The sequence below is a fragment of the Amblyraja radiata genome, chromosome 33, assembly GCF_010909765.2.
Source record: "Amblyraja radiata isolate CabotCenter1 chromosome 33, sAmbRad1.1.pri, whole genome shotgun sequence".
NCBI classification, from domain to species: Eukaryota; Metazoa; Chordata; class Chondrichthyes; order Rajiformes; family Rajidae; genus Amblyraja; species Amblyraja radiata.
Window position 1 is genome coordinate 9,597,887 of NC_045988.1, and position 58,109 is coordinate 9,655,995.

At 45.1% G+C, this 58,109-nt stretch overlaps 3 protein-coding genes across 3 annotated transcripts; 1 reads left to right on the forward strand and 2 right to left on the reverse strand.

The window, feature by feature from the left end:
- Positions 1-13,156: 13,156 nt before the first annotated feature.
- On the reverse strand, positions 13,157-24,727 carry nkapd1 (NKAP domain containing 1). Its single transcript, XM_033049709.1, has 6 exons — positions 24,680-24,727; positions 22,986-23,067; positions 20,165-20,265; positions 18,047-18,205; positions 16,571-16,624; positions 13,157-14,165 (listed from the first exon to the last, which is right to left on the reverse strand). The coding sequence occupies exons 2-6, from the start codon at positions 23,052-23,054 to the stop codon at positions 13,655-13,657; spliced, it is 894 nt and encodes a 297-aa protein (XP_032905600.1). The 5' UTR covers positions 23,055-23,067; positions 24,680-24,727; the 3' UTR covers positions 13,157-13,654.
- A 283-nt stretch (positions 24,728-25,010) lies between these two features.
- On the forward strand, positions 25,011-31,502 carry pih1d2 (PIH1 domain containing 2). Its single transcript, XM_033049708.1, has 4 exons — positions 25,011-25,322; positions 26,921-27,044; positions 28,511-29,043; positions 29,884-31,502. The coding sequence occupies exons 1-4, from the start codon at positions 25,140-25,142 to the stop codon at positions 30,022-30,024; spliced, it is 981 nt and encodes a 326-aa protein (XP_032905599.1). The 5' UTR covers positions 25,011-25,139; the 3' UTR covers positions 30,025-31,502.
- Positions 31,503-32,428: 926 nt separating this feature from the next.
- Positions 32,429-55,348, reverse strand: dlat (dihydrolipoamide S-acetyltransferase). Its single transcript, XM_033049707.1, has 14 exons — positions 55,036-55,348; positions 52,855-52,956; positions 51,160-51,284; positions 49,803-49,941; positions 49,227-49,353; positions 43,778-43,953; positions 42,775-42,919; positions 41,738-41,805; positions 38,111-38,191; positions 37,903-38,010; positions 36,921-37,039; positions 35,094-35,256; positions 34,634-34,770; positions 32,429-33,896 (listed from the first exon to the last, which is right to left on the reverse strand). Exons 1-14 carry the CDS (start codon positions 55,294-55,296, stop codon positions 33,767-33,769), a joined length of 1,881 nt encoding a protein of 626 aa, XP_032905598.1. The 5' UTR covers positions 55,297-55,348; the 3' UTR covers positions 32,429-33,766.
- Positions 55,349-58,109: the final 2,761 nt, after the last annotated feature.

Consider the following 58,109-nt stretch of genomic DNA (forward strand, 5'->3'; position numbering starts at 1 on the left):
CCGACTCTGCATCTCGACAGTGTCACGCAATCTTGGACAATCACTTGAGAGACAGATTGAGAATTTAAAATCCAATCTAAACGTGTAAAGGATTGCGACTCAAAACGACCTCATTAGTGACCCTCAGACTATCCTTGCTCGGACTTTGCTGGCTTTACCTTGCACTAAATGTTATTCCATTATAATGGTAGACACAAAATTCTGGAGTAACTCAGCAGGACAGGCATCATCTCTGGAGAGAAGGAGTGGGTGATGTTTCGGGTCGAGGCCATTCCTTCTCTCTAGAGATACTGCCTGCCTGCCTGTCCCACTGAGTTACTCCAGCATTTTGTGCCTACCTTCAATTTAAATCAGCATCTGCAGATCTTTCCGACACATTCCCGTATCATGTATCTGTACACTGTGAATGGCCCGATTGTAATTGTGTTTTGTCTTTCCGCTGACTCGGTATATGTGACAATAAACGAAACTGAACTGAAGTTGTCTGTGCATTCCCTCCTGGCCCGCTGAGTGCCTCCGGCACTTGGTCTTAAGGTCGTAAGTAATAGGAGCAGAATTAGGTCATTCGACCCAGCATCTACAGTACTTCAATCATGGCTGATCTAACTCTCCCTCCTAACCCTATCCTCCTGACACCCGTACTAATCACAAATCTATTTTTCTCTGCTTTAAAAATATCCATTGACTTGGCCTCCACAGCATTCCGTGGCAAAGAATTCCATAGATTCCCCACCCTCTGACTAAAGAAATTCCTTTTCATCTCCCTCCTAAATAAATTTACAAAATTCTTACGGGGTTGGACAGGCTAGATGCAGGAAGATTGTTCCCGATGTTGGGGAAGTCCAGAACAAGGGGTCACAGTTTAAGGATAAGGGGGAAATCCTTTAGGAACGAGATGAGAAAAACATTTTTCACACAGAGAGTGGCGAATCTGTGGGATTCTCTGCCACAGAAGGTAGTTGAGACCAGTTCATTGGCTATATTTAAGAGGGAGTTAGATGTGGCCCTTGTGGCTAAAGGAATCAGGGGGTATGGAGAGAAGGCAGGTACAGGATACTGAGTTGGATGATCAGCCATGATCATATTGAATGGCGGTGCAGGCTCGAAGGGCCGAATGGCCTACTCCTGCACCTATTTTCTATGTTTCTATGTTTCTATGAATGTCCTTTAATTCAGAGGCTATGCCCACTAGTCCTAGACTCCCACTAGTGGAAACATCCTCTCCACATCCACTTGTGTTTAGATGAGACCAGTGAGCAGAACACAGGAGATGGGATGGGACAGAGATGGTTTTGCACACAGCTGGATCTGCAGGTTATGAAAGACTCTGATAAGAATTACTCATGCGGTGGAGGAGCAGAGGGGCAAAGTAGGCAACATAATCAGTTAAATCACGCAATTAAAAACAAAATCCACTCAATCGTTGAAATCCCCAGTTATCGAGGGGAGTTAATTAACTGCCATCTTCTACAGTTTGTTAGCACATAATTTAAGCTGAATATAACATTGTCCATAAATTAAAAGTGAACAAGCAATCATTCTGTTTATTATTTTGTTGAGTTGTTTCTATTAAATCGGAATTAAGCTGATGAAACGATGTTGAGTTGGCCACCATTTATAGATAATGCGATTGGGAATTCAGACCCAGCTGAGAATGTAGAGGCTGTTTGCAGTTCGTGTTCAAAATTCAGCAGAGTTCCCTGTGAATCAAACGCTTCTCCTTATTACCGGTTGTTCATAAGCTCATAAGTCATCGGAGCAGAAATAGGCCATTCAGTCCATCGTCCACTCCGCCATTCTATTGACATTGGTATTGGTTTATTATTGTACCCATAGATCGGGTAAATGCACAATGTATTTCGGGGCGCCGCATTGAAGGAGCCTCTGCCTACAGTCTGTCCGTTTTTTTCCATATTTTTTTTATTTTAGTTTGTCTAGACAGTTTGTTTTGGGGATTCTTTAGTTTTTCTATGTGGGGGACGGGGGGGGGGGGGGGGGGGGGGGGTAAGGGGGAAACTGTTTCCTAATCACTTCCTGGCGAGGATGCGATTATTTCTCCATGTCGCGTCCTTGCCCCCCCCCCCCCCCTCCTTGCGGCCTACCAACTGGATTGTGCGGCCTTTCCTACCAGAGACCAGGGACCGGACCAGAGCTTCGGCAGCGGCGGCGCGGCGCTGGATTCACCGCGGAGCGGGCGATACCTACCTGGATCGCTGTTTGAAGCTCCGGTGCGTTGGGCCTGCAACATCGACATCGCGGGGCTGTGATATGTGGAGCTCCCAGCGCGGGCGGCGCTGACTGACATCGCGGAGTCCCTGGGGCCGAGGGCCGCCAGCGTGAATCTCCGCCCGGCGCGGCCTGGGGACTTCAGGAGCCGTGGACTCCGGTGGGAAGCGGCCGATTTGGAGGTCCACGCCGCTGAGGTTGGCCTCCCGTTCCGACGGCCGCCCTTAGCGGCGACTGCGGAGGGCTCCTGAGGCCCCGACCTCGGGTGAACATCAGGGGAAGATGATTGACTTTGGTGCCTTCCCTCACAATGGGAAACTTTTGATTCTGCTGTGTGGGGATGTTTTATGTTGAACTCTATCGTGTGTTGTGTTCTTTATTTTTCTTGTATGGCTGTATGGTGATCACACATTTCACTGTGCCAACTGTGTTGAGGTAGGTACTATCGCAACGATTAATAAAACATTTTGACAGGTACATGGATAGGACAGATTTAGAGGGATACGGACCAAGCGCAGGCAGGTGGGACCAGTGTAGATGGGACATGTTAGCCAGTGTGGGCAAGTTTGGCCGAAGGGCCTGTTTCCATGCTGTATGAATCTATGACACTATGACTCTATGTACCGAGATACAGTACAAAACCTAATTTGCCTGCTATCCAGTCAGATCACATTAGAAAATAAGTACTATCATGGGGCCAGAATGAGGCCATTCAGCCCATCGAGTCTACTCCACCATTCAATCATGGCTGATCTATGTTCTGCATCCTTCTCCCCATACCCCTTGGCGTTATTAATCAAGAATCTGTCAATCTCCCCCTTACAAATACCCATTGATTTGACCTCCACCACAATCTGTGGCAATGAATTGCACAGATTCACCACCCTCTGGTTAGAGAAATTCCTCATCTCCATTCTAAAGGTACGTCCTTTCAGTCTGTGACAATCCATACATAAGTACAACAGATAGTGAAAAGAGACTCTGTATGAGTCTGTAACTGGTCTATATCCTGCTGTAACCTTTGGTAATCCTTCTCTCTTTCCGCAGCTCCCCCTATTTTTATATTGCCTGCAAACCTAGTAATCAGCCCCCCTGCATTTTCATCTAAATCATTTATATTTAGTTGTGCAGAATCTCCTGTGCTTTCCGTGCTGGGATAGTCGAACGCAGACTGTGTACCTTCTGTATTGCAAACCTGTGCTGCCACTCTTTGAATTGCCGGTCATCACCTGTGGGTGGCTCTGCCGAGCTGGTGCTGGACCATGCCAGTGGCACCCCCAGCTGGCAGCTCTCGGTACAGCAGGCCTGATTCAGAATAAACGACAAAGTGTAAATTTCATTTCTGTAGCTCCTGTAACATCCCAAAGTACTTTGCAAGGAAACAAGCTGGCACAAAGGCAGATAATGTGATATTTGGGCATCGTAGAAAAATTCTATCACTGCAGGAGGCCATTCGGCCCTTGAACATTGCTTCAGTCTATCCCACCTGCCTGCACTACGTCAGTGACCACAGCACATGGCTCTTCACGCACCCACATGGCAATAGCATGTAGACGTGACAAGGACTTCTGCCTCTCCCTCTTCAGATGGTGAGGCAGGGTGTTGTTTATTTGTGTAGGAAGGAACTGCAGATGCTGGTTTACCAAAGATAGACACAAAATGCTGGAGTAAGTCAGCAGGACAGGCAGCATCTCTGGAAAGAAGGAATGGGTGATGTTTCAGGTCGGGTCTCAACCCGAAACTTCACCTATTCTTTAGCTGTGTTGGGTAGTCCTCAACATTTAACAGATGTTTGGACAGGTACATGGATAGGAAAGGTTTGGAGGGATCTGGGCCAAATGTGGGTGAATTGGACTGGTTTGAATGGGGCATCATTGGTCAGCATGGACAAGTCGGGGCGAAGGGCCTGTTTCCATGCAGTATGACTCTATGCCTGCCAGTCCCAGACTCCCACATCACCAATCTGGCCACACTCTCACTTCGCTGCGACCATCATAAGGTGGTGCTGAAGTCTGAAACTGTAACGTCCAGATTCAGAAACAGCTTCTTCCCAGAGGTGACCTTATTCAAACACAAGGGTGCTTGATAAGTTGGGATAGGATCACGGAAATGGGCAACACGGTGGCGCAGCGGTAGAGTTGCTGCCTTACAGTGCAAGGCACACGGGTTCAATCCTGAGCATGGGTGCTGTCTGTGCGGAGTTTAACCGTTCTCCCCGTGCCCTGCATATATATTCTCCAGGATCTCCGTTTTCCTCCCACATTCCAAAGACAGACAGGTTTGTAGGTTAATTGGCTTAGAACATTTGTAAATTGCCGTAGTAGTTGGCTCTGTGTGTGGGTGTGTGTGTGTGTGCAGGATAGTGTTATTGTGTGGGTATCACTGGTGGGCGTGGACTCGGGGCCTGTTTCTGTGCTGTATCTCTAAACTAAACTAAACTTCACTCGTGGGAAAGTCACGAAAAACAGGACATAGCTACAAAATAAAACAGCGCCCTGGTGCGCCGCCACCACTGCCGCAACTGCGGCTTTGTCGTCTGGCGCTCCTGCTGCCGCACCTGTCCGCCAAGCCGCTGCAGGTCTGCACGCTGTGTTACGGGCAGCTGGTGGTGGAGGCAAAGGGGCAGGCGGGGGAACCCGGGGCAGGCGGGGAGCGCGGACGGTGCGGGAGCGGGAGAGTCGGGTCAGGACGGGGACGAGGGCGATGACAGGGACGGGGGCCGGGACAGCGATGATGAGAGAGCAGCAACATGGTCCGGGCAGCAACAATTCTTCGCCACAGATCGCTCCTGGCCCTCTTTCCACACGTAGTCACTGTCAGAGACAGTCCATCTACCAAGACAGATGTGTACAGCAATTCGTTCTTCCCCCGCACAATTTAAGCATGGAATAGGGTGATTTCACGAAAGGTCACTGGAGCGTAAATCCCCACTCACGTGACCGAAAATTTTAACTGGGGGACAAGCGTCACTTCCGGTACATGTTAGTGAATGGGAAAGCACGCACTTTCACACCCGTTAAAAACATCGAAAACGGCCAGTTTTTGAGCTGCAATTTACTGTGCCAGTCGGGGTGACCGTGAGGAACAGCTACCTAAATTTACAGTCCAAAAAAAAGATAGAAACTAAGGTAAATACAAGAGGGAGCTGAAGGGGCCAAAAAGGCGGAAGTTGATAGTGGACATTTTTCGTGGAGATTTAAAGATCCAAAATATCGGGAATTATCGCGTTTGCTCGCTGCATTTAATCAAAAGTGGCATTATTGACGTTTTATCTTTATTCATTTGTTAGATGAAAAGTATTAAAAGTTAGAAATCCGTCAGTAAAATTGCAAAATCGCCCATGGTTCTCGGGTGGGTTTTAACATGCAAAATGAACACGCTTCTGAAGCTACATTTACCATTTAAATAATCGTAAACTCTCAATGCGTTTGGAAATCAATTTTACTCAGATGCAAGCTAAGGAATGGGATAATTCTCAGCTGTTGGACAAAATCAGGACAAAATTGCACGTGCATGGCATTCTTGTACACATTGTCTATCCTGCTCATAGTGGGTGCCCAATCAGGATTGTTGACATCATTCCATGCTGCAGGCTTGTCTGTTATTAGATGAAAAATAAATAAGTAGTTTGGGTGATTGTGCAGGCTTTAAACAAGAAACATTGAGAAATATATTCTGGCAAATAATAAAATCTCCTGATTTTGTCCAACAGCTGAGAATTATCCCATTACTTAGCTTGCATCTGAGTAAAATTGATTTCCAAACGCAGTGTTTCCTCGTCTCCGTTCTAGATGGCCGACCCCTTATTCTTGGACTGTGTGTGTGGCCCCTGGTTCTGGACCCCCCCAACATCGGGAACATGTTTCCTGCCTCTAGCGTGTCCAAACCCTTAACAATCTTATATATGTTTCAATGAGAGCACCTCTCATCCTTCTAAACTCCAGAGTGTACAAGCCCAGCCGCTCCACTGTGTGGCCCCTGGTTCTGGACTCCCCCAACATCGGGAACATGTTTCCTGCCTCTAGCCTGTCCAAGCATCTTAACAATCTTATATGTTTCAATGAGATGTTTGTGTTAAAGATTTTTTAATGTGTTTTTGTGTGTTCTTTATCATTGCACGGCTGCTGGCAAATTTATTTCACTTGCACCTTATGTGCAATGTGACGAATAAAACTGATTGTTGTTGGCTGTTGAGATTCCCACTCATCCTTGTGGCGGCGCTGTCTTGCAGCTGCGGCTCCCTGCAGTCCGTTTGTCTTTTCTGTTTTTTTGTTTTCTGTTGTCCCGTTTTTACAGTTTATTTCGGTTTATTTAGTTGTGTATGTGTGGGGGGGGTGGGTGTAACATGTTTTTTGACTTCCTTCGGGGGGGGGTGGGGGGTGCGACCTTTCCTGCCGTATCCCCCCGTCTCCGTGTCCGTCTGCGCTGAGGCCTATCTCGGAGCTGGCGGCCTCCAACTGCGACCGACCTCGAGGCCTGCGGAGGCAGAGCCAGGACTTACCGACGCGAGGCTGGTCGACTTCGGGGCTGTGGTTGCGGTGCGACCCAACTTCCGACCGGACTTTGGAGCCTCGGAGGTTCGGCCGCGGGCCAGTGTACGACATCATCAGTGTACGCCAGGGACGACAGATGGCACAATGGGCTAAGTGTTTGGCTGGCAACCGGAAGGTAGCCGGTTCGAATCCCGCTTGGAGTGCATACTGTCGTTGTGTCCTTGGGCAAGACACTTCACCCACCTTTGCCTGTGTGTGAATGTGTGTGAGTGATTGGTGGTGGTCGGAGGGGCCGTAGGCGCAGATTGGCAGCCACGCTTCCGTCAGTCTGCCCCAGGGCAGCTGTGGCTACAGAAGTAGCTTACCACCACCGAGTGTGACTGAGGAGTGAATGAATAATGCGATGTAAAGCGCCTTGAGTATTAGAAAGGCGCTATATAAATCCCATCCATTATTGAGAGTTTACGATTATTTAAATGGTAAATGGAGCTTCAGGAGCGTGTTCATTTTGCATGTTAAACCCCACCTGAGAACCATGGGCGATTTTGCAATTTTACTGACGGATTTCTAACTTTTAATACTTTTCATCTAACAAATGAATAAAGATAAAACGTCAATAATGCCTTACTTTTGATGAGATGCAGCGAGCAAACGCGATAATTCCCGATATTTTGGATCTTTAAATCTCCACGAAAAATGTCCGCTATCAACTTCCGCCTTTTTGGCCCCTTCAGCTCCCTCTTGTATTTACCTTAGTTTCTATCTTTTTTTTGGACTGTAAATTTAGGTAGCTGTTCCTCACGGTCACCCCGACTGGCACAGTAAATTGCAGCTCAAAAACTGGCCGTTTTCGATGTTTTTAACGGGTGTGAAAGTGCGTGTTTTCCCATTCACTAACATGTACCGGAAGTGACGCTTGTCCCCCAGTTAAAATTTTCGGTCACGTGAGTGGGGATTTACGCTCCAGTGACCTTTCGTGAAATCACCCTACACTCTTCACCGTACCATAGTTACCCAAGCAGATACAACTAAATTTAAGGTAGTTCTTCCCAAAAACCCTTTCTGGCTTAAGTCTTCCCTCCACCAGCTCCAGTTTAAATTCCATTAGGAATATTTTGGAGGACCAAGAAACTAAGAAACCAAGAGGTGCATAAAAAAGGTGCTGGAGTAAGGATGTGGAATGGTTCAGCAGGGAGCCACCTACAACTGTTTAGCCGGATGGACTCGGATGCTGATTTTGCTTTGATTGAACAGAACAGTACAGGAACAGGTCCTTCAACCCAAATGTCTGTGCTAAACAGATGCCAAGATAAAATAATCGTCTCTGCCTGCTTCTGATCCCCATCCCTGCATATCCATGTGCCAAATTAACAGCTCTTAAGCACACTATTATACCTGCCTCCACCACACCCCTAGCAGGCTTTCCACTGCGTAACAAACACCTGTCACACCCATCTCCTTGAAACTCTGCCCCTCTCACCTTAAAGCTATGTCCTCTAGTCTTTGATATTTCTACCTCGGGAAATGGTTTCTCACCGTGCACCAAAGGATCAGTGATGGTGAGGAGACTCCAGGCCAGTCCCTGGGTTGAGGAGGGGATGGACACGCAAAAAACAAAAAACTGAAAGGAGGAAATTGAATCACTCATCAGCCATATTGATCAGAGCAAGGTTGGGGCTGTGACTTCATAAGTTCTAGGAGCAGAATTAGGCCATTCGGCCCAACAAGTCCATTCAACCATTGCTGATCTATTACTACCTCCTAACCCCATTCTCCTGCCTACTCCCCATAACCCTTGACACCTGAACAAATCAAGAATCAATCTATCTCTGCCTTAACTTGGCCCCCACATTGACTTGACCCCCATAAAGTTTGAAGATCTGGGAGACATACAGCGCAGAAACAGGCCCTTCAGTCCACCGAGTCCGCGCCCACCAGCGATCCCAGCCCATTAACGCTGCCCTACACACACTACGGACAATTTACACTTATACCAAGTCAATTAACCTACAAACTCGTGTGGGAGGAAACTGAAGATCTGGGAGAAAACCCATGCAGTCACGGGGAGAAACTCTGTAGAAAGCACCCGTAGTCGGGATCGAACCCGGGTCTCCGGTGCCGCAAGAGCTGAAAGGCAGCGACTGTAAGGTTGTGCCACCGTGCCGTCGTGCGATGTTGTTGCATCAAATGGAGTGTCGGAGAATCAACATGGAATGAAGTCAATCACAGCGGCAGAGAGAACCAAATTTGAAAAATACATGCAGGATTTATTCTGTAATCGTCACAGCACCTGACAAGTGAGCAGTATAGTACATGATTTCAAAACCTGCAACTGCGTTACTAAAAGTTTGCGGATGTGAGCGCTCAGGCAACAACAATCGAAGTGTTAAAATATTTATGCAAAAAAAAAAATCATGCTTTAATATTCTAAAGATCAAATACAAAAAATGGATCTCTTTAAAAAACCTTTCGTCACTTAGCAACATGGGAAAGACAAACCGATATATATTGCAGGCAAGTCTTATATAGACACTTGTATTTATCAAGCAGCGCCTCCAATGGTTCTATTTATAGAACAAAGGCATAAACAACATGAGCTGTACATAAAGCAGTATTGTCACAAAGGCTTCTCTTTCAAGAATAATGCTTACCAGAATGTAAGTTTCAGGACATATTCCTTGACATTTCAGAGCAGAAAATATCTATTGGTAAATAGCATCAGTGAGTAGGAAGATACCATGCATATAACCTGACTGCACACTGTGAAATAGTATATAATACTGTTCAGTTGGTGCATATTCTCAGCTGCTGCGTCAAAAAACATGGCACTAGTTTTTATTTTAAAGGGACAGATTTCCCATTAAATTGATGATCAAAAATCGCCAGATTAATACGTTTTCCATCAAAAGCCGGCAAAGTTTGGGCTGGGTTTTACTCGGCCCACTCACTGCACGAGTCTCATTTCAGAAGAATTAATCAGGAGCATTCACATAGTTAGAGGGCATTGACTTTAATTGATCCGAGATCCGAGACAACCTTACGGCCTACTTGCTATATCAGTGAGTGGCTGGAGTGTTGGGCCTCACCATGACACACCGGGACAGCTCAACATGTTGATGGACACCTTCTGCCCAGATTCACGCAAAGAACAGGCACTGGACAGGTGGATCCTAGGAGCTGCCTGGTGGCAAGAACCACATCCCATTGCGTGCAAGGAAAGGAACAGGTTGTGTGAGCATTTCCAGGGAAGGCTAATGTTAAATTTAAAAAAAAAATTAAACTCAGTTGTTAACGTGTGCTGAGTTGGCTCGTTGTAACTGAACAAACTGTTGGGGAATCAATGCAGCCACGTTCGGCATCTCTCAGCCCGAGGGACTCTCGTACAAGAAACGTACGTTATCAGCCGGCGTGAATCAGGCGGAGCGGACATACGTTGTTATACAGTCTTGCTGTCCGATGCAGAAATTGCCACTTGGACAGGATGTGAACGAGGAAAAATCTGTCAAGTAAAACGCCACCATTTTGTCCTAAATCAAGATAAAATGAATCATCGTGCCTGCAATAATCCAACAAGTATTTTTAAAGTCCCTCCCAACATTGCTAACATTTTCCTTAATAAGTTCCCCCCCCCCCCCCCCCCCCCCCCCCCCATGAAGAATCTTTGGATTGTGTAAAGAATATTTAAAGTTCTATAACAAAAAAGAATAAATAATTAAACTGGGAAGAGAAGTTGAGAATCAATCAACTTAATAGTGATCATTGGACCACATGACAAGGCTAGGATGAAGCATCTAAGGATGGAGGCAACTAATAAATGTGCTGTTACGTGTTTAGCTGAGTTTAGTTCAGAGATACAGCATGGAAACAGGCCTTCGGCCCAACAAATCCATGTCTACCATCGATCACACTAATTCTATGTTATCCCACCCTCTCTTCATCTCCCGACACACTAGCGGCGATTTAGAGGCCAATTAGCCTACGAACCCGCATGTCTTTGAGATGTGTTTACTGATAGGATCGCACGTAATTTAAGAAGGAGCTTTGAGCACTGATTTTGGCACTGGTGACAAGGTCCCCGCTTAGTCAACATAATTTCACATCACCTTTCTCAAGCCAAACAAACTCAGTCCCGCTGCACTGAGAAAATACAAATTCATACAGCTGAGGAGAAACCACCTTCATTATTAACAGCCTGCGCGTCGAGAAAAGAAAGCTACAGCAATGGAAATCTATATCAGATTCAAATAGGAGGCCCTCTTTTGCATTTGCCTGCTTAAAATGATTGAGGTGTTCTAAGAAGCAGAATCTAACACAGGGCGTGTGTCTTACACATACTGAGCATTGGGACCAATGGCAGAACATTTCCACCACAGTGGCACGGTGCATGGCAACAGTGGTGGTGAGAGCCATCTGATACAATGAGCGTGTGATGGCACAGGTCCTCTTCCTCGCTAGAGTTTAGAAGGATGAGGGGATGTCCTCATTTAAACTTACAGAATAGTGAAAGGCCTGGATAGAGTGGATGTTTCCACTAGTGGGAGTCTAGGATCAGAGGCCTCAGAATAAAAGCACGTACCTTTAGAATGGAGATGGAGGAATTTCTTTAGACAGAGGGTGATGAATCTTTGGAATTCATTGCCACAGAAGGATGTGGAGGCCAAGTCAAAGGATATTTTTAAGGTGGAGATTGATAGATTTTTGATTAGTGTATTAGCGGTTATGGGGAGGCAGGAGAATGGGGTTGAGAGGGAAAGATAATGTTGGCGACAAAGACCCATCATTTATTTATTTGCCTCTGTACTCCACAATTTGAGATTTGTAATAGAAAAAAAATCACATGTGGTTAAAGTGCACATTGTCAGATTTTAATAAAGGCCAATTTTATACATTTTGGTTTCACCATGTAGAAATTACAGCTGTGTTTATATATAGTTCCCCCATTTCAGGGCACCATAATGTTTGGTACACATGGCTTCACAGGTGTTTGTAATTGCTCAGGTGTGTTTAATTGCCTCCTTAATGCAGGTATAAGAGAGTTCTCAGCACCTAGTCTTTCCTCCAGTCTTTCCATCACCTTTGGAAACTTTTATTGCTGTTTCTCAACATGAGGACCTAAGTTGTGCCAATGGAAGTCAACAAAGCCATTATGAGACGGAGAAACAAGAATAAAACTGTTAGAGACATCAGCCAAACCTTAGGCTTACCAAAATCAACCCTTTGAAGCAACATTAAGAAGAAAGAGAGCACTGGTGAGCTTACTAATTCCAAAGGGACTGGTAGGCCAAGGAAGACCTCCACAGCTGATGCAGAAGAATTCTCTCTATAATAAAGAAAAATCCCCAAACACCTGTCTGACACATCAGACACACTCTTCACGAGTCAGGTGTGGATTTATCAATGACCACTGTCCACAGAAGACTCATGAACAGAAATACAGAGGCTACACTGCAAGATGCAAACCACTGGTTAGCCGCAAAAATAGAATGGCCAGGTTACAGTTTGCCAAGAAGAACTTAAAAGAGCAACCACCGTTCTGGAAAAAGGTCTTGTGGACTGATGAGACGAAGAATAACTTATCAGAGTGATGGCAAGAGCAAAGTATGGAGGAGAGAAGGAACTGCCCAAGATCCAAAGCATACCAAGTCATCTGTGAAACAGTATTGGGGGTGTTATGGCCTGGGCATGTATGGCTGCTGAAGGTACTGGCTCACTTATCGTCATTGATGATACAACTGCTGATGATAGTAGCGTAATGAATTCTGAAGTGTATAGACACATCCTATCTGCTCAAGTTCAAACAAATGCCTCAAACTCATTGGCTGGTGCTTGATTCAACAGCAAGACAACGATCCCAAACATACTGCTAAAGCAACAAAGGAGTTTTTCAAAGCTAAAAAATTGTCAATTCTTGAGTGGCCAAGTTAATCACCCGATCTGAGCCCAAATGAGCATGCCTTTTTATATGCTGAAGAGAAAACAGAAGGGGACTATCCCCCAAAACAAGCAGAAGCTAAAGATGGCTGCAAAACAGGCCTGGCAGAGCATCACCAGAGAAGACACCCAGCAACTGGTGATGTCCATGAATCGCAGACTTCAAGCAGTCATTGCATGCAAAGGATATGCAACAAAATACTAAACATGACTACTTTCATTTACATGACATTGCTGTGTCCAAAACATTATGGTGCCCTGAAATGGGGGAGACTATGTATAAACACAGATGTAATTTCCACATGGTGAAACCAAAATGTGTAAAATTGGCCTTTATTAAAATCTGGCAATGTGCACTTTAACCACATGTGATTTTTTTCTATTACAAATCTCAAATTGGGGAGGACATAGGTAAATAAATAAATGATGGGTTTTTGTCGCCAACATTATGGAGGGCACTGTTTCTTCCCCTCTCAACCCCATTCTCCTGGCTCCCCATAACCCCTAACACACTAATCAAAAATCTATCAATCTCCACCGTAAACATATCCTTTGACTTGGCAATGAATTCCACAGATTCCTCACCCTCTGTCTAAAGAAATTCCTCCTCATCTCCTTTCTAACTGTACTCTAAAGGAGGGCACTGTTGATCAGCCACGATTGAATGTTGGAGTAGACTTAATGAGCCGAATGGCCTAACTCTACACCTACAACCTATGAACAATCCAATGCAGAGTGTGGATCTGTACTGACCCAGCCCCCAAAGGTTCCTTCACTACACAAGAGACAGGGTGTTACATGGCGTGTAATATTGAGAGAAAGGCAGCAGCAGATTGGGAGCAGCTGCCCCGGACAGTATATCACCATGCAGCCTCTGAGGAAGGCTGGTCTGTCCCCACTTGCAGACTGTGTCAGTAAAGCCAAGTGATGCACTTGGCCCGACCGCAGTGCTGGGTTCACATAGCCCAGGTTCGGGAGAGCACAGGCACCTCCTCAGCACCCCTCTAGTTCAGCTCTTCGTCTCCGCTCTCATCCGAGGAATCGTTGGGTGCAATTTTCCAGTTTTTGCGTTTCTTGCTTCTGATTTCTCGGTCACCCTCTGCCATCGGAATATTCCTCCGCTCTTTCTTTTTCCTTCTCTTCTTGTCTTTCTGCAGCCGAGCGCTGGAACTGCTGCCGTCCTTGCTGCTGGTGTCGGAGAGGCGGCCGTTGGAAGAGCCACCGTCACTGGGCTGGCCGGGCTGTTCCTTCTGCTGCCCCGCTGCCTTCTCCCGCCGTTTCTTTGCTTTCATCCTTTTCCTTCCATTCTCCTCCTCCACCGAGCTCTCGTCGTCGCTCGAAGAGTCGCTGCTCTGCAGGCTTCGCTTCCGCCTCACCTTCTTCCGAGATTTCTTCTTGTGTTTCTTCTTGCTAGTTTTACTGGAGCGCTTGCGCTTGTGTGAAGCCAGTTTCAAGGTCTCTGGGTGCATGGGTTTCTCCCCGTTGGCAGCGTGCCCGTCGCTCTCCTTCTGGTCACTGGGAATGGAAAGTAAAGATGAGTTCGTACACACAGCTGCAATGTCTACAAGCAGAGGTGCACACCAGAACAACCTGCGGCTGCCTGATCGTTGAGTTATTACAGCAGGCAAGGAGGCCATTCAGCCCACCCATCCGTGATCACCCTCTACGCACGGATTCAGTCCCATTCACCAGCTCTAGCCTCATCTTCCTTCAAGTTTATTTCGCTCGAGTGCCTATCCAAATTTTCTTTTCAGGTTTTAAGGGCGGCACAGCGGCACAGCAGTAGATTTGCTGCCTTAGAGCGCCAGAGACACGAGTTCAAACCTGACCACAGGTGTTTCTGTACCGGGTTTGACGTTCACCCTGTGGCTGCGTGGGTTTTCTCCAGGTGCTCTGGTTTCCTCCCACACTCCAAAGACGTGTAGGTTTGCAGTTTCATTGGCTTCTGTAAATTGCCGCTAGTGTGATTGCTGGTCGGCTCGGGCTTAGTGATCCAAAAGGCCTGTTTCTACACTGTATCTCTAAACTAAACCATATCATTGATCGCTTCTGATGTCAGCACCTTTACAGGCTGCCAAGTTCCCGGCTGTTACCACTGGTATGGCCTGGGCCTCTACGTTTACCACACCGCCACCTTTAGAACTTTACACGTCTCACTCTATACTCCAATGTCGAATGTCAAAAAAATGAACACCTCTAGCACGCAGCCTAGGGAAGTGCTGCTCCCACCACCTTCTCTTCAATCAATTTTCCATAAAAGCTTCTCCTGATTTTGTGACCCCTGAAAGGCCTCAGCTTTTTTAACATGCTTTAGTGACACTGTCTAATGCCCTTTTAAAATCCATACAGACACCATTCACCCCACTCCTTTCATCAACCCAGTTAGTGCCCTCCTTAATTGCCTCACACCTCTCCCAGCTCCTCATTATTGTGCCCTACAGAGCACTGATAATAATCGTAGCTGATGGGACACTAATGTGGGAAAATGCAAGATTTCCATCCGGAGTACATTTTAAATAGTGAACGAATGGTTTAGGATTCGTAGGGATCTGGATATCTGCAGATGTCGTTAACATGCAAGCATAGTCATAGAACATGAAAACAGACCCTTCGGCCCAACTTGCCCATGACCACCAACATGCCCCATCTATAATAGATCCACTTGCCCACATTTGGCCCATATCCTTATCCTATCCATGTACCTGACCAAATGTTTTTTTAAACATGCCTCAACTACCTCCTCCGGTAGCTCGTTCCATATACCTGCCACCCTTTGTGTAACAAAGTTGCCCGTCAAGCAATAGGAAAGTAACCAGTATATTGCAAGAGGATTCGAGTACAGGACCATCACTGATTTTCTGGCAACTGGTGGTCCAGCACCTCCTTTAATCTGGACCAAATCATGAGAGCGCACTTGAAATCCCTCCCCCAGAATTCCCCCCAGCGGACCGTTCTAGTACCGCCGCACTCCTCTCGGTGGCCATGACCTCTGTTGGTCTAGCAAAACGGACAATCCAGAAAGGCTCTGGAACCAAGGGTGTCCGAATATCGGTGGTGGACCTATACAAGTGTAGAGATGCTCTCCAATCGAGTAGGGATTATCCTATGGGAGGATTTGTTAGCGACAGAAGGAATGCAGAGATTCTTCACTAGACTGACTCTGCAGGAAGACAGGCTTGTCACGAGGAGAGATTAAACAGTGGGCTACACTTTGGTAGACACATTTGATGACCTCACTCTCACAGGTGGCTGCAGTGAGGTGGCTCTGAACCGGGCTCAATCTAGATAAGAAGGGACAGATCAGGGCAGATTCTGTCGTGGTTTTAAGACTCAACGCCATAATTCCCCCACTTAGTTTTTAGAGATACAGCATGGAAACAGACCCTTCCGCCCATCGAGTTCACATCGACCACTGATCACCCGTTCACACTAGTTCTACGTTATCCCACTTTTGCATCCACTCCCTGCACACTAGAGGCAATTTACAAAGGCCAATTAACCTACAAACCCGCACGTCTTTGGGACGTGGGGGGATACCGACCGGAGAGGCCGGAGTAAACCCGTGGGGCCGCAGGGAGAATGCACAAACTCCACACAGACAGTTTTAAATCCGGATTTCTGGCGCTGTGAGGTAGCGGATTTACCAGCAGCGCCAAAGGGTTGTGGAGATCCAGACATTTCACGTCTAAGACAGATCCACGATTAGAAAATATTGAGAGAATATTGGCTGAAAGGCCCACTCAGGCTGAGATTGCTTTGATTTTTCATGTCCAATCCACTGCCCATTTAACATTGTCCCACCACACACAAATAAAATCAGATTAAGATTGGAAATATGTTATAATATCAATCCCATCCTGACTCAAGATTACGATTACATTACCACCTTTCCAACTATGTTGATATATTTTAAAACTTACCTCTCAGATTCAAATTCTTCTGGGTAAAGTTCCTTGTAGCCACTGTGGCCCCATCTAAACAATCAATTCAGAAAAGACTTTAATTCCTGCATTATTAAAAAAACTAGTGAATTGTTCAACTCAATTTAGGTTATTATAATCAGTGTACAAAGGTACAGTGAAAAGCTTTTATTTGAATGCTGTCCAGTCCAAGAAAAAGCTATACATGATTCATTAGTACAATCAAATAACTGCACATGCTGGTTAATATACAAAAGGGCACAAAGTGAAGTAATTCAGCAGGTCAGGCAGCATTTCTGGAGAACATGGACAGGTGACGCATTAAGTCGGGATCCTTGACCAATGAGTTTTTCATTAGATCCACTTAATAGGCAAGAATAAAGGGTGCAACACATCTGGTGTGGTGCACACCTCTTCTAGCAAGACAATTCAGAGCAGAGTTTCAAAACTTTGGTTGGAAAGCAGTGGTTTTAAAATTGGCCTGACATTTTAATAAAAGCTGCACTTCTGAACAATAAGCCTTGTGTAGTCCAAGTACAGTAACAACATTTTGAGTATAATCCTCAGTTTTCACTGATTCCCGGAGATTTCAAATTTAGGCTTTTTAAAAAATAAAAAGCATAAAGTCTGATTACTTCAAATAAAAATCAAGCATCAAGATTACTGTCGACTCTCTTAATTCGGTCACCTGTTAAGTTAAATGATAATTCAACTTCTTAACAAAAAGAACAAATTTGAACCACGAGGGTTTATTTTTTTTTAAATATAAATGTTCATATAGGATTTTGTATATGCACTGGGCCACAAGACGGAAGCAATGAGTTTGAGTAACTAGTTACGAGGAAAGCTGTGAAGGGATACAGCACAGCATAGATCAGTTTTGAGTTGAGAAATAGCAGGTGAGTTTAATACCAGTAAGTGTGAGAGGACGAATGCAAGGGAAATGTATACAGTTAATGGCATGACCCTTTACAGCATTGATGCAGAGAGAGATCTTGGGTTCCAAGTCAAAGTAGCAGCTCAAATGGACAGAGTGGAAAAGGAAGCATGCCTTCATCAGACTGGGCATTGCGTTTAAGAGTCAGGAAGTCGTGTAGTTGGGACAGTTAGAATCTCTTTCCCAGGATGGAAATGGGAAAGACAAGAAAACATAGCTTTAAGGTCAGAGGGGGAAAGTTTAAAAGAGATGCACGAGGCAAGTGTTTTTTCAAAACCAAGAAGGTGGTGAGTGTGCGTGAAACGGGCTGCCAGGGATGGTGGTGGAGGCAGATACGATAGTGACATTTAAGAGGGTTTTGGTTGGCACACAGATATGCAGGGGATGGAGGAATATGGATTGGGTGGAGGCAGAGGGGATTAGTTTATCTTGGCATCTTGAGCACAATGTGATGGGCCAAAGGGTCTGTTCCTCTTCTCTACATTCTATGGCAAGGAGTTTGACCTTTCCCTAACTACAGACGGCTTCAAGGCTCAGACCTGTTTGGATCTCTTGCTTCAAAGTCGTACAGCTTCTTTGTCCAGATTCGGCTTTCCCGTTCATCCTGTGCCGTGAACATTTTCTCAGCAGCAGCAGCAGCAGCAGTCGCCTTTTGTTCTTCGTCTTCTTCATCGTACCCGTCACACCGCATTCTGTTCCTGGGACAGACACCATACATAATTCAATTACTCTAAAAAAACAACACACGCTGAAAATCTTAAATAAAATGGAAGATACTGAAAACACCCAGCAGGTCAGGCAGAATCTGTGAATAAAAAAGGTCAATGTATCAGGTTTAAGATCTTTCCTCAAAACTGCTACTTTAGTAGTCACTAAGTTCTGATGAAAGGTCTCCGACATGAATCATTAGCTAATCGGTGGATAGAGGTGAGGAGAGTGAATGGCAGATGAATGGAGTAAGTGCTAGACAAAGGCTAGAAAGATAAAAGGTGTCAGATCAGGGGAGTAGACATGTGAAAGCTAAAGCCAGGAGAAGGGATAAAAGAAGGGTCAGGACCCAAAACTTCCTCTCTCAGACTTAAATCCGATTCCCAGATCCTGCCTGACCCGCTGAGTTCCTCCAGCCTTTGGTCAAGTTTCCCGCACCTGCAGTTTTGTGCGTGCCTAAGATAGTTACGGGTCAACATGGATACCCAGGAGACACATCTTGGCTACGCTGGCTAAAGATGGCGGATTTTCTTTTCTGAAGGACATTTCCTTTTCCTACCAAAATGTAACATTTGTCGCATCCAGCCATCCACAGCCTGTCTACATCTCTGTCACTTGCTGTCCTCCTACTTCACCCATCAGCTTACTGTTATCTGCAAAGTACACTGGCGTACTTAGCATCATCAGCTTATTGTGGCATCATCAGCTAATTGTTACCTGCCCTGTACGCTGGTGTACACTATGTTAATATACATCAAGAAAAGCAACAGAGACTAGGAACTGCAGGTGCTGGAATCTTGACCAAAAAACACAATGTGCTTGTGGAACTCAGCGGGCCAGGCAGCATCTGCGGAAAGAATGGACAGGTGACGTTTCAGGTCGGGATCCTTCTTCAGTCAATTGGAGTAGGGGGTAGAAAGCTGAAAAAGAGGTGCCTGTGGAGCAACGCCAGGTGAGTGATAGGTGGATACAGGTAAAGGGGGTGTGATTGGCAGACAGGTGGAGTAACTGACAAAGGCAAGAAGTGAAAAGTGGAGAGAAAAGGTGTTCAATGCAAAAGCAGAAAGGAGGAATGGAAAACAGGGAGGAGGATAAAATGGGAAATTGGGGTTGCAGGGATGGGAAATGAAAGGAGCATGGTGACTGGGGGGGGCGGGAGGGGGGAAGGGACAGGAATGTGCTGGGCGAAATTCTAGCACACCAGGATGGGGGGGGGACAGGGGGGGCACAAGAAAGAAAGTGGGGATTGGGGGAGAATTAATTGGGTTTGGAGAATTCAATATTCATACCATAAGCTAACCAAAGGGGCATATAAGGTGCTATTCCTCCAGTGCAAGTTTATAGGCTAATTGGCCTCTTTAAATTACCCATAATGTGTAGAGGAGTGGATGGGGAAAGTTGGATAACATAGAATTAGTGTCAACAGGTAATCAATGGCCGACATGGTTCTCAGTGGGCCGAAAGGCCAGTTTCCATGCTATATCTATAAACAAAACTATGTTTGCATGTGGCCTCACTTTGACAATGGAGGAGGAGCAGGTCGGAAAGGTGAGTATTGGAATGGGATGAGGAATGTGGTTAGCAACCGGGAGATCCAGCAGGCCTTGGCAGGCCGAGCACAAGTGTTCAGCAAAATGGTTGCCGAGTCTATGCTTGGTCTCGCCGATGTACAGAAGGCCACATCAGGAACACCGGATGCAGTGGATGATGTTAGAGGAGGAGGTGCGTGTAATCCACTATCTCACCAGGAAGGGCTACTGGGGTGTCTAGATCGTTAGGACAGAGGAGGTACAGGGACAGGTATTACATCTCCTGCAGTTGCAGGGGGAAGGGGAGATGTTTGGGACATCTCATGCATGAATCCAAGTGAGCAGGTCTAGCGATGGTATAGCAACAGTAAGGTCAGCTCCACAGGCCTCAGGTATCCGGCTGCAGGATTAAATACTTACCCCGACAAACCCTCAGACTCTCTTTGCTGCTGGAAAAATCTCATCTTGCCGGCTTGCTTCTCTTTTTCCCTGATCTTCCACATTTCTGACTCCTCCTGAATCTGCAGATGGCCAGAAGGAAAGTTTAAAACACTCGATGTATCACAGCCGGGTTTGGCAACAGCTCTGCCCAAGCCGCAAGCAATTGTAGAGTTGTGGACGCAGTCCTGTCCATCACACAGACCAGCCTCCCCCATCGACTCCATCTACACTATCCAGTGTCTCAGGAAAGCAGCCAATGTAATCAAGGGCCACTCACATTCCCACTTCTCCCCCTACTGTCGGGCAGAAGATACAAAAGGTTGAAATGATGTACCTCAAAATTCAGAAACAGCATCCTCCCCACTGATATCGGATTACTGCTGCACGGTCCTTTCATAAGTAGGGTGTAGTCCTGAATTTCCAACCGAGCTCATTGCATCTCTTGAACATTTTTATCTACACTTTCTCTGTAACTGTAACACTATCACACTATATTCTGTACTCTGGTACAGAATATATGAGTGGATTGTACTAGAGTTACAGTGTCGCCCCATTGGAAACAACACCAACTGAAGCTCGCCTCCACATGTGGAAGAACAGACTAGCCACTGTCCCTATTTCCACCAGGATGGGCACATACCAGCAGCAGAGCGCTTACCACCAGGTGCTGATGAACATTGGCTGAACTGGAGATGTGTCATCCGACTGCGAACCGGGGTCGGGCAGTCAAGGGTGACAATGCACAAATGGGGCTACATCGAGGGTACAACAACCTGTGACTGTGGCACACAGACCCAGACAATGCAACATCTACCGCAGTGCCCATTGCTGGATAATCCATGTGCTACTGCAGACCTTGCACTTAACATTCCAATAGCGCAACGATGTGTACAGCAGTGGCGAGCCACCATATAACACAAGGACACAACAGAAGAACAGGGTAGAAACAGACCCTTCGGCCCGACTCGTCTATGCCGCACCCACGCTCGTCCCATTTCCAACATTTGGCCCATATCTCTCTAAACCTTTTCATGTACCTGTCCAAGCATCTTTTAAATGCTTTTACAGTATCTGCCTCAACTACCTCCTCTGCCAGCTCGCTTCTTATACTCATCACCCTCTGAGTGAAATAGTTGCCCACAGATTGCTATTAAATCTTACCGCTCTCACCTTAAACATTTGTTCTCTTGTTTTTGAGTCAGCAACTCGGGCTAAAAGATTATTTGCGTTCATCCTATCCTTCTTTATAAGATCATCCCTCAACCTCCTGTGCTCCCAAATATAGTCCACGTCAGCCCAACCTGTCCCTATAGTTCAGGCCCTCAAGTCCTGGCAACATCCTCATAAATCTTCTCAGCACTCTTTCCAGCGTAACACCATCCTTCCTATGGCAGGGAGACCAAAACTGAACACAGAACTCCAATTATGGCCTCACCAACATCTGTAACATAGCATCTCAACTTCTATAGTCAGCAACCCGACTGATGACGGCCAATGTACAAAAAGCTTTCTTTACCACCCTCTCAACCTTTGATGCAACTTTCTGGGAACTGTGCACCAGTGGTCCTAGATCCATCTGCTCCACCCTTCCCAGTGGCCCTGCCACTCACTGTGAAGGCCCTGCCCAGTTTTGACTTTCTATAATGCAACACCCCACACTTGAATGCATTAAACTCCATTGACTATTTCTCAGCCCACTTGCCCAACTGATGAAGATCTGGCTGCAATTTTTGATAACTATCTTCGCTATCTATATCAACCACTTTAGTGTCATCTGCAAACTTGCTAATCATGATTTTAACCACAAACAGCAACGGGCACAACACTGATCCCCGAGGCACACCTCAGGCCTCGTTCAAAACCCACCCTTCCACCACCACCCTTTGCTTCCTTACACGAACCAAATTTTCTGACCTTCCAGAGCCACCTACCATGCAGAACCTTATCAATGGTTTTGCTAAGGTCTATATAGGCAATTTCTACAGCTTTGCCCATGTCAACATTTTTTGTTAGCTCTTCAAAAAAACTCAAATTCATAAGACATGATCTCCCATGTACAAAACCATGCTGACTATCCCTAAATCAGTTGCTGTCTATCCAAAGATAGACACAGAATATCTGGAGTAACTCAGCGGGACAGGTTGCATCTCTGGAGAGAAGGAATGGGTGACGGTTCAGGTCGAGACCCTTCTTTCCAAATGCATATATATCTTATCCCTCAGAATCCTCACCAGTAACTAACAAGTATTGTATAATTTGATTGGATAGCACACAAACATGGCTTTTCACTGTATCTTGGTACACGCAGCAAGAACAAACGCATACCAAGTGACCAGCCCCTTATGTGTAGTCATGCCCCTGGTTCGCGACCCCTCCCCTGGGCAATGACCTCTGTCTCTGCCAACTGCACCCACACCCTGCGATAAGTCTTTGAAAAGTTGAAGGTCATATCATATCACCAATTCCGCACTGACAGCATCGGCTGAAACTGTAACAGCTGCAGCAGTGACACTGACCAGGCTTTGAACAGCACGTGTGCAGACTTTGACAGCTAGTAACATTTTTGTGTGTTGCCGAGAGAACTGTTCCAGAGAAACATAGAAAAACAGGTGCAGGTGTAGGCCATTCGGCCCTTCGAGCTAGCACTGCCATTCAATATGATCATGGCTGATCATCTAAAATCAGTACCCTGTTCCTGCTTTTCTCCCTTATCCCTTGATTCCTTTTGCCCTAAGAGCTAAATCTAACTCTCCCTTACTGTAGATCTGAGTTTAATAAAACAGAAGGCCGACAAGCTTACCTTGTTGTGGGCATCGGTGTGGCGGATGACATTCCGCAGAAGAACTTTACCCATAGGAATTCGAGCCATCGTGAGCGATATCCTAAAAAATGAGAGACAATGGAGATCTGGGTGCAGCCCCGAACTAACCTTGTAACTGCAGTGACTGCAGCAATGGCTGAAAACAATTAAAACTGCAGATGCTTGAAACTTGGCCTACAAGCAGTATCAATTAATGTTACAGGTCAGGGACTCTTCATCAGTCCTTGGACCAATTATTTATGATTCATTTAATGACCTAGAGGAGGCCGAGTCTAAGTCTGCTGATTCCATGAGTGGCAATGAGGAAATTTGGGCTTTGGAACAGGATGCGTGCAAGCGGAGCGAAAACTTGGCAAATGGAGTTCAATGAGGTATAAAGAGCGAGGTCATGCACTTCAGTATGAGGAATCTTAAGGCAGGTTGCTGTCTAATGGAAGAAAGAGTGCAGATGAACAGAGTATAAATGAACTCCAGAGTCATGAGACAAGATTTTGGAATCTTGAACAAAACACATTTGTGTAGTAACTCAGCAGGTCAGACAGCATCTGTGGAGGGAATGGACAGGTGACATTTTGGGATTGGACCCTTCTTCAGACTGAGGCACAATGTGTTTGTGTACAAATCACAGAAAGTTAGCAGGCAGCTGCAAAAAGTGTTGGAAAGGCAAAAGGCATTTTGACTTTTATTGCACAGGGTTTGAGTTTAGAATAGTCTGAAGGGTCTCGACCCGAAACATCACCCATTCCTTCTCTCCAATGATGCTGCCTGACCCACTGAGTTACTCCAGCATTTTGTGTCTATCTTCAGTTTCAACCAGCATCTGCAGTTCCTTCCTATACGTTTAAGTTTAGAAGAAAGAGAACTACTGTGACAATTGTACTGGACACCGATTAGTCCACAGCTGGAATACTGTGCAGTTTGGGTCCCCTTAATTAAGTCTAGATATACTAGAAACATAGAAAATAGGTGCAGGAGTAGGCCATTCGGCCCTTCGAGCCTGCACCGCCATTCAATATGATAATGGCTGATCAACTCAGTATCCTGTACCTGCCTTCTCTCCATACCCCCTGATCCCTTTAGCCACAAGGGCCACATCTAACTCCCTCTTAAATATAGCCAATGAACTGGACTCAACTACCTTCTGTGGCAGATAATTCCAGTGATACTGTACTGGCATTGAATGCAATTCAAAGGAAATTCACTCAGCTAACGATTGTGACAAAGATATGTCATGTCACAAATTGCCAAAGAAATTACATCTATAACCTTTCGAGAAGAAATTTGTGGATAATCTTATTCAGTCAAGATTGTAAATAGTAGATTTGAGCTATTTCCAATAGTGCGATAATCCAACAGTTGAGACAGAGCTACAAGATATTACAATATTAGAGAGTGATCATTTAAAATTGAAATGTAAATGGTGTTCAGTCTCGAGCTATGTGGGTACATTATTAAGTTCGCCGGGGGGGCGAGGGACCCGCGGCCCGGGGACAGGCTCAGGTCCGGCCAGAGCCGAGCGGCTCAGCCACCGCCGGCCGAGCACAGCCCCGACCCCGACACCCCGGTAATGGGAACACCGACCCCCCTCCTCCTCCTCCCCCGGTCCCGGTCCCTCTCCCTCCCCCTCCCCCTCCCCCGGTCCCTCTCCCTCTCCCTCCCCCGGTCCCCCTTACCTGTCCCCGCTCCCCCCCCGCACCGGGCCGGAAGCGGCGCCTCCGCCTCTCCCTTCCCCCCCCCCCCCCGCGGGGAGCAGCAACAGCGGCGAGCGGGGGTTCCGCCCGCTCTCTAACTTACACTAATTACACGGGCCCGTCTCTAACCACGCTTTTCTCTTCCCCCCCTCACACTCCGCTTCAATACACTAACCGCCTTTCCATTATCATGCGGAATAACTGTAAATACCAAACATCTATAGATCTATAGGATCTTTGGTGATTACTTTGCATGGGGGGGGGGGAAGGAGGGGCTGTTTTGCCGGGACGGTTTCCGGTTGACCAGTCACTTCCGTTGTGGGTCGGGTCGCCATGGCGACGGCGCCTAGCTAATGGTCTTCATCACTGTGTTGAAGGCTGCAGGACTCGCTTGTTATCCAAAGCTGCTTTGTGGAAGACTTGCACCAACAACAGGGAAACTATGGCCACAGGGCGGAGTGAAGATGCGCTTGTGCAGCAGGTGAACCAACTGTGGACTATGTTGGACGAGATGTCTGAGAGCAGCCCTGAAACTTATCACAAATTCATCAGCCAGCAGCTGACCGAGGGCAAGAAGCAGTTCTCTGCCCCAGAGCCCCACGCCTGCATCCAGACCAACATACAGGTACAAACTCTGACACCAACAATGTGTAGGGTGGAACTGCAGATGCTGGTTTATACCGGAGAGACACACAAAGTGCTGGAGGAGTAACTCCTGAGGATCAGGAAGCATCTCTGGAGAAAAAGATTAGGTGACGTTTTGGGTCAGAATCCTTCAGGCTGAAAGTAGAGATTTGGGGGGGGGAGGCGAGAATAGGCCAGAACAAATCAAGGCTGGCAACAGAGACCTCAGGAAGGTACACAAAATTGCTGGGGAAACTCAGCGGGTGCAGCAGCATCTATGGAGCGAAGGAAATAGGCGACGTTTCGGGCCGAAACCCTTCTTCAGATATTCCAGCATCTGCAGTTCCTTTTTGAACAGAGACCTCAGGAAGATTGGAGCCCATATTAACCCATTGTTGGCTGGAGAGTGTATGAGAGCTGGCTGGAGAAGGAGGGATACAAGGATGCAAACAGTAGAACTGGTAGACCAACTAGGGCGGGGGAAGGGGGGGGGAGAGAAGGGGAGAGAGAAAGGGGGGGGGGAGGAGAGAGAAGGGGGGGAGAGAATGCAGGAGTTACTTGAAACTACAAAAATGAATATTCATGCAGCTGGGTCGTAAGCTGCCTAAGCGACATACCGCTGGGCATCAATACTTACATTTCCTTCAATAACCTCATACACTTTAAAATAAATCAATCCTTGTGAATGAATGAAACTATTGTGATGAGGACTGGCCATTACTCTGCTGGGCGATGCCACACGTTCCAAACATTCGGAGAGAGGAGCTAAAATTTTATAAACGTGAGACACAAGGAACTGCAGATGCGGGAATCGGGAGCAAAACACAGACCCAGCAGGCCAGGCAGCATCTATGGAGGTAATGGACAGACGATGTTTTGGGTTGAGACCCTTCCACAGACTGATGAAGGGTCCCAACCCGAAATGTCTTCTGTCCATTTCAGCTGGAGAACTGTGTGCCTTTCTGGTCACCACACTAGAGCAAGGGTGTGGGAGTACTGGACAGCGCTGAGGAGATTCACCAGGACTTTGCCTTGGTCTTTAGCTACGAGGGGAGGATGGGTCTGTCCTTCCTGGAGCAGGGGAGATGAGAGGGGACATGACCTAGGAATCTAAAATTATGAGGGGTATGGGTTGAGTAGACTGCAAGAAACATTTCCTCATTTCAGAGGTGGAACTGGAAGACACAGATTTAGGATCTAGACTAGAGGGAATGATGTGAACCTTTTCACCCAGAGAGTGGTTGATAACTGGAACGCAGTGCAGGAGGGTGGTGATAAAAAATGTAATGCAAATTTATGTGGCGCACGAGTTTGCGTTTTGTTATACGCACGAGTGCGGTGAGGTACAGATACAATGTAAATGTTGCATGCAGCGGCATCGCAGGCACAGACATACACACCTTAAATTGTACATACATTACATAAATCATAAAAGCAGACTGCAAGAGACGTTTCTGATAGCAGAGGATAGGTTGTTGAGGAGGGCTATGAGTGACACATGGACAAGAGTTTGAATTGTACCTGCTCGTCTCAAGTTAATTCGGCCAGAGATCTCTGTGACCTTTGATAACAAGCAGTCATTATTTCTCTCTCCTCCAGGAACCCGGTGAGAGGGTGCTGTTCGTAAACCTTTGCAGCTGGAGTCGTGTCCCTGCTCCGAAGAGCAATGCTGACCCTGTCCCTCTCAGCGGAGGGCCGATGGAGGAAACGATCAATGGCACAGGTAGCTGGTGAGCCAAGGCTGGCTTGTCTCCAAACGCTGACGTGTGATATGTTACATAGAAACATAGAAAATAGGTGCAGGAGTAGGCCATTCGGCCCTTCGAGCCTGCACCACCATTCAATATGATCATGGCTGATCATCCAACTCAGTATCCTGTACCTGCCTTCTCTCCATACCCCCTGATCCCTTTAGCCACAAGGTCCACATCTAACTCCCTCTTAAATATAGCCAATGGACTGACCTCAACTACCTTCTGTGGCAGAGAATTCCAGAGATTCACCACTCTCTGTGTGAAAAATGTTTTCCTCATCTCGGTCCTAAAAGATTTCCCCCTTATCCTTAAACTGTGACCCCTTGTTCTGGACTTCCCCAACATTGGGATCAATCTTCCTGCATCTAGCCTGTCCAACCCCTTATGTTGTGAGCACGTTGCCTGGGGTAAGAGCAATGATGCTTCACACAGCCCGTCTCATTGCCACATCATATCCTATGCTCCATCCTGTGAGCCGCTTCGAATTGCAAGTTATGGCAATAGACAGGGTAGACAGTCAGAACCTTTTTACCCTGGTTGAATGTCCAACATTGCAGGGTGTAGCTATAAAGGCGAGAAGGGAACATTTTAATGGAGATGTGCAGGGCAAGTTTTTTTTACGCACAGTAGTGCGTAACTACTACAGATACGATAGTGACATTTGAGAGGATTTTGGATAGGCACATGGAAGTGCAGAGAGCAGAGGGATATAGATCAGGTACAGTTTGATGAGATTAGTTTAATTTGGCATCATGTTCCGCACAAACATTGTGGGCCGAAGTGTCTGTTCCTGTGCTGTACTGCTCTATGTGATTGTTCTGGAGGTCCCAGTGACAGATGGACACTTGGCCAGGAGAATGCTCAAAATGAACCCTGGTTTGAAATGCACTCCGCAGTTTCAACCTCAAGGTTTAAACTGTATCTAGGACAAATGCGAGGTTAAACCAGGGCAGGACTTGCACAGGAAATCCCCTGGGGGTTGTTGTAAAACAGAGACCTCCAGGCACAAGTAATAGTACATGAAAGAGGTGACCCAGAAAAACAAGGTGGCGAGGAAGGCATTTGGGCATTGAACACTGCAGTTGGGGGGTCATGTTACTTCAGGATAAGATGCTGGTGACGCCACACCTGGAGTACTGTGTCGGAAGGAACTGCAGATGCCTCTACACCCCTCATGATCTTGAACACATCAGTAAAGCCGCCCTTCAGCCTCCAAAGAAGTCCTATCCTATCCAACGTCTCCCTATCACTCAAACCAAGGTGCCATCCTGGCGAATCTTTGTTGCATTCTTTCCCACTGAATGACATCATTCCTGTAGTTGGGCAACTGGAACTGCACACAGTGCTCCCTCCAAGTTTGGTCTCTTCACTGGGGGAAGGTGGGCAGGTTTGCTGAATGGAACGTTACTTGAACTTTTTAAATTCCCTCCCGCAGACACTTGCTGGGTCACTGATGTTGCGTACAGCCCAGAGGTGATTCAGAAAGCAAGGGAGGACCCTGTGGAGCGGGACCAGATGATCCGCCTGGCGATGAGATACATCGAGGAGCAGCACCGCATCCGCCTGTCGCACTCATACAGGCTGCTGGGGCAGACGCAGACGGGCAGCAGGGAGCGGATCAAGCAGCGGCTGAGCGAGAGAAGCAAGCCTGGCCAAGCTGTGGCCGTGGAGGCAGAGGCCAATGCTAACGCCTCCTTACTGCAGCGGCTGACCAGCCTAAGAGAGGCAGATGGGGAGCAGGACAAGGACAGTCCCATCCACCTGCCCACTCACACCAACCAGCCAAACAAGCCAGGCCTCATCCAGGAGATTTCCAGCGTGGACTTTGAGTGTAGCAACACAGTGGATACTCCAAAGTACAAGATGTCCGTCATCACTGATGAGAGTGGGAAACCGACAAGCATCCAGCTGAAGGTGGAGCTGCCTGGGGTTTCCTCTGTGGCAGACTGTGGTCTCAGCGTCTCCAAGGTTGGTGCTGACTGAACACCGAGCTCGGGCTTGTGTAGACTGTTGTAAACCACAGATGGGAGAATTCAGATTCCAAATTCCAGCGGGGACTGTCGGGGTGGGGGGTGGGTGTGATTCAGATTTGGCATTGCTCTTAGAACTCTCAGATACAGGACGGGCTGATCGCCTCGCCCCCCCCCCCCCCTCTCCCTCTCTGTCGTAATAAGTTAGTCACCAATTTGTTGTCTAGTTAGAAACAAGGAATTACAGATGCTGCTTTACAAAAAAAGCCAAAGTACTGGAGTAACTCAGCGGGTCAGGCAGCATCTCTGGAATACATGGATGGGTGACAAAGGGTCCCAACCCAAAATGTCACTTATCCATGTTCTCCAGAGAGGTTGCCTGGCCCACTGAGTTACTCAAGCACTTTGTCCTGTTAATGCAGTTAGCTGGTCAGTACCTCTGAGTAATTCAGTTAAAATTTCTTTATAATACATTAATGTTTTTGGAATGTCTAAACTTATGATTTTTATGCTGCACCTCAATTGTGTATTGTGAAAACATTGGGACACTCCCTAAGAGAGAGGGATGCACAATATAGTACAGGGCAAGCTCGCAGTTATATACATTATGAAAATTATGGACAATAGCTTGTACTTGGTCCACAATAAGTCGTTAAGCTGCAAGTAGAGAGACAATGTCACACCAACACCTGGGCTTCACGGTCACCAGAAAGTCACTGATATTTCTGTAAAGTTAATCAATTTGAAACTGGTTTAGACTGACATTTAAAGTTAACGCTTCACAAGATATCTTTATGGAGAGACTAGCCTGTTAATTTCCATCTGCCTTTCGAAACAGGATGACGTTGTTATCGATGTGGTGGCAAAGTACCGACTGCAGCTCAACCTACCCGAAACCATCTGTGAGGACATGGTCAGCGCCAAGCTCAGCAGGAAGACCCACACCCTGTCCGTAAGGATGCCTATTCTTACCAAGTAACCGGATCGAATCTCTCAAATGTTATGCATTCCAACCTATTTCCACAGACTGCTGTAAGGATATCGTTTCTGATGAACGTAATTGAACCAAATGCAAATAGCCAAAGTTTTCCCAGCGTGGGGAATGGTTTCCTGTTCCTCAGAGAGCGCACAATCACACACCTTGTTCAGCCAGTGTTCACATTCAGATTGGTTTGTCATATAAAATTTCACAAAGAATTGTAAATCCAGTGCATCAAAATAAATTCCCTTGAAGCTGTGTGCCATGTGCTATGTTAATTATTAAACTTCTAATGTTTTATGTGCAGGGAAACTAATAATTATGCTGTGGAGCTCCTGGCAGCGTGCCTCCTTCAACACCACCTTCTCAAGGACGGTTACTACCCAGAGTTGGGAAATCAAGAACCAGGGAACATAGGTATACAGTGAAAGAGGAAAGACTGAATAGGAACCAGAGGGGCAACTTTTTCCACAGAGAGGGTGGTGGGTATATAGAATGAGCTGTAAGAGGAGGTAGTTGGGGCAGGTACTATACTAACATTTTAAAGACAGTTCGACTGGAACATAGATAGGAAAGATTTAGAGGGACCTAGGCCAAACGCAGGTGGGCAACTTGGCCAGTATGGGCATTGGACTGAATGGCATGTTTCCGTGCTGTATAACTATTTATGACTGTACGATAAACTTAGTAAAATAATATTCCTATACTTTACTTACTCACAAGGACCCCTGAGATCTACCGTGCAAATCCACTTATCAATGCACAGGAATTTTCAGATTAAGCCCCTCTTTAAAAGGACTGCAGCGATTGAAGATGATTTGCCATCAGTTCGCTTTGATAATTAGGTGGCATTCAACGTGTGCTTCTTCAGTCAGCACCAGGCATCCCAGGTTTCTGAAGTGCCGTCTAGACAGCCGAGAAAGAAGCTGCAACGTATTCCACATACATTTCCCTGAAGGCTTGTGCAGTGTTTGATCGCATCAGATAATGCTTGTGTTGTAAGGTGCAGGCAGTGTAAATCTTAAAAGGGATCGTTTAACTGGGAGCAAATGTAGACAGCCAAACCCAGATGGCAGCAGCACAAATTTACATGGCACATTTACTGCGAACATGGTCCCCGATAGGAGCGCACTCAAATAGACATCAGTAGGTACAAAGGGTCACAAAAGGCAATCGAGCTGGCAAGCAGTAGGTAGATCCAGGTGAGGGGGGTTGATTGGCAGATGGAGTTAGGGGGGGAGGAAAGGGTAAAGATGGCGATAGAGGCTGGGAGGAGGATGGGTGGAGGTAACAAAGGGTTGCAGATGATGGAATCTGATAGGAAGGTGAGGTGCAGAACTGATTAAGGGAAGTGAGGTGGGGAGAGCAGATGGAAGAGTGGGGGAGGGAACCCAGTGATCCTGAGAATGGAGTTGCTGAAATGGATCTGATATTTTTCTGTTGCCTTTGCATGAAATAAACATGTACAACATTTTAAATAGCTATTATTTTATTTGATTCCTGGTTTTAAAATAGAAGTTTCCGACACGTTGCCACTACAAACAGCTACAACTGAGAGGAAGGCGTGATGCCACAGTACATATTTAGTGCAACACATTTCAATTTGCTTACAGATTTTAACACCCATTTCTGTAAACTGTTCCCTCTCCCGCACAATAAAAGCAAGGTTGCCAGGGACTAGTTTTTTAAAAATGGGTTTAATGCTGAATTTCATATTAATAGCAAAAATGGTTCTTCTGCTGAAACAATTGTGATTGTACATTTTTACAGTATTAGAGAACAGTGCTGTAAAGTGTGCATCAACAGCACTGCAGTAGCTAGAGACTTGTTCAGAATCAGCATAAACACCAGCTCCAGTCACACACTGGGGGCAGCCATTTCACAGCTGAATACAAATATAAATAACTGAAATGTGCTGCAGAAAGAAAAAAGATTCTTGCCCCATTTTATACACAATCACAAACAACTCAGAAAATAGCCTCCGTCGGGCAAGCTCGCAGTTATATAAATTATGAAAACTATAGTTCATAATTAAGCATTATTACACACCCGGGCAGATATTTAAATAGACAGGCAAGGCCAAGGACGTCAAGTCTGATTTGAGAATCGAGCCAATTTGGTTTAATTACTGAACCCATGATGCTGCTCGTACACCATTCCTTTCTGCAGCACACTGATTCAGAATGACAATGTGAACAGATGAATGCAAAGCAGACTTCACACACGTACTCTGCAAATACACTTGCTAAAAGTAATAATTTGAAGATATGGCTTTTTATTGACATACAAACTTGTGAAATATTGTACAGAATTCTACATTAACTTGGTTTCCTTGCGCTGTTTTAATTTACCCACCCTCTTTCCCTCCCCCCACCCCCCTTTCCCACTTGTTAACTTTCTCTTAAATAATAAGGCAACAATTATTGGAGTGATGAGATAAACGCGAGATATTTTAGATGATAGAAAGAACAAAAATAAGAAAGCACAGACTGAGAAGATATTTGACAAGATAGGGTTCATATTCTATTGAGTTTTTATATTTGGCTCTATACGTGTCAATGTCTATCCCATTAGAAACAAAATCATTTTGACCCGTACGAGAGGAAACCAGAACCTTAACTTATCACGATAAAAAACCATCTTGCTTTACTCCCAATTCACTAACTCGTCAGACTTCTAGTGCACACAAAACACGTAGAACTGGGATAAAGCGGATGTTGCTTCTGATGACCGTACTTTAAAGACTGAAAGATAATCAGCACACTTGAATCATTGAACTCTGTCGCCTAAATCTTCAGACTGTAGCTATGCTTAACTAGTCCTGAGCAGCATTACAAACAGCAGAGTCCACAGGTTTGTGTAACACGATCTGGGTAATAACCAACTACACCATCGAACCAAGAAAAATTGTTCTGAAGTTGTCTGTTCCTAATTTGCACGGTTTCATATTGCTACAACTGCTGCCAACAGATTAACTTTCTGATCCAAGTGTTATTTTTAGTAAATACAATTTAGGTCAGGAAATGAAAACAGATGTAGAATTTCATTACACCTTGGGTAATTTTAAATAACTTACCCCTGATGCACAAGAAACATGAGTGTACCAATAAAAAGTATCAATGTATGACACCAAAATTAGCATCTTCCATATCACACATTCTTATAATAGTCTCGGTAAAATACTTCCAATCCTATGGAAACACTGGACTGAAGGTGGGCAGTTAATCTAGTATTTTAGCGCCTTTTTCTCAATTCAACTGTGGAGAAATTGATGGATATATTCTGAACCTACTGATGATTAATCCACATTGTGGGCTGCCAATTCCATATTATATGGGAATGAGCAGTGGAACACCAACATTTACAGAGAAAATCCTCACCAATTCCACTCAGTCTAAAACAGAAAATTATCTTTCAGGTTTAAATAGTTTTGTTTGTTCCCACTGCAATGTCTGAGCAAGGGCACCAGATGGAACACTTGGCCTTGTCAGTATTGAATGTTAAAGTAACAGTTCAACAAGTGCACCTCATGGTCTCTGAAATACGACTGGAATCGGACAATGGCATCAGTTTTTCCCTCTACTTTACTTTGGATTCTAGTTTAACTGCACACCTTTTTAACCACTGACTGCATAAATTCTTACATTTTGTAACAAGAAAGTAAGGATTTCATGCAGGTACTGGAATTTACAAATAAAAACTGCCTTATGAAGACTGCTGACACTCAAACCTTGGCTCCGGTCTATATCAGCATGGTCGTTGGCCTTTCAAGGAATTTCTTGAACTCAGCCAGCCACTGGGCACCAACTGCTCCATCCACAACACGATGGTCACAGCTCAGTGTCACTGACATCATGCTGGCAACGTCAAACCTGCAGAACAACAACAGAGTTTAAACCTCCACGTTTCCCTCAACATATCACATTACCCGAGATAAAGAAGTTAACTCATCTGAACAACGCAAAGAAGATGAAGATCCAAATGTAGGAAGGAACTGCAGATGCTGGTTTACACTGAAGATAGACACAAAATGCTGGAGCAACTCAGGTCAGGCAGCATGTCTGGGGAAAAGGAATAAGTGATGTTTCGGGTCGAGACCCTTCTTCAGACTGAGAGTCAAAAGACTCAATCTGAAGAAGAGTCTCGGCTATTCCTTTTCTCCAGAGATGCTGCCTGGCCCGCTGAGTTAATCCAACATTTTGCGTCGAACAAACCAAATGAAGTGATTAATGGATAAACTATAAATCAATTAATCTTAAGATAAAAACAGAAAAAATGGAAATATTCAACAGATCAAACAGCAAATTGTGGATATAGAAACAGTTTCATGTTGATGACTTTTTGCCAGAACTCGAATGAAAGCATTTCCACCACTTTGTGATTTTATCTAAGATTTCCAGCATCTGCATATTTCTTTTGGTTTTCTATTCATTCCTACATGACAAATATTACTTGTTTTCAGAAGTGCAGTCAATGTCTACAAGAGAAGTTCCACAACTAGTCAAAATATTACAGCGCAGACAAGTTTTACGCAATCATCCATTCAGGCATGACAGCTGACAACCTTTGATAACGTGTTTAATTTGCTCCGTGCATGGAAGTTGCCTACCCTCTCTCGTTTTCTGCAGGAAGCAGTCTTTGTTCAGATCCACCAACAGCCAGAATACACGCCTGAGGTGGGTTGATAATGGCCGAAAAGTTCTTTATACCGAACATCCCCAGGTTCGATATTGTAAAAGTGCCGCCCTGATGTCAAGAAGAAAAACTGGGTTAATACCATGTGTGGATCCTTACTTAGACGAGTGACCTCTCCAACATTATCATCAGAAGTGAATATTTACAGAAAGAGTTACATACAATGATATTTTAACACCCTTGCAATGAAGCCCAATTGACTAATTCTTGCTGATGCGCTTGTTAATATACTTGTTCATAAATGCCAACCCAACTTATCCGTCTCTGAACAATGTTGCCAAAGCCTGCCCCCATGAGTATACCATTTTTACATCACAACACTGGGCACCAAAGGCGGGATCCTTGCGGAGTTACTCTTTGAAGATTGTGCCTACCTGAAACTCCTGGGGCTGGAGCTTTCCTCCGCGAGCTTTCTCTGCCAGGGATTTGACATCGTTGCTGATGGCAATCAGTCCTTTGATATGTGCATTGAAGACAATGGGAGTAATCAGGCCAGCAGTGGTGCTCACAGCCACACAGACGTCCACAACGTGGTTTCTGAAATGGACATAAACAAGCGGTCTCAGCTTGTTCCAGGTAACCTGTAGTCACGAAACATTTCTGTCCCGTTGACTCTAGCACAAGTAATGGGGAAACAGTGGCTCATCCGTTAATGGCAATGTCAATCAATCATAACATTAATAATTAATTAATAATTTGTTTATAGGGACAGTGCATATTAATGAACATTTTGCATGTAAATATGCGAGATTGTAGCCAATCAGTAGCTAATTTCCGTCTCTAGTCCCAGGCAAAGGTAGGTGAAGTGTCTTGCCCAAGAACACAACGACAGTACACACTCCAAGCAGGATTCGAACCGGCCACCTTCAGGTTGCCAACCGAACACTTAGCCCATTGCCACATAGAACAAGTGATCACGCTCTGCTGACTCACACACGTCTGAGAAAAAGTACTGTGGTTTCCCTTGGCTTCTCTTAGACTGGCGGGATCAATGCTCACAACCGTGATTGGTTAACAGTAGAACAACAACTATGTACCGTGGACAGCTGATTGTATTCATGTATGGTCTTTTCTTTGACTGGATAGCACACAAGCAAAAGCCTCTCACTCTATCTCAGTATAAGTGACAATAATAAAGTACACTAAGCTGCTTTGTAAACAAGGATTTGGTGCAAGCAAATGGGACAAGCTCTGTATGTCATTTGGTTCGCATGGACAAGGCAGGCCAAAAGCCTGTTTCCATTCAGTATAGCCCTCAGACACCAGTTTTTAATAGGCACTGTGCTATTTCATGGTATCTTGGTCTGAGTAAAGCTGACAGATTCCCAGGGTGGCTGTTACTCGGTTTAGGCCTGTGGAAAGTGTTCTGCCTGTACCCAGCCATTCGGAAGCTGGGTATACACTGTATTCCATTCCATTGTCCAGTGCTAGGCAGGGCCAGATGTAGTGTCTGCCACAGCTCGTTGTCCTCTCTGAGCATGTATTCATCTTTTTACTATCATTGCATCAAACCACTTTTTGAGGGTTTCTACAAAGAACACAAGGTACCATAGTCATACAGCAGACACAGGCCCTTTGGCCAACTACATTTTACAGCAGCACACAATGCAGTGTCACCGAAGAGTACCGAATGTTCCAAGACAATTTGCCTTGTTCACTTTGAACCAGCAACATTTCTCAAACACACCAGGTTAATTATTTACATAGAAGCTGCATAAACCATGGCCCGTACCTGTGAATAAGAATCAGTCGGAACTATTCTGCGATTTAATGTAAAAGGCGATTTACAGGAAAAGGCCCTTCAGCCCACGATATTTGTGCCATACATGTTGAACAAGTTAAACTAATCTCCTCTATCTGCCCATGATTCATATCCCTCCATTCCCTGCATATACACACGTCTATGTAAAATATTGCTAATGCTCTAATCTCTCACTTGATATACTCATTCATTGCCTTTCCCCATTTGAAGGCTACAAGACAGAGAAGATTACAAACCGCTGCAGTTTTAGTCAAGTACCACATCAAAATAAAACATTTTCTATTCAAATTTTTCCCTGTTGTGAAAATAGCACGAATCCTTGGTATTATTTAAAATGGTTACCAAGTTCTTTCTCACACTGATAACACTCGCTTTTAAATGTAGTCAACTTTCTTTTATTAAAGCAACATTAAGCAATTCTGGACATCTGGCTACTCACTGCCTGATAATGGTGTCCTGCCAGGAGGAATTCGCCTCAGGGACCTTCAAACACGCCAGAGCTGAGGCCTTTATGAGAAAATCATTCACCGACAGTTTAATGCTTTCAGATTTAACTTCCTAGTAATAAAGAGAAACAATTATAAATAACTTTCCAGGGTTAATCACAAAACAATAATTTGTCTTAAACCTGCATGAAATTCTCAATTGTGCTGAGCAATGACAAGCTAACATTGGTACTGGGTAGAGATAACATCTACTTCATACTTTGTTACTGCTTAAGCTAAATACATTGTGTAGGAAGGAACTGCAGATACTGGTTTAAACCGAAGATAAGACACAAAATGCTGGAGTAACTCAGTGGGACTGGCAGCATCTCTGGAGAGAAGGAATGGGTGAAGTTTCGGGTTAAGGAGGGCCACGACCCGAACGTCACCCAATCCTTCTCTCCAGAGATGCTGCCTATTCCGCTGAGTAACTGTAAGCTAAACACATGGTTTGCTGATTGCAGATAAGTGGATCACCATATAAAACTCACATCACACCTGTTTGCAAGTTGGGAAATATGCCACACATCATAAGTTATAAGAGCATAATTTGGCTGTATGGCCCATCAAGTCTACTACGCCATTCAATCATGGCTGATCTTTCTTTCCCTCTCAACCCCATTCTCCTGCCTTCTACCCATGACACCCTTACTAATCAAATCACTTGGCAGGCTGGCACAGTGTACAGAAGCAACAGTTACAATGTCTGAAACACCAGCGAGCATGGCAGTGGAAGTGCACCAGCACCCAAACACCACACTCGTGAATTTGGCCACAATGCCCAGGATGGTGCCAGAAATTTGTAACAACCCTTACATCCATTTTTCTTGTGTAGAAATATGTTGCACAGATATATAAGCAATCACTGTCTAAGTTATTTGCACAGAATTGTTGTACAGCATGTTCCGTGGTTTGCGTTTGCCATTCCAGTCATACCTCGTTCAGTTGCTGCCGAAGTTTCAGAATGTTGCCCATGTTGATGTCTATCGACAGGTAATAATGAGGAATGCTCTGCTTGGACAGCATCAGACGCTGAGCTATAATCTGAAGCAAAACACAAGCAAGGGAATTACAGAGAGAAAAATAAAGGTGAGAAATGCTGCTCTTCACCACCAAATCACCAATTTTGGTGCTAGCTCTTTACCTTCCGTATGTTGGTGATAGGGACATCGGTGAACATCCCAGTGGGAATAGATGCTAAACTGGGAGCAGCAGCAGTTGGAGTCTACAAAAAATACAAGCAAAACACTTAAATACTTTATACCAACTGGTAGTCACAATAACACAGCAGCTAAACTCCACTCTAAAATTCCTGTTTCTATATGTCTAAAATATACTCACTGCAAGAAACAGGAAGTGCCCTTTGTTGCTCATTCCTGCTCTGCCTCCCAATTATATCAACGCAATCCTGGTCCTCAATGCTACATCCACCCACTATCCCCATATCCTTCAAATAACTTTAAACCTACAAATCTATTGGTCTCCATCGTGATACTCGTTGACTCAGCATTACATCCCCCGTGGGTGGAGAATTAAAAGGTTCATGACCTTACTTTAGTTTAGAGATACAACGCGGAAACAGGCATTTCGGCACACCGAGTCCGCACCAACCAGCGATCCCTGCACATTAACATTATCCTAACACACTAGGGACAATTTACATTTATACCAAGCCAATTCATCCGTAAACCTGTACGTCTTTGGAGTGTGGGAGGAAACCGAAGATTTTGGAGAAAACCCACGCAGGTCACAGGGAAAACAACGTACAAACTCCGTACAGACAGCGCCCGTGGTCGGGAACGAACCCGGGTGTCTGGCGCTGTAAGGCAGCAATTCTATCGCTGTGCCACCGTGCTGTCATAATCAAAGATTGGTTTATCATGGTCACATATACCAAGATACAGCAAAACGCTTTGTTTTGGGGCTATTCAGGTAAATCATACGACCCACGAGGCCATCAGTAGTGCAAAAAAGAAAAACAGTGCAGAATATAGTGTTCCAGCTACAGAGAAAGTGCAGATAAAACACATGCAAGTGCTGCAATGGGTAGATTGGGCACTCATCCCAAATTTATGAGATTCTGATAACAGCAGGGGAGAAGCTGTTTTTCAATCTGGTGTGTGCTTACAAGTTGTTGTATCTTCTGCCCAATGGGAGAGGGGAGAAACAAAGAATGACTGGGCTGAGCCACAGTACTGCCCATTACTTCCTTATTGATCTTCGAGCCATGTGTTTAATTCTCTAATTTTATTGACTGGCTACCACATTTTAAGTAATTCGTAGTAATCCAGAGATTTACATATCTTCAACAGAATCTGTGTACAGAACAGAAACAGGAACTTCAACCCACCACATTAAAAAACATTCCCCCTCAACCCCATTCTCTCTGCCTTTAAAATATCCATTGTCGGCCGCCAGAGCCTTCTGTGGCAATTAATTCCAGATTCACCAACCTGACTAAAGAAATTCATCAACCTGGCACACTACAGTCATAACACATAGACACTGCTATTTATGGCTTTAAATATTGATATCCTGAAAATCTCAACCAATCTAAAAATCTGAGTCTCGAGGTAGGTAATAAAATTATTTCTCCGTCCCATAACTTTGCTCCCTGCAATCCCTTGCCATTTCTATGAGTGACTGTTGACGATGTGCCTTATTCCTCAATTCACTCTTAAACCACTCAAGGAGAAATGCATTAGTGAGTGATGGAACCCATAAATATGTTCTTCAATTCTTAACAGAACCGTCTAAAAGTTTAATTGTTATTCTGGTAAACATTAAACTCCCATTGCACATTCATCAAAAATTGACAGGCCTGAAAGCCAATTTATGTCATGTTTCATTCATACACTCTCACACGTGAATCTCTTGAAAGCCTTGTAACTGTTTAGTTTGTAACAAACAAATAATTGAATATTTCGGCCGACGTGCACTAGTTGAGCCAAAAGGCCTATTTCCATGCTCTTAAGTTGCGATTCAAAGAATGAACTATACAGGTGCACAACCTTTTATCCGAAGATCCAAATAACGAAAACCTCCGAATAGCGGCCATTTTTTCGGTCCTTGAAGAAAGGTCCTTGAAAACGTTCACCGAGGGCGGCCCGCAGAGGTGACAGCGGAACCTCCGGTCGGTCCTCGAAGAAAGGGGAACTAAATCCCCATTCATAAAAGAGAAGATGAGGGTATATTGCGCGGGAGGGTTAATAATTGACAATATGCTGCTGCTTGCCCGCTGAATTAAAAAGTTCCCACGGTAGACTCACGATATACAGTGTTTCGTGAGTCTTGCGTGGGAACTTTTTAACTCAGCGGGGCAGGCAGCAGCAGATTGTCGCTCGCTTCAGTATCACCCCACCTACACCCCTCTGCTTCCCGGCCATGTGTGTGACCCCTTCCCTCCCCTCTCCAGCTCCCCGCCCATTGCACCGGCGCGGGGGCTTTGCACTGTCTTCACGTCGGCGATTGCAGCAGGACCGTGTCAGGACCAATTGGACACCGACCACCAGGCCCACCGCAAGCACGGAGATCCCAGAGACCAGCAGCCCAGCCCAGCCCCACTCCAACTACAGAGGAACCTGGGTTGCGGATGACGGGGCGCAGCTCGGGGCGTCGTAGGGGCCCATCGGGGAGCGGCCACTCAAAGCCATGCCGGGAGATGTAGGGCCCTGCCCCGGTCTTGACGTTGGAGCCCCCGGCGGGCGCTAGCAAGTCCGCGGCAATTTACAGCCGCGCCGGGCGTTGTAAGGCCCCCCTCCAGGTCACTCTCAACCTCTATGATGTTTGCTCTCAACCCCGTAATTCGGGCGGGAGAAGTCGCCGCTGCCGGTGCCCCGCAAAGCAGTCTCCCACCAGAGACCCGCGAGCTCCCGGTGTCACCATCCACCGGAGTCGGGTCGCAGCAGCTCGCCCCCGCAGCTCTCCACGCTCCGAAGCTGGCTAGCTCCACGGAGGTAGGTCCGTAGGTCCACAGCTCCCACCGCCGCCCACCGACCCCCAGGCCCACTGCAAGCACGGAGATCACAGAGACCCACAGCCAGCAGCAACTGCACCCCAGCCCCGCTCCAACTCCAGAGGAACACGTAGGGGCAGAAGCTGATGGTGTGCAAGGTACGTCTTGTTCTTGGGGTGGCGGATGAGGGGGCGCAGCTCGGGCTGTGGGCGAACTGCCACTTGTCGCTGTAGCGGCCAAAGATCATAGAGGAGCCTCTATGATCTTTGGTAGCGGCCCATCGGGGAGCGGATTCCTCTGGAGTTGGAGGGGGAGGGGGGTATTGTGCTGTTTGATCGCCCCCTGCTATCCCAGGGACAGGGAGACACAGCGGCTTTTTAGACTGGTGGGCAATCACTTCCAAAGTTCTGCCCACATAGTCAGTACACTTCTCCTACACTGTATTTCCTACAAACATTTATTCTGCAAGAAAAAACGACATTGAAGACTCAAACTCGCGATCGAGTAACTGCCAGGATCAAGGCGCAAACTCGCGACCTTGCGGATATGAGCCGAGCACTCTACCACTGAGCCAGCCATTAAAATCTACGCTAAATAATTTCCATTCCGAAGACCGACAAATTCTGAATTACGAAAAGTGTCTGGTCCCAAGGCTTTCGGATAAAAGGTTGTGCACCTGTATAGGGAAACCATCCCAGAGCAGATTATCAACAAACCATCATATAACTGTGAGTAGCTTTGTATTTTTAGTTTAAAAAAAAAACAGATCTGGAAATCAGCACATTTGCTTCTAATTTTGAGTCATTTTTAACTCACCGGCACTGCCTTTGAAGGCACGAAAGAATCAACATCTTTTTTCCTAATCTGGCCTTCTGGTCCAGTGCCTACATAAAGAAAACAGATCCACGTTAGACTAACCCAACTGATGTCTGCAGGAACTTTCATTGCATTCCATTTAGAACGGAGACGAGGAAACACTTTTTCTCACAGAGAGTGGTGGGTCTGTGGAATTCTCTGCCTCAGAGGGCGGTGGAGGCAGGTTCTCTGGATGCTTTCAAGAGAGAGCTAGATATGGCTCTTAAAAATAGCAGTCAGGGGATATGGGGAGAAGGCAGGAACGGGGTACTGATTGGGGATGATCAGTCATGATCACATTGAATGGCGGTTCTGGCTCGAAGGGTCAAATGGCCTATTCCTGCACCTATTGTCTATTCCTTTCCCAAGGAGGTGTGAAATTTATTGATCCTTAATTTTAACTATCTCAAATTGCTCAACTGTACATTTTTAAATATAAGATTTTTAAATATAAGGAAGTTTATATAATACATAATCCAAAACATCATGCATTTGAATTTATTGCTTTGAAGAACAGTTAGTTAGGAAAACAAATTGAGAGGATATTTTTCCCCATTCAGGCAGACCCCACCAAACAATAAATAAAATGAATTTATTTTTGGCAGTACAAGCCAAAAAATACTGGACAACGGCACCTACAATGATCACAATACTCCTCCCAGTAGCAACACTGCACCTTCCACTAACATGACCTTTTCTTAACATTGGAAGTGTAAAGTTAAAGCTTCAACAATATAACACTTCAACAATCCCATTGATGTACACTTAAGCTAGATTAAAGACTGTGGTCCAAACCTACAAACTACCGATCAGCAGGTAGGAATACTATAAACTGGGTTTCTCTACCAACATGCACTTTGGCAGAGACTCATGCTGTTTGACATTTAAGTAAACATTAACCTCGGCGCTTTGAGCATTAACCATTTTACATTTCAGTAAACATTAATCTCAGTGCGGTAAGCTAAAATCTGTTCAATTTCACTTTTGGTGCAACGTACCTTTCACTTGTTGGAGGTCGATGCCCTTTTCCGCTGCCAGCTTCTTTGCCAGAGGACTGGCAAACACCCGACCTTTGGGATCTCTGGGTATGGGTGGGGTAAACATGGGTGGTGCTGCCACAGGTTGCTGTGTGGCAAGGGTAGGCTATAACACATCAAGAGACAGGGAACACTTAAATCTAATCACTTTTTTTTTTTTTTAAACAATTCACTGTGCAACACAGATGACTGCACATTAGGGAACAATATTCTACAATGTAAACCAAAGCTTTTTCACATACTTTATGAACACACCAGTAAATGCGTCAGTTTATCAATGTCACAACCAAGTTGCTAAGGACTGGGTCCGAGAACAAAATCTTCCCATCTTCCAGAGATTTAAAAATAAATGTAATTACAGTTAGTATGTAGCACTGAATATTAAATGGATGAGGCATATTAATTTGAGTTAGTGTTTCAACAACATTAGGCACTTAATCCTAACATAAAACTTTTACTGGAAGTGCTGGCTCGAAGGGCCGAATGGCCTCCTCCTGCACCTATTTTCTATGCTCAAGTTTGGGCAGACAGGCCAAGCCATTAAACAAATTTCAATCCCTGGAATTATTTCATCTACAATTGTACTTGAGATATTGGAAAAACATTTTTTGCCTTGGACTGGATAAGGAGAAGTGAACCAAAATTCAGTGCAATGATAATGGAGGTCAGATGAGAGAACCTAAAAGTACCCAAAAACCAAGTGCATGGCTTTAAGGTAGAAGGTTTAGAGGAGGTTTCGAGGTAGATTCTTCTCACTGAGTGAGTGGATGAAATTTGGGACCATCAGTTTGAATAGGCAGTCGAGGCAGGTAGGCTCACAAATGTCAGTACCTAGACAAGCACTAATGACCCAGGGAATGGAGGTCCACAGATCAATTGGTGATAAACAGAGTGGTCTGTACAGACGCGCTGAGCTGAAGGACATGTTTCCGAGATACACGATTGTACTAGAATGCGCTCTTACTGGAGGTGGAGCTTGCTGCTTGATATCGGCGACTCCTGTTTCCACGTAGTCAGCAAAGGCCGGTATGTCGGACTCCTTCTCCACGATGATGCACAGCGTAGTCCCGAGGGGAATGTCCCTGCTGCCCTCAGCCACCAGAATCTTGGCCAAGTAACCTTCTTCCATTACTTCAAAACCTAAGGACATAACGTGATAGACGAGAATAAGAAATCTGCATTTTAGATATCCATAGTGCATTACAAAAACAACAACCCCCTGGGAACACAATCTATCATATTTATATGAAACTAACAAACTAAACAAAATCTATGGAAATTTGGGAATATTTCTCTGAGGTTAATCTTTATTCATTTGCGGATAATTACAATTACAATTACAACTACAATTCAATTTATTGTCATTTGGACCCCTTGAGGTCCAAACGAAATGCCGTTTCTGCAGCCATACATTACAAACAAATAGACCCAAGACACAACATAATTTACATAAACATCCATCACATTGCTGTGATGGAAGGCCAAAAAAACTTCTCTCTCCACTGCACTCTCCCCCCCGATGTCAGAGTCAAAGTCAAAGCCCCCGGCGGGCGATGGCGAATTGTCCCGTGGCCATTAAAGCCACGCCGGGTGATGCAAGGCCGCACACCGGGTCTTGGTGTTAGAGCCCCCGGCGCGCGCTCGCAGCCCGCAGCCATTCCAAGCCGCGCGGGGCGGTGCTGTAAGGCACCGCTCCAGGAGCTCTTCAACCCCGCAACTCGGGCGGGAGAAGTCGCCGCTGCGGAAGCCCCGAAAAGCGGTCTCCCTCCAGGGACCCGCGGGCTCCCGGTGTCACTGTCCGCCAAACCCGCAGTTGCAGCCACCGAATCTCCGGGGGTCGGGTCGCAGCAGCGTCCACCACAGCTCCACCCGCTCGACTCGGCCAGCTCCGCGACGGTGAGGTGAGTAGTCGGCACCACAGCCGACTAATCACTGTTTGGAGTACTCTTCCTCACATGCCCTTCCTGTTGGAGGCCGCTCCTCGTTGCAGCCCCAACGACAACGGAGACCCGACAAAGAAAAGGTTGGGTCTCCCGTGCAGGGAGAGATTTAAAAGTTACCCCCAACCCCCCCACACCACCCCCACCCCCCCCATTGACAATTTAGCACAATGCTTTTGAATTGAATGATTGCTAAGAGTTAAGGGGCAACCAGTGCCTTGGTCTGGACACACACAGAGGCCAGACGAGCTTCAGATGACAAGATTTCATTCCATGAGGGCCATGAGTGAACATGCCAGATTTTGGTCAAATCTGGCCAATTCATGATCACTGCTTTTTCAGTACAAGTATTTTTAAGTTAATTAACTGAATTTAAATTCCCCAGATCCCAAAGTGGAATTTGAACTCATTTATGGATTGTTGGTTCAGTAACAACCCTGCAGTACACACTTTACAAATATCAACAGAAAGTTATCTTAAGGTTACAACAGATCTTTGTTAAACTGGAAAAGTGAGCCAAGGAAGACAGATTGAATATAACTTGAACAAGTTCAGTGTTGCATTTTGGTAGGTTAAACAAGAGCAGGACTTGCACAGTAAACGGCTGGAATATTGTAGAATAGAGAGACCCATGGAGACAAACATAGAAATTAGGTGCAGGAGTAGGCCATTCGGCCCTTCGAGCCTGCACCGCCATTCAATATGATCATGGCTGATCATCCAACTCAGTATCCCGTACCTGCCTTCTCTCCATACCCTCTGATCCCCTTAGCCACAAGGGCCACATCTAACGCCCTCTTAAATATAGCCAATGAACTGGCCTCAACTACCCTCTGTGGCAGAGAGTTCCAGAGATTCACCACTCTCTGTGTGAGAAAAGTTCTTCTCATCTCAGTTTTAAAATATTTCCCCCTTATCCTTAAGCTGTGACCCCTTGTCCTGGACTTCCCCAACATCGGGAGCAATCTTCCTGCATCTAGCCTGTCCAACCCCTTAATTTTATAAGTTTCTATAAGACCCCCTCTCAATCTCCTAAATTCTAGAGAGTATTAGTCTATCCAGTCTATCCAGTCTTTCTTCATAAGACAGTCATGACATCCCAGGAATCAGTCTGGTGAACCTTCTCTGCACTCCCTCTATGGCAATAATGTCCTTCCTCAGATTTGGAGACCAAAACTGTACGCAATACTCCAGGTGTGGTCTCACCAAGACCCTGTACAACTGCAGTAGAACCTCCCTGCTCCTATACTCAAATCCTTTTGCTATGAAAGCTAACATACCATTCGCTTTCTTCACTGCCTGCTGCACCTGCATGCCTACTTTCAATGACTGGTGTACCATGACACCCAGGTCTCGCTGCATCTCCCCTTTTCCTAGTCGGCCACCATTTAGATAATAGTCTGCTTTCCTGTTTTTGCCACCAAAATGGATAACCTCACATTTATCCACATTATACTGCATCTGCCAAACATTTGCCCACTCACCCAGCCTATCCAAGTCACCTTGCAGTCTCCTAGCATCCTCCTCACAGCTAACACTGCCCCCCAGCTTAGTGTCATCCGCAAACTTGGAGATATTGCCTTCAATTCCCTCATCCAGATCATTAATATAAATTGTAAATAGCTGGGGTCCCAGCACTGAGCCTTGCGGTACCCCACTAGTCACTGCCTGCCATTGTGAAAAGGACCCGTTTACTCCTACTCTTTGCTTCCTGTTTGCCAGCCAGTTCTCTATCCACATCAATACTGAACCCCCAATACTGTGTGCTTTAAGTTTGTATACTAATCTCTTATGTGGGACCTTGTCGAAAGCCTTCTGGAAGTCCAGATACACCACATCCACTGGTTCTCCCCTATCCACGCTACTAGTTACATCATCGAAAAATTCTATAAGATTCGTCAGACATGATTTACCTTTTGTAAATCCATGCTGACTTTGTCCAATGATTTCACCACTTTCCAAATGTGCTGCTATCCCATCTTTAATAACTGACTCTAGCAGTTTCCCCACTACCGATGTTAGACTAACTGGTCTGTAATTCCCCGTGTTCTCTCTCCCTCCCTTCTTAAAAAGTGGGGTTACGTTTGCTACCCGCCAATCCTCAGGAACTACTCCAGAATCTAAAGAGTTTTGAAAGATTATTACTAATGCATCCACTATTTCTGGAGCTACTTCCTTAAGTACTCTGGGATGCAGCCTATCTGGCCCTGGGGATTTATCGGCCTTTAATCCATTGTTTTTACCCAACACCACTTCCCGGCTAACCTGGATTTCACTCAATTCCTCCAACTCCTTTGACCCGCGGTCCCCTGCTATTTCCGGCAGATTATTTATGTCTTCCTTAGTGAAGACGGAACCAAAGTAGTTATTCAATTGGTCCGCCATATCCTTGTTCCCCATGATCAACTCACCTGTTTCTGACTGCAAGGGACCTACATTTGTTTTAACTAATCTCTTTCTTTTCACATATCTATAAAAACTTTTGCAGTCAGTTTTTATGTTCCCTGCCAGTTTTCTTTCATAATCTATTTTTCCTTTCCTAATTAAGCCCTTTGTCCTCCTCTGCTGGTCTCTGAATTTCTCCCAGTCCTCCGGTATGCTGCTTTTTCTGGCTAATTTGTACGCATCATCCTTCGCTTTGATACTATCCCTGATTTCCCTTGTTATCCACGGATGCACTACCTTCCCTGATTTATTCTTTTGCCAAACTGGGATTAACAAATTTTGTAGTTCATCCATGCAGTCTTTAAATGTCTTCCATTTTGCATATCCACCGTCAACCCTTTTAGAATTAATTGCCAGTCAATCTTGGCCAATTCACGTCTCATACCCTCAAAGTTACCTTTCTTTAAGTTCAGAACCATTGTTTCTGAATTAACAATGTCACTCTCCATCCTAATGAAGAACTCAACCATATTATGGTCACTCTTGCCCAAGGGGGCACGTACAACAAGACTGCTAACTAACCCTTCCTCATTACTCAATACCCAGTCTAAAATAGCCTGCTCTCTCGTTGATTCCTCTACATGTTGATTTAGATAACTATCCCGCATACATTCCAAGAAATCCTCTTCCTCAGCACCCCTGCCAATTTGATTCACCCAATCTATATGTAGATTGAAGTCACCCATTATAACGGTTTTGCCTTTGTCGCACGCATTTCTAATTTCCTGTTTGATACCATCTCCAACTTCACTACTACTGTTAGGTGGCCTGTACACAACACCCACCAGCGTTTTCTGCCCTTTAGTGTTTCGCAGCTCTACCCATACCGATTCCACATCCTCCAAACTAATGTCCTTCCTTTCCATTGCGTTAATCTCCTCTCTAATCAGCAACGCTACCCCACCTCCTTTTCCTTTCTGTCTATCCCTCCTGAATATTGAATATCCCTGGATGTTCAGCTCCCAGCCTTGGTCACCCTGGAGCCATGTCTCCGTGATCCCAACTATATCATAGTCATTAATAGCTATCTGCACATTCAACTCATCCACCTTATTACGAATGCTCCTTGCATTGAGACACAAAGCCTTCAGGCTTGTTTTTACAACACTCTTACCCCTTATACTATTATGCTGAAAAATGGCCCTTTTTGATTTTTGCACTGGTTTTGTCTGCCTGCCACATTTACTTTTCACCTTGCTACCTATTGCTTCTACCCTCATTTTACACCCCTCTGTCTCTACGCTCACACATTTAAGAAACCCTTTTCCCTTTAACTCCATCCTCCACTATCCCATTCGACACCCCACCCCCCTTATTCAGTATGTAATTCCCTGAAAGTGGTGTCAATTAGACAGGGTGGTGATGAAGCCATTTGTCACACCTGCTTTCCTCAGTCAGGGCAATGAATGCAGGAGTTGGGACATCATGTTGCAATTGTACAAGACGTTGGCGAGACCACATTTGGAGTCTTGTGTGCAGTTTTGTTTACCCAGCTGGAAAGGATGTTCCCATGACTGGAGGGCAAGAGGAGGCTAGATAGGCTGGGATGAGTATAGGAGGCTGAGGAGCAACCTTACAGAGGTGAATGGTCAGGACCATTTTCCCAGGATGGGGAGCCTAAAAGTAGATATATGGTGAAAGAAAGATTTAAAGCGAGGTGCAACTATATGTTTAAACAATGTTTAAAGGACATTTGAAAAAGTACATGAATAGAAAAGGTTTAGAGGAATCTGGGCCAAACACAGACAAATGGCACTAACTTGGATAGACATGTTGATTGGCATGGATGAGTTGGGTAGTAGGGCTGGTTGATGTATAGCTCTAGGACTCTAAATCAAGCCTGCACTAAACAGTGTCAACATGGACACCTGCAGCCACATTGCTAATGCATATTATGATGGTACCCGAATCACCAATTTTGCACTTCTTGCAAACAAGCTAGCAGGAAGGTAACTTACAAAATGGAGAAGTGATGTTTTCTGAATTACAGTGCTGTTTGCAGTAGAGCCATCTGATGTCAATACACACCTATCGTAGCTTTATCCGTTTCGATCTCTGCTATGAGGTCACCTTCACGCAGTTTCTCCCCAACTTTTTTCTCCCATCTCTGAATGGTACCCACTGTCATGGTTGGCGAAAGAGCAGGCAGAGCAATCTGAGGATGGACAAGATAATCTGGCGTCATTATCCACTTGAAATTAAAATTTAGATATTATCAAAATGGTGCGATGTTTCAAATGTTATTTTCCATACGAAGCTATGTTTTGAAAACAGCTGAAGCTTAAATTTGCAACATCTGTACTTAACAGTCTCTGACCACAAATTAGTATATTGATATGGAGATGAACAGATGGTGTCCTTCTCTGAACATTACTCTGCATTCGATTGTCAGTGTGCAAGGCCACTGATGGGGGATGACAGACTAAACCAAAGTTCTGTGTACCTGTCACCTTTCCCCAATTTACTACCAATTAAGCCCCCAATTGCAGCCTTTAAAATACATTTTTATCTTGTTCTGAACCTACAGCTGTCACAGAAACAGAAACATTAATAGCCAATTAATTCAGAGTTTATTGGTGGACTCACAGTCCATGTTGTGCTCACCTTCATGTGTGAGGGGTATGAACTGCCGGGAGCTTTTGCTGGAGCCGAGGGTGGTGTCGGAGCTGTGGGCGATGGCGTCTGTGGGGCAGAAGCCACTTGCTCTGGAGTGTAATCCTTAAACGCTTCAATATCTTCAATACTAGTCAGTGCAACCCAGAGAAGAATCAAAAAAGAATTGTAGAAGATGGAAATCTGAAATAATTATGCAGATAATGCTGGGGGAAATCACAGCAAGTTAGGAAGCAGCTGTGGGAAGAGAACAATTAACGTTTCAGGTCTGGAATTCTGCATTAGAATTAATCGGATAAAGAATCCCTGATCTTAAACATTAACTGTTTCTCTATCTCTAGATACTGCCCGGCCTGAGTTTTGTCAGCATTTTCTGCTTTTATTTCAAATGACAGAAAAGATCAAAATTCAACTTAAGCATGGACAGTGTAGAGTCTCAACAAAGACCAACATTGGTACAAAAAAAGGTTTATAAAAACGTATTCAATCATGGATAACGTGCAATCAAGTCCATCCTAACCAGGCACGCTGTGGGCTTGGACATTAATTCCATTTTCTCCCACCAATCATAGTTTAATTTCTTGAAAACAGCCAACACCGAATTCAGGGAAAACGAGAAAATTTAAGTCCAACCCCTGCCAAATAGCCAAGCTGCAAACAACCAAGGCAAGCGGGGGTTATTCCAAGCTATAAAGATTATGATGTTGACAAAGAATTATAAACATAAAGTCTGACTGCAATGGGGATGGAGGAGACAGTAGGTTGCAATCGAAACCAACCCTCATATTTTCTGACAGTAGTACCGTTTAATGAGGGAGAGATTCAAAATTATTTAAGTGTTTCCAAAGGAAGAAAGGCACTCTTGTTAAAAAACAATTCAGTTCCTCCTTCATCCTGTTGGATATAAACTCTTAAAATATATTACTAGTTTGTGGTAGTAGACAACTGGAGTCCAAAAGTGAACCTCAGATTCTGATCATATTGATCCCCAATTCTGATTTGAACAACATGTCATCGCTGTAACAATATTCCTAAACTATTTAAATTTCCATTTAAGGCAGTTTTTTAAAAATATGAATAAATGCTTATTTTTTGACTTGGAACTTTTAGGCAGATATGTTATATCAATGGTTAGAAACGTGGGCAGAGAAATGTCAGATGGAGTTCAATCAGGCAAGTGTCTCGTGTTGTACTTTGGGAGGTCAAATATAAAAAGAATGTTTATGGTAAATGGTAGGACCGTGATCATTGATGGGCTAATTAAAATTTACACGGCACACACAAGAAGGAACAAGGAAACCGATTATAGACACAGGCAGGAGAAATGTTATTTATAAGTAATACTCACTTTGAAACTGTGATGCAAATGATGGTACCAAGCGGCACATCTCGTGCTCCTGCTGGCAGGAGGATCTTTGCCATATAACATTCTTCCAGGCTCTCAAAACCTACTGTAGCCTTATCAGTTTCCACCTTTTGAAAACACATAGCTGCTTGAATATAGTGGAGTCAAGAGTCAAGTCAACAGTGTTTAATTGGTACATGTACTGACAACAGAACAGTGAAATTATTACCTGTAGCAATAGCACACATAAAATAATACTCAAAAATACAAAACATTAATAATAGTACTAGGACTAGTGGGGTAAAAAAAGTCTGTAAAGCTACCAAAGACACAGTCCATAGAAGAAACCCAAAAACTCCCCCGCGCAAGAAGCTATTTGGACGTGTTGCGATGCTTGCTATATTCAAACATATCTTGTGCTTCCAACTGCTATAAAACTGATCAATTTTATTGTTCTGCCTTTAAACAATCTGATTTGGGACATAATGTGATAAAGCTGCTTTTACCCAATATGCCCATGGAAAGCAAAAATCTAAATGTCAATTGTCTGGAAAGCAGTTTGAAACCTTCACCACTCTTTGGACAGAGGCATTTTAAGCACCATTCCTAAAACGTCTTGGTCTAATTTTGAGATTGTGGTCCAAAAATCTAGATTCCCAACCTGTGGAAATAATTTCCGGTTATTAACTCCATCAACTTCCCTTAGCTTCACAATTTCAACTAAATCCCTCCAACCTGAATTCTAGAGAATACAAGTTTGTAAACAACCTTGGAGCACTGTTCTCGGAATTACAGCCTCCTCAGGTAGGTTTGGAGATATTGAAATGTAGCAACCATTAGAAAGCAACTATTTTAGTGCAAAGGCCAAAATGTGACATACCAAGTAACAACAGAAATAAAATAAGCAAGGCTGCAGAAATATTATCTGTTTGCTTCAACTTTATAACTTTTATATCCCTTCACATTTCTCGTCTGAACAGAGATGGCAGATGATCTGATAACAGCCACCACAATGGTAAATTTTATACCGCACTTATTCAGCTTTTGCCAAATTAGCATGATTGTGCCCAGACAAATTATTCAATAATTTTTTTCAATAACAGCCTGGCCAATTTTAAAGTTAACGTGGGAGTGAAAAAGTACATAAACTCAAGTAAATTGCCATTTGCACAACTACAGTGGAATGAAAATCTTACTTGCAGCTATATCGCACATAGACTCAGACATTCAAAAACATAAATTATATATACATTCTGCAAAACAGAATTATACACAAATTATGTACATAGTACGAAGCTGTGCAAAATAGAAAGATGTCAGTGCAAAACAATTTCAGAGTAAGTCCGTGGTAGTAAGAGGTCAAGTCAAGTCAGGTTTATTCGTCACATACACAAACGAGATGTGCAGTGAAATGACCAGTGTTCAGTATAGAGGTAAAATAAGGATCACCAGAGGTCACCAGAATACACTGTGAGAACAGACCAAGGAAAACAAATGCTAGAAATCTGAAATAAAATACTTAAAATACTCAGGAGGTAAGGTAGCAGCCAAAGAGGGAAAAGCAGTTGACAAATAATGTCAATGAAGCTGCATCGGGACTTTGTAAAAACAGTTACAAAGTTCAGTACACTCCATCCAGAGCATCAAACTCAGTGCTTTCCACAGCTTATCGTAAAAGCAAGTTTCTAAATCACTTACTTCAGCTATTAAGTCTCCTTCATTTATTTTATCTCCTTCCTTCTTCTCCCATCGGGCTATGGTTCCCATCTGCATTGTTGGGGACAGGGCAGGCAATGGCATCTAAAGTAAAACAGTAAGTGTCACCCAGTTGCAACTGGTCAGGTACAACTCGATAATGAAAAGCAACTTCTTCCTAGCAATGTCTTCATTCATTCATTGTTACTGCAAATGAATTTCAACCAATAGTTTTGCAGGTAGCGCAGCTACAACACGTGTTTCCATTCACAAATCAGATAGTGTGGGTTTACTAATTCTAATAACAATTTTGATCGGGAACTAGAGAATTAATTCGAAGTTACTTTAGAAATCGACAAGCAGGAAAAAAGTGGTGTTGATTAAAAAAAAAAGTCCAGGAAAAAAACAAACTGTCCCCATGCAACATCCCTGCAGTTATCATCTCATCAGGTCTGTTAGCTACACCTCAGGTGCCCATGGATGTTAGCAAGCGATCACTGTATTGACACTTGTGCAATGATGTAGCATTGTTTATATTTTTAGCTTGTAGTAACAAAAATAAAATTTTAGTTGACACGAAGAGTGACAGGTAATATTAACCCAGATGTGTTGTGCCCAATAGGGTAACGGCATCACAGGACTAAGTCATTGCAGTGTCAGGTTTCAACCATAGCGGGTAATATCACCACAGAACCTGAAAAGGGAAAATTTAAAACAAAACAACTTAGTGTAGCAGCTGATTAGTTATCAGTAAGTGCCACGTGACTGTTTTCACCGTCCCAAGCTCCGTTCTCCGTGACCTCTATCGCAGACGACAAGAACATCAATGTCACACATGCTCCAAACCCACAAATAATAATTAGGAAGGAACGTTTGTAAAAGAAATGCCAGACTTGACAATTAGCACTAACCATCACTAACCCATCTATTATCATTGTCCTGTGGGGGGGTAATTGATTAACATTGGATCAGCACCTGATGAGAAGAGGGTCAGAGGTTGGATGATCTTCAGTGAGCTATTGAAGTGTTAACTCTGCAAAGTATTTCCACTGTCCACAAACACAAAGAGTATGCGGCGAAAACGCCATACTTGCTTACAACTCATGCATGATGAAGTGTAGAGTGGCCTTGGGGTGCAGGTTCATTGCTCCCTGAAAATGGCACCAGAGGTGGACAGGGTAGAAAAGAAAAGGCTTTCAGCATGCTTGCTTTCATAGGCTGAGGCACTGAGTAAAGAGCTGAAATGTCACATTGCAAATGTATAAAATATTGGCTAGATCACACCACATGAAAGACGTGGTAGCATCAGAAAGAGTGCAAAGGAGACTCCCCAGGATTTTGCCTGGAATGGAGGGTTGTAGTTATAAAGGGGGATTAGATTGGATGGGTTTATGCTCACTGGGGCACAGGCTGAGGAGTGACAATAGATAGCTTTATAACATTAGGAATAAGCATAGATAGGTTAGAGTTTTTTTCTGACAGTGGGGAACTGTAAAACTAGAGAGCATAGGTTTCAGGTGATAGAAGAAAGTTGAAGGAGATCCGAGGAGCAGAATGGACTCACAGAGGCAATATTTAAAAGGCATCTGGACTGGTACTTGCATGAAAAGGAGCAAAGTTACAGGCCCATTGTAGACACAAGGGACTATGAAAGCGAAAGAGCCTGTTTCTGTGCTGTACATCAACATCAAACCCTCGTCAGTTGGTACCAAAAGATTATTTTTATGGATGGCAATTCCCCTCACAGTGCAATAATACAATTGCCATAATAAATGAATTAAACTAACATGACTATAACCCTAGAACATATTACTAGCAAGCATGTACCCACACATGTGCAAGAATGAAGTGTAGATGTAGTCAATACAAAAACAGAGAACGCTATAAACACTGAGTAGGCAAGGCAACTTGTACTGAGACAGACAGGGCAACCCGCTCAGACTCACGGTGGGCATTTAATCTCGTACCCCAACACACTGCAAGGGAAGTAACACGGACCATCTCCACAGACGCTGCATTCCCCGGGAGGAGTGCGGGGAGCGGCCGCTTGCCCGATGACATTGGCGACGACCCTGGCCGCTCTCCGCGGGCCTGAAGACGGGAGAGACCAACCTGACCCCCCGGGGGAAGGGCAATGGGATCTTACTGTGCAGAGCGCGTTCCCGAGGCGCGGCCCCGACTCACCAGCTGATGCGGGGGCAAGCTGTAGTAACGCGGGGCCGCGCTCAGGCCCGGGGCGGGAGCGGGAGCGGGCAGCGTTCGGCCCCGCAGTTGCAGCTGCAGCCACGCCCGCGAGGGCCCCGCAGAGCCACTGCTGCCTCGAGCCGCCGCTGCCGCTGCTGCCAGCCGGTAACATCGCTGGGCCTGTGGGTGTGGGTGTCCGTGGGCCCCGGGCCGGAGGCGGAGGCGGGCGCACGGCCGCAGTCGGGCGGCTTGGCGGAGCATGGCGGCTCCGCGTCTCCTCACTGACCTCCGTGCGGGCCCGGCCGGACGTGACGTCAGCCCACAGACCCGCCCCGCACGCCGGCCCCCGCCCCGCCCCGCACTGTCATGGCGTCGTGTACAGGCTGCAGGTCCTGCTTTACATCCGAACATAGACCAGGGAGGGAGCTTAGAGGCGGAAACCACATGGGCGTCAGTGGGCTTAAAGATTTGCTTATATAAGTGCAAGTATATTGCCTATTACATAGAAAATAGGTGCAGGAGTAGGCCATTCAGCCCTTCGAGCCTGCACCGCCATTCAATATGATCATGGCTGATCATCCAACTCAGTATCATGTACCTGCCTTCTCTCCATACCCCCTGATCCCTTTAGCCACAAGGGCCACATCTAACTCCCTCTTAAATATAGCCAATGAACTGGCCTCAACTACCTTCTGTGGCAGAGAATTCCACAGATTCTGTGTGAAAAATGTTTTTCTCATCTCGGTCCTAAAAGATTTCCCTCTTATCCTTAAACTGTGACCCCTTGTTCTGGACTTCCCCAACATCGGGAACAATCTTCCTGCATCTAGCCTGTCCAACCCCATAAGACCTACCTACGTCAGGGAATGCCTGCAAAAACTGGGACTGTCATTGTGCCACGGGCTTAGATGGAGTGGAATTTGTCAAACATGTTCATGAAAGTTTCCTCAGGAAATACCTAGAAGGACCTATGGGAGAGAGCAAAACTTGATCTGCTCTGAGGAAATTAGGAAGGGCAAGTGGCTGAAGTGTCCTTGGGCAAGGTTTTTGAAACCAGCAACCACTGTTCAACCACTCGTTTCCCTTTCTCCAGACTAGTCTGAAGAAGGGTCTCGACCTGAAACATCACCCATTCCTTCTCTCTGGAGATGCTGCCTGTCCCTCTTTGTTACTCCAGTATTTTGTGTCTACGGTTTATTCCAACATCTGCAATTCCTTCCGACCCTCTGTTCTCACAGCATGGCAAACGCCTCCGTTGGAGAGAGGATGAGAAGGAGTTTCTCCCCAGAGGACTGTAAACTCCTATCTCTCCAGGGACTAACTTTACTGTACCATTTTACTGTTGTGTGGTGTCTTTTTAAATTGCTGTTTTTTCGCTCCCACTAATATGTGATTCTGTTCCATTCTGATTGTAGTTTGTTTGTTTTTTGCACAATTCGCAAGCATTGCCACTTTTCATTTCACTGCACATCTCGTATGTGTATGTGACGAATAAACTTGACTTGACTTCTATTAGCTTTAAAATAATTATGGATAAAGACAGCGCGGGCAAGTTAATATTCAGAAATGTAATAACAAGAAACTAGATACCAAAGATAGACACAAATTGCCAGAGTAACTCAAGGGGAGAACTTCTTAAAAGTCGGCATACCCTGAAGAGGAATCGCAGTGGAGCAGTCAAAATGTAATAACAAAGAACTGCAGATGCTGGTTTATATAAATCCGTGTGAAGAAGGGTTCTGACCGGAAACATCGCCTATCTATTTTTTCCAGAAATGCTGCCTGACCTGAGTTACTCCAGCATTTTGCGTCTATCTCTACTTAATTCTGAACTGGAGCAAGGCTGAAATAGAGGCAAGGCCAACTTTGATGGTATTAGATAGGAACGTGCTCAAGTTGATTGGAATAGATTGTTTGCAGGTGAAGGAACGTCCGTAAAGTGGGATGTTTTTAAAAGTGTGATGACAAAGTTCAGGGCATGCATGTTCCTGTTAGAGTGAAGTGGGAGTAAAGAAGTATGGATGACGAGAACAATTGAGGCTCTGGTCAGAAAAAAAGAGGTATGGGACGGTTATAAGCAGCTGGAATCAAGTGTAGATCTGGAAGAGTTTCAGGAACTGAGGAGCATGCTTAAGAAGGAAATCAGGAAGGCAAAAAAGGGGGCAGAAGATAGCTCTAGCAGGATTATATTAAAGAACATCCAAAGAGATTTTATAAGTACATTAAGGCAGAGGGTAAGTAGAGGACAAATAGGGCCCCTCAGAAACCAAACCAGTCACCTCTATGTAGAGCCGCAGGAGATTGGCAAGGTCTTCAATGAGTATTTCTTCTCTATGGAGAAAGACATGAAGCCGGGAGAACTTAGGACAGTTAATGGAAATGTGGAGGCCAAATCACTGGATAGATTTAAGAGAGTTAGATAGAGCTCTAGGGGCTAGTGGAGTCAAGGGATATGGGGAGAAGGCAGGCACGGGTTATTGATAGGGAACGATCAGCCATGATCACAATGAATGGCGGTGCTGGCTCGAAGGGCCGAATGGCCTCCTGCACCTATTTTCTATGTTTCTATGCCTTCAGGACAGTCAGTGCAATCGACGTGGTGCTGAATATCCTAAGACGTATGAAGGTTGATAAATCTTCCGGGCCTGATTAGATATATCAATGTGGGAAGCTAGAGAAGAAACTGCAGGCGCCCTGGCTGAGATATATGAATCATCATTAAGTGTGAGTGAGATGTCGGAACACTGGAGAGTGGCTAATATTGTGCCTCTATTTCAGATGGGCTGCAAGAGCCTGGGAACTATTGACTATTGAGCCTAACATCTGTGATAGGCAAGTTACTGGAGAGAATTCTGAGGGATAAGATGCATTTGGATAGGCAAGGGCTGATTATGGATAGTCAGTATGGTTTTGTATGTGGGAGATGGTGTCTCACAAAGTTTTTTAAGAAGCAACCAAAAGTTACTTTACTGGGGAGTGTTGCAGAGCAGAGGGATCAAGGAGTGCAAGTGCATAGTTCCTTGAAAATGATGTAACAGATAGATAGGGTTGTCAAGAAGACTCAGTTCATTGAT

What these genes read in the sequence shown, in the direction of transcription:
- dlat (XM_033049707.1), bottom strand. Translation starts at nt 55,296, where the DNA reads ATGCTCCGCCAAGCCGCCCGACTGCGGCCGTGCGCCCGCCTCCGCCTC. An exon ending in AACGGATAAAGCTACGATAG is followed by an intron (nt 43,954 to 49,226) that starts GTGTGTATTGAC and finishes TTATGTCCTTAG; the next exon opens with GTTTTGAAGTAATGGAAGAA. An exon ending in CGACCTCCAACAAGTGAAAG is followed by an intron (nt 41,806 to 42,774) that starts GTACGTTGCACC and finishes TTCTTTATGTAG; the next exon opens with GCACTGGACCAGAAGGCCAG.
- pih1d2 (XM_033049708.1), top strand. Translation starts at nt 25,140, where the DNA reads ATGGCCACAGGGCGGAGTGAAGATGCGCTTGTGCAGCAGGTGAACCAA. An exon ending in GGAAACGATCAATGGCACAG is followed by an intron (nt 27,045 to 28,510) that starts GTAGCTGGTGAG and finishes TCCCTCCCGCAG; the next exon opens with ACACTTGCTGGGTCACTGAT. An exon ending in GTGGTCTCAGCGTCTCCAAG is followed by an intron (nt 29,044 to 29,883) that starts GTTGGTGCTGAC and finishes CTTTCGAAACAG; the next exon opens with GATGACGTTGTTATCGATGT.
- nkapd1 (XM_033049709.1), bottom strand. Translation starts at nt 23,054, where the DNA reads ATGGCTCGAATTCCTATGGGTAAAGTTCTTCTGCGGAATGTCATCCGC. An exon ending in ACACCGATGCCCACAACAAG is followed by an intron (nt 20,266 to 22,985) that starts GTAAGCTTGTCG and finishes GGCCATCTGCAG; the next exon opens with ATTCAGGAGGAGTCAGAAAT. An exon ending in GAGTCTGAGGGTTTGTCGGG is followed by an intron (nt 18,206 to 20,164) that starts GTAAGTATTTAA and finishes TGTCTGTCCCAG; the next exon opens with GAACAGAATGCGGTGTGACG.